This window comes from Delphinus delphis, chromosome 1 (genome assembly GCF_949987515.2).
Source record: "Delphinus delphis chromosome 1, mDelDel1.2, whole genome shotgun sequence".
Classification (NCBI taxonomy): Eukaryota; Metazoa; Chordata; class Mammalia; order Artiodactyla; family Delphinidae; genus Delphinus; species Delphinus delphis.
In genome coordinates this window covers 149,586,300-149,658,388 of record NC_082683.1, presented here as the reverse complement: position 1 = coordinate 149,658,388, position 72,089 = coordinate 149,586,300, and the positions used below count along the sequence as shown (strand labels likewise).

Here is a 72,089-nt window from a genome sequence, read left to right as displayed (position 1 = left end):
TGTTGATAGGAACACTAGATGGAGACTGCAAGGCTGAAAGAGGAACAAGGGGTTTACTCCTTGCTGTGTATTTCTTGAGGGTTTCCTGTCTGATTGTGGTTCCTGCGAGTATTACCCCAGAAAACTTCATCATAACATAGGCATTTTCTTCTTGTAGCAGCAGCTGAATCCAGTTTATAGTTTTTCTAAAATTTGCAGTATCAGCCTCATTTGGTCTCCCTTGGGGCTGCCAGCAATAGCCAGCCAGTGCCCCTTCTGCAGAGATCCGGGTCCCAGTCCCCTGGGTCCCCTCTTCTGAACTCAGTTGTTTAACACTGGCTGAGCAATGCCTCCTACTAAGAGGTCTGAGTTTCAGTTCCTCAGGGCCTCTCTATTAACTTTTAATAATTTCAACCTTTTCCCTGTGCATCCTCAGATCTTAACCATTACAACTTCTATGATATTTCACAGTTACCTTTTAACCCTTTTTGTTACTGTGATGGTTAGTCTTATATGTCAACTTGATGAGTCTATAGTACCCAGTTATTTCATGAAATACTAATCTAGGTGTTGTTCTGGAGATATGCTGTAGATTTGGTGAACATCTATAATCAGTTGACTTTAAGTAGAGATTACCCACCATAATGTGGGTGGTCCTCATCCGATCAAGTTGAAAGACCTTGAGAGCAAAAACTGAGGTTTCCTGGAGGAAGAAAAAATTCTGTTTTAAGACTGCAACATTAGCTCTTGCCTGAGAATTATCAGTCTGCCAACCTGCCCCACAGATTTCAAACTTGCTAGCCCCCATAACGGTGTAAGTCAATTCCTTGAAATAAATCTATTTACATTGTAAATCAATTATATTTCAATAAAATAAATAAAACTAATAAAATCTATTTATATATTAAAAGATTTTGGTTCTATTTCTATGGAGATTCCTGATTGATATAATTACATATTTTTGTATCTTTAACTTTATATCTATTAACTTTGTATCTATTAGTCATGATTAGCAACATGATTCTGGGGATTGGAATCAACAAAATGCAAGCAGCACAATCTTATGTAAAACATAGTCTTAGCAAAAAAAAATGACACCAAGGCAAATCATAAACATGTCTTAGAAGCATTCAGATAAAAAAGACACATTGAGTACAGAAGAACAAAGGTAAGGTTGATAGCAGATTTCTCATTGGAAACAATGCAAATGAAAAGACAGAGGGGCATTATCTTTAAAGTACTGAAAAATATCTGTCAATCTACAGGTCTACAACTAGTGAAAGTATCATTTTAAAATGAAGGTAAAGGGACTCCCCTTGTGGCGCAGTGGTTAAGAAACTACCTGCAAATGCAGGGGACATGGGTTCAATCCTTTGTCCGGGAAGGTCCCACATGCCGCAGAACAACTAAGCCTGTGCGCCACAACTACTGAGCCTGCATCTAGAGCCCGCAAGCCACAACTAATGAGCCCAGGTGCCACAACTACTGAAGCCCACATGCTTAGAGCCTGTGCTCCACAACAAGAGAAGCCACTGCAATGAGAAGCCCATGCACCACAACGAAGAGTAGCCCCCACTTGCCGCAACTAGAAAAAGCCTGTATGCAGCAACAAAGCCCCAACACAGCCAAAAATAAATAAATTTAAAATAAAATGAAGGTAAAATAAAGACTTTTTTAGGTATACAAAAGTTGAAAAAATTCATTGCCAGGAGGACCACACTACAAGAAATGTTAAAGAAAATTCTTTGGCAGAAGAAAAATGATACTAGAGGGGAATCTGAATGCACACAAAGGATTAAAGAGCACTGGAAATGCTACTGCATGAATAAATTATCAGATTTTTTTCCTTTAAAAATATCTTTAAAATAATAACTGTTTAAAAAATAGAAATAATGTATTTTGCAGTTTATAAAATAAGTATGGGTAAAATATGACAAAAATAGCATAAAGGCTGGGAGGGGAGAAATGGATGTGCACTATTGTAAGGTTTTATACTTAACTTGAGGTAGTATAATATGATTTGGAGGGAGACTGTGATGAGTTAAAGATGTCTACTAAACCCTAAGGCAACCACTAAAATAACAAAGCAAGGAGTTATATGTAATAAGCCAACAAAGAAGATAAAATGGAATCATTATCATCGTCGTCATCATCATCATCATCATCATCATCACAAACTCAATGAATTCAAAAAAAGTTAGAAAAAAAGGGGGAGGGAAGCTTTAAAAAACAGATGGTACAAATAGAAAACAAACAGCCAGAGGGTAGACTTAAACCTAACCATATCAATAATCACATTAAATGGCTTAAATACCTTAATTAAAAGCAGAACTCATCAGATTGGATTAAAAAATAAGATTGAACTGTGTGCTGCTGTCTATAAGAAAAACACTTTAAAGGCAAAAAATAAGTTAAAAGTAAAAGAATACAGAAAATGCCAAAAGATATACCATGCTAACACTAGTCAAAAGTAAACTGGCGATTACACACACATACATGTTTTCTGATCACAATGGAATTAAATTAGAAATCAATAGGAGAAAAATATTTGGAAAATCCCCAAATATATGGAAACTAAATAATACACTTCTAAATTTGTGGAATGCTACTAAAGGAATACTTAGGGGTAATTTATAGCACCAAATGCCTGTATTAGAAAAGAATTTCCTCGATCTGCTAAAGGGTAACTATGGAAAACCTATAGCTAACATCATACTTACTGGAGAAAGACTGAATACTCTCTCCCTAATATCAGGAGCAATACAAGGATATTCACTCTCACCACTTGTATTTAACATTGTATTTGAGATCCTAGCTCCACTGCAATAAGGCAAAATAAATAAATACATATGTAAACAAACAAATGAAAGACATCCAGATTTAAAAGGAAGGAATAAAACTAACTTTATTCAGAGTCTACATAGAAAATTTTATAGAATCTACAAAAAGGCTAGTGGAAATAGTAGGTGAGTCAAGCAAGGTTGCAAAATACCAAATTAATATACAAAAAATTGGTTGTGTTTCTAAATTCAAATTTCAATTACATTTCGATATATAGAAATGAACAATCAGAAATCAAAATTGAAAAGTGCTACTTACAATGGCATAAAAATGTGAAATACCTAAGCTTAAGTTTGATAAAAGATATGAAACATTGTTCAGTGAAAAGTACAAAACATTGTTCAGAGAAATTAAAGAAGACCTAAATAAATGGAAAGATGTACCTTATTCATGTGTCAGAAGACTCAGTGTTGTTAATATAGCAATTCTCCCCAAATTGATCTATAGATTCAATAAATACTGATCAAAATTCCAACAGGCTTGTTTGTTGAAATTGACAAGCTTATTCTGAAATTCACGCAGAAATTCAAAGGACTGAGAATAGCCAAAGCAACTTTGAAAAAGAAGAATACATTCACAGGGCTAACACTTGCTGATTTCAAGGCATATTACAAAGCTATAGTAATCACGATAGTGTATAAAGATAAATAGATCAGTGAAAGAGAATAGACCTGCACACATCTGGATAACTGATTTTTGACAAAGATGTAAAGGTATTCAGTGAAGAAGGGATAGTCTTTCTGCAAATGGTGCTGTAACAACTGGATATCCATAGTTAAAAAAAGTGAAACTTGATCCTTACCACACACCATATACAAAAATGGATCATAGGTTTAAATGTACAACTTAAAATTATAAGACTTCTAGAAGAAAACATGAGAAAAAATCTTTGTGACCTTGGTTTATGGAAAAGATTCCATAGATACCACACCAAATGCACAATCCATAGAAGAGCAAGTTGATAAATTGGACTTGTTGACCTGAAACAAATAGACCACCAGATATTTCTCCAGCAAAGATGGTTTTAATTGGGATCAGCAGAGAATTGCAATTCTAGGTGTGCAACAGTGGAGAGCCACAGGCAAGTCCCTACATGGAGAGGGAAGGAGACCACTTTCTAGGGAGGAAAAGGAAGTTGGGAGGGCTGTAGTAAACAGAGTCCATGGCTTATCATTGGCTGAGTCCTTGCCTGGAAAGAAGAGTCTTCTTTCTTCCTGTTGGGCTCTGTTATCATCACAGGGCATGGGAGCTCCCGCCTCTGGACTCCCAACTCTTTTTAATTGAGGTTTCTGTTTTATTAATCTTTTACAGACTTCACCAGTATAAAAAATTTCGCTCTTTAGAAGTCACTGTTAAAATAATGTAAAGACAAGCCACAGAATGGGAGAAAATATTTTCAAAGTATGTACCTGATAAAAGACTTGCATTCAGAAAATAGAAAGTACTCTCTAAACTTTGTAATAAGAAACAAACAATTCAATTAAAAAAATGGGCAAAATATTTGAACAAACACTTCACCACAAATGTTATACTGGATGGCAAATAAACAATGGAAAGATGTTCAACATCGTGAGTCCTATGGGAAATGCAAATTAAAATGTGACAATAACAAAACAGAAGCCGACTCATAGATCTAGAGAACAAACTAGCGGTTACCTGAGGGGAGAGGGAAGGGGGAAGGGCAATACAGAGGTAGGGGATTAAGAGGTACAAACTCTTAGGTATAAAATAAGCTACAAAGATATATTGTACAATGCAGGAATATAGCCAATATTTTATAATAACTGTAAATGGAGTATAATCTTTAAAAATTGTGAATCACTATATTGCATACCTATAACTTATATAATATTGTACATCAACTATACTTCAATTAAAAAAACTGACATCTTCAACCACACACACACACACACACACAAAACCCCACAATGAAGTACTACTACATTGGAATTTATTAGAATGGCTAAAATTTTAAAAGACTGGCCTACTGAGTTTTGGTGAGGATTCTCATTGGTGGGAATGCAAAATGGTGCAACCACTTTGGAAAACAGTCTGGCAGTTTCTTAAATAACTAAACAGACATCTACCACATGATCCAACCTTTTTACTATAAGGCATCTACTCAAGAGAAAAGAAAGCATGTGTCAATACAAAATCTTCTGCACAAATAGCAGCTTTGTTTGCAATAGCTTGAAACTGGAAACAGCCCAACGTCCGTTAGAAGGTAAATGGATAAAGAAGTTGTGAGGACTTCCCTGGTGGCACAGTGGTTAAGAATCTGCCTGCCAATGCAGGGGACACGGGTTTGATCCTTGGTCCGGGAAGGTCCCACATGCCACAGAGCAACTAAGCCCGTGCACCAAAACTACTGAGCCTGTGCTCTAGAGCCTGCGAGCCACAACTACTGAGCCTGTGTGCCACAGCAACTGAAGCCTGTGCGCCTAGAACCCGTGCTTCACAACAAGAGAAGCCATCGCAATGAGATGCTCAGCCACAACAATGAGGAGTGGGCCCTGCTCGCCGCAACTAGAAAAAGCCCGCGTGCAGCAACGAAGACCCAATGCAGCCAAAAATAAATAAATCTATTAAAAAAAAAAAAAGAAATTGTGGCATCCATGGCTCAGTAGAAAAGAGAAATGAACTACTCATACATGTAACACCATGGATGAATCTCAGGGATGCATTACAGTGAGTTAAAGAGGTCAGACAAAACAGACTATATCCTATATGATGCTATTTATATAATATATTAGAAAAGCCAAAGTAATCTATGCCATCAGAAAAGCAGACCAGTGGTTGTCTTGGCAGGAGTAGGAGTGGGGACATGAGTAAGAGGGGCAGGAGAGAAGGATTATAATGCAGCAGGATAAAACTTTTGGAGGTGCTGGATAAGTTCATAATCTTGATTGAAATGATGGTTTTATGAGTGTAGACATATATCAAAGCTTATCAAATTGTACACATTAGTCATAATAAAAAGGTCAACCAGTTCAGAAGTTCACAAAGAAAATGAGTGAAGATTTTCTCTTCCCTCCAGATTCGGCCTAGGTTTAGAGTTTAGCATGTCTTAACATCATCGAGACCTGGGCTGTCCAATTTGGTAACCACTAGTCACAAGTGGACAATCAAATTTAAATTAATTACAATTAAAAATTCATTTCCTCAGTGGCAACAGCCACATTTTAGGCCTCAGTAGCCATATGTGGCCAGTGGCCACCATATTGGTCAGTGCAGATTATAGAACATTCTGCCATCAGAGAAGGTTCTCTTTCCTAGACTCTGTAGGGATTTGGGGGTTGCCATAGTTTTATAAACAACTTTGCAAACAACTTAGATCTTTGCTGGCTGTTTATTGAGCAATTAATTTGTACCAGAAACTACCCTTTAAATGAATTATCTTTAATTCTTACAAGGAAAGACGAAGGCTTAGAGAGGTTTAAATAAGTTTCCCGAGGCTCATAGTTACTAAATGTTATAGCTAAAACGTAAACCTATATCTCTCTAAGCCCAAAGCCTGCACTCTTAGGTGATTCTCATATATCCTATGGTTAGGCCACCTTTTAAATTCTATACTTGTGAAATTTTCTTTTTAGATTCAAACATGGAGACTTATATTGTCCCTCCAGATGGGCAAAATATCTTAGGATCCTCATTCTGTCACTTCATATGCCCACTAGCCTTCCAAGTTTCATGTCTTTAGCAACTTTGATAAGTATGGTCTCCTAAACTGTATTTAACCAAGTGATTGTTAAAAATCAGTGACAGGATAAGGGAAAGGGTGGAGGTCCATGGCCAGCTATTAGAATACCCCATTTAGGTTGACATCACTTTATCAGTCTGTACCCTTTGAGCTATTAGCATGCTACCCCATTCTTGTCCATATATCCAGATTCTGGGGTTGTGCTCTGTATTTGGAGCCTAAAGCCCCTTTAGCACCATCTAAAATTATATACTGATATTTATTGGCTGATATAATTGCTTTCAGATTTTGGCAAACAATGTATGCTTCTAACCAAACATGGGGCCTGGGAGGATCAAGATACCGATACCTAATGGTGATGCTTCTCATTTTCCACTTAGCCCTCCTTTTCCTCCTTGGGTACCCCCACCTTTAAAGTGATTGTTTTGATCATCTGTTGTCCAAAACAAACCATCTCAACACAGTGACTTTAAATAATAACAATCATTTATTTGCTCATGAATATGAAATTTGGGCATGCTTGGTGAGAATAGCCTTTATTCTATGTGGCAACAGCTGGGATGGCTTGAAGGACAGGGAGAGACTGGTGCAATAAGGCTCCTCTGACACAAGCTCATTAAGTATAAACTGTGAGGATCTAGTGATCTTGCTTCATGCCTTCTTGTGACCCTCCTTCCCACCCTGCTTTCAAACTCTGCCCATGTTGACCAACATGTGTTTCCTAGTACTTGCCATCCTCAGCCATCTCCAGGCCTCCATCTAGCATGCCTTTCTTTCTCTTTCCTTGGCTAACTCCTATGCATCCTTGAAGACTCAGCTAAGGGGTCACCTTCACCTGAAAGCCTTCTCTGATATCCTTTACCCCATACACTTTGATTTGCATTAAGTACCTCTCCACTGTGTTCCCACAGCACATATGTTCCCCTTTCAAGGCACTTCTGTGATTGATTGTCCTTTTATTTGCCTGTCTGTCCCACTAGACCCTTAGCTCTTTACAGGAAGGAACTGCCGTGTTTTTATATTGCCAGTGTGTGATGATAAAATAAATTTTCATATATTGAGGTATGGGGAAGTCATTCTGGCTTGTACTTGAGTTAACTTGAACTTTATGCTAACTAGAACAGCCTGATTGTGGTCTATCAAAAATACCTTGTACATCTGCTTTAATTATTAAAGAAGAGGACACACTGACCAGAAGTAAAGAATGTCCACGTTAAAAATAAAGATTAACAGAGGGCCCTGCTCAGTTTCAGGGCAATGAGACAAGGAATGTGGTGGTCTCTAGAAGGTCGCAAGGAAACAGATTCTGCCCTAGAGTAGCCAGAAAGAATGCAGCCTTGCTGACACCTTGGTTTTAGCCCAACGAGATCGAGGGTGGACTTCTGACCTCTAGAACTGTGAGGGGAAAATACTTGAGAAATTGGGGATTTGCTCCATGCCAAGATTTATTCAGTTTTTGCACAAGAGCGTGAGAATCAACAAGGACCCTGGGCTTGAAGTAACCAACCTGCGTTTTGGGACCATACCCATGAGGCTGTTCCAGCCCAAGGTGGCCTCCCCCAGCTACTGGAGAAGCATCATCTTCTTCCATTAGGGCACCATATTAGGGAACCTGGAGAAAAAGCCACATTCACAGAAAGATAGACAAGATGAAAAGGCAGAGACCTATGTACCAGATGAAGAAACAAGATAAAAACCCAGAAAAACAACTAAATAAAGTGTAGATAGGCAACCTTCCAGAAAAAGAATTCAGAATAATGATAGTGAAGATGATCCAGGACCTCAGAAAAAGAATGGAGGCAAAGATCAAGAAGATGCAAGAAATGTTTAACAAAGACCTAGAAGAAGTAAAGAACACAGATGAACATAGATGAAACAATACAATAACTGAAATGAAAAATACAATAGAAGGAATCAATAGCAGAATAACTGGGGCAGAAGAACGGATAAGTGACCTAGAAGACAGAATGGTGGAATTCACTGCTGCAGAACAGAATAAAGAAATAAGAATGAAAGGAAATGAAAACAGCCTAAGAGACCTCTGGGACAACATTAAACGTAACAACATTCGCATTATAGGGGTCCCAGAAGGAGAAGAGAGAGAGAAAGGACCTGAGAAAATATTTGAAAAGATTATACTCGAAAACTTTCCTAACATGGGAAAGGAAATAGCCACCCAAGTCCAGGAAGCGCAGAGTCGCATACAGGATAAACCCAAGGAGAAACTTGCTGAGACACATAGTAATCAACTCGACAAAAATTAAAGACAAAGAAAAATTATTGAAAGCAGCAAGGGCAAAATGACAAATAACAGACAAGGGAACTCCCATAAGGTTAACAGCTGATTTCTCAGCAGAAAATCTCCAAGCCAGAAGGGAGAGGCATGACATATTTAAAGCGATGAAGGGAAGAACCTACAACCAAGATTAATCTCCCCAGCAAGGATCTCATTCAGATCCGATGGAGAAATCAAAAGCTTTACAGACAAGCAAAAGCTAAGAGAACTCAGCACCACCAAACCATCTCTACAACAAATGGTAAAGGAACTTCTCTAAGTGGGAAACACAAGAAAAGAAAAGGACCTATAAAAACAAACCCAAAACAATTAAGAAAATTGTCATAGGAACATAGATATTGATAATTACCTTAAACATGAATGGATTAAATGCTCCAACCAAAAGACACAGGCTTGCTGAATGGATACAAAAACAAGACCCATATATATGCTGCCTACAAGAGACCCACTTCAGACCTAGAGACACATAGAGACTGAAAGCAAGGGCATGGAAAAATATATTTCATGCAAATGGAAATCAAAAGAAAGCTGGAGTAGCAATACTCATATCAGATAAAATAGATTTTAAAATAAAGAATGTTACAAGACAAGGAAGGACACTACATAATGATAAGGGATCAATCCAAGAAGAAGATATAACAATTATAAATATATATACACCCAACATAGGAGCACCTCAATACATAAGGCAACTGCTAACAGCTGTAAAAGGAAATTGACAGTAACACAATAAGAGTGGGGGACTTTAACACCTAACTTACACCAATGGACAGATCATCCAAACAGAAAATTAACAAGGAAACACAAGCTTTAAAGGACACAATAGACCAGATAGATTTAATTGATATTTATAGGACATTCCATCCAAAAACAGCAGATTACACTTTCTTCTCAAATGCTCATGGAACATTCTCTAGGATAGATCACATCTTGTGTCACAAATCAAGCCTCAGTAAATTTAAGAATATTGAAATCATATCAAGCATCTTTTCTTACCACAATGCTATGAGATTAGAAATCAATTACAGGGAATAAAATATAAAAACCACAGACACATGGAAGCTCAACAATACATTACTAAATAACCAAGAGATCACTGAAGAAATCAAAGAGGAAATCAAAAAGTACCTAGAGACAAATGACAATGAAAACACGACGATCCAAAACCTATGGGATGCAGAAAAGCAGTTCTAAAAGGGAAGTTTATAGCAATACTCAAGAAACACGAAACATCTCAAATAAACAATCTAACCTTACACATAATGGAACTAGAGAAAGAAGAACAAACAAAACCCAAAGTTAGCAGAAGGAAAGAAATCATCAAGAATAGGCAGAAATAAATGAAATAGAAACAAAGAAAACAATAGCAAAGATCAATAAAACTAAAAGCTGGTTCTTTGAGAAGATAAACAAAATTGATAAACCATTAGCCAGACTCATCAAGAAAAAGAGGGAGAGGACTCAAATCACTAAAATTAGAAATGAAAAAGGAGAAGTTACAACAGACATCGCAGAAATACAAAGCATCCTAAGAGACTACTACAAGCACCTCTATGCCAATAAAATGGACAACCTGGAAAAAATGGACAAATTCTTCGAAAGGTATAACATTCCAAGACTGAACCAGGAAGAAATAGAAAATATGAAAAGACCAATAACAAGTAATGAAATTGAAATGTGATAAAAAATTTGAAAAGACCAATCACAAGTAATGAAATTGCAACTGTGATTAAAAATCTTCCAACAAACAAAAGTCCAGGACCAGATGGCTTCACAGGTGAATTCTATCAAACATTTAGAGAAGAGCTAACACACATCCTTCTCAAACTCTTCCAAAAAATTGCAGAGGAAGGAACACTCCCAAACTGATTCTATGAGGCCATCATCACCCTGATACCAAAACCAGACAAAGATACTACAGAAAAAGAAAATTACAGACCAATATCACTGATGAATATAGATGCAAAAATCCTCAACAAAATACTAGCAAACAGAATCCAACAACACATTAAAAGGATCATACACCATGATCAAGTGGGATTTATCCCAGGGATGCAAGGATTCTTCAATATACGCAAATCAATCATTGTGATACACCATATTAACAAATTGAAGAATAAAAACCATATGATCATCTCAATAGATGCAGAAAAAGCTTTTGACAAAATTCAACACCCATTTATGATAAGAACTCTCCAGAAAGTGGGCATAGAGGAAAGCTATCTCAACATAATAAAGGCCATATATGACAAACCCACAGCAAATATCATTCTCAATGGTGAAAAACTGAAAGCATTTCCTCTAAGATCAGGAATGAGACAAGGATGTCCAGGCTCACCACTATTGTTCAACATAGTTTTGGAAGTCCTAGCCATGGCAATCAGAGAAGAAAAAGAAATAAAAGGAATACAAATCAGAAAAGAAGAAGTAAAATGGTCACTGTTTGCAGATGACATGATACTCTACATAGAGAATCCTAAAGATGCCACCAGGTAACCACTAGAGCTAATGAATGAATTTGGTAAAGTTGCAGGATACAAAATTAATGCACAGAAATCTCTTGCATTCCTATACACTAATGATGAAAAATCTGAAAGAGAAATTAAGGAAACATTCCCATTTACCATTGCAACAAAAAGAATAAAATACCTAGGGATAAACCTACCTAGGGTGACAAAAGACCTGTATGCAGAAAACTATAAGACACTGATGAAAGAAATTAAAGATGATACCAACAGATGGAGAGATATACCATGTTCTTGGATTGGAAGAATCAATATTGTGAAAATGACTATACTGCCCAAAGCAATCTACAGATTCAATGCAATCCCTATCAAATTACCAATGGCATTTTTTACAGAACTAGAACAAAAAAATCTTAAAATTTGTAGGGAGACACAAAAGACCCCAAATAGCCAAAGCAGTCTTGAGGGAAAAAATCGGAGCTGGAGGAATCAGACTCCCTGACTTCAGACTATACTACAAAGCTACAGTAATCTAGACAACATGGTACTGGCACAAAAACAGAAATATAGATTGATGGAACAAGATAGAAAGCCCAGAGATAAATCCACGTACCTATGGTCAACTAATCCATGAGAAAGGAGGCAAGGATATACAATGGAGAAAAGACAGTCTCTTCAATAAGTGGTGTTGGGAAAACTGAACAGCTACATGTAAAAGAATGAAATTAGAACACTCCCTAATGCCATACCCAAAAATAAACTCAAAATGGATTAGAGACCTAAATGTAAGACCAGACACTATAAAACTCTTAGAGGAAAACATAGGGAGAACACTCTTTGACATAAATCACAGCAAGGTCTTTTTTGATCCACCTCCTAGAGTAATGGAAATAAAAAAAAAAAAAACAAATAGGACCTAATGAAACTAAAAAGTTTTTGCACAGGAAAGGAAATCATAAACAAGACAAAAAGACAACCCTCAGAATGGGAGAAAATATTTGCAAACGAATCAACAGACAAAGGATTAATCTCCAAAATATATAAACAGCTCATGCAGTTCAACATTAAAAAAACAAACAACCCAATCCAAAAATGGGCAGAAGACCTAAATAGACATTTCTCCAAAGAAAACATACAGGGACTTCCCTGGTGGCACAGTGGTTAGGACTCTGTGCTCCCAACGCAGAGTGCCCGGGCTCGCTCCCTGGTCAGGGAACTAGATCTCACATGCATGCTGCAACTAAGAGTTCGCATGCCACAACTAAGGACCCTGCCTGCTGCAACCAAGACCTGGTGCAACCAAATAAATAAGTAAATAAATTTTTTTTAAAAAAAGAAGACATACAGATGGCCAAGAAGCACATGAAAAGTTGCTCAGCATCACTAATTATTAGAGAAATGCAAATCAAAACTACAGTGAGGTATCATGTCACACCAGTTAGAATGGGCATCATCAGAAGATCTACAATCAACAAATGCTGGAGAGGGTGTGGAGAAAAGGGAACCCTCTTGCACTGTTGGTGGGAATGTGAATTGGTTCAGCCACTATGGAGAACAGTATGGAGGTTCCTTAAAAAACTAAAAATAGAATTACCATATGACCCAGTAATCCCACTACTGGGCATATACCCAGAGAAACCCATAATTCAAAAAGACACGTGCACCACAATGTTCATTGCAGCATTATTTATAATAGCCAGGTCATGCTAGCAACCTAAATGCCCAACGACAGACGAATGGTTAAAGAAGTTGTGGTACGTATATACAATGGAATATTACTCAGCCATAAAAAGGAACGAAATTGGGTCATTTGTAGAGACGTGGATGAATCTAGAGACTGTCAGACAGAGTGAAGTAAGTCAGAAAGAGAAAAACAAATATCGGATGTTAACGCATATATGTGGAACCTAGAAAAATGGTACAGATGAACTGGTGTGCAGGGCAGAAATAGAGACACAGATGTAGAGAACAAATGTATGGACACCAAGGGGGGAAAGTGGCAGGGGTGGTGGTAGTGGTGTGATGATTTGGGAGATTGGGATTGACATATATACACTAATATGTATAAAATGGATAACTAATAAGAACCTGCTGTATAAAAAATAAATAAAATAAATTTCAAAAATTCAAAAAAAAGAATGCTGCATAGGAAATTATTAGGTCAACTAAAAAATTGGCATATGGTTGTTTACTTGGATAAAAATATTGTATCAACATTAAATTTCCTGAAGTTGAAAACTCTACTGTGTAAACATAAGAGAATATTATTATTTAGAGGAAATGCTCACTGAAATATTTGGGGGTGAAGGGCTTTATGCAAGTAACTTACTCTTGAATCATTCAGAAAAATGTTATGTATATATATTATTTGTGTGTGTGTGTGTGTGTGTGTGTGTGTGTGTGTGTGTGTGAGAATACATGTCGATCTAGATGTATATGGAAGAGAAACAGCAAACAATAAAGCAAATAGAGTTAAGTAAATAAATAAATAAAAATAGTAAAGACTAAATGCCTCCCTTCCTGGGATGCCAATGCTGGTACTCCTTTAACAGCAAGACTCCCTTCCCAGGTGCCAAGGCCATACTGACTTGCTGTGTATGTGCCGATCTGTTTTTTTGTTACCTTGAAAGAATGTACCCATGATTTGTTTGATGTTCTTTGTTCTGACAAGATATAAAACTGCTAAAAACCAGGTTCCTCCAGAGCAGTTCCTCAGAGTTATCTGAGAGGCTGTCTTCCAGACCATAATATTCAGTTTGCCTCAAATAAAACTCTTTTCAATTCCTATTATAGATTGTTTACTGATATTTTTGTCGACAGTGGGCTATAGTAGATATTTCCCAGCTCAGTATGTTGAATCAATGAATGATGTGATGATAAAGCAGATTTTGTAAGTTAAAATGATGCTGTCAGAATACCAGATTAGCAACAGGACCCAGCACCTGTAAAGGGCCTCAGTGAAGCAGGTTCTCCTGGAGCCAAGATTAAATGAGTTCAAGTACATAAAGCCTTTTAGAGCAGTTGCCTCACACTTAGTGTTTGCTGCTGCTATTATTACTGCTACTGCAACAACCATGACTTCTTCAGCTTTCAGAGGGAGAGCTGTCCTTGTCAGAAGTTCTTTTTGCTCTCACATCAGGCTTTTCCCGTGAACGGGGCCTTGGATGACACCACTGGCCCCCTCCCAGCTGCTCCTCCCCCACCCCCAGCCCCCCAACCCCAGGCTCTGGGAGTTCCCTGAGGCTAGAATTCCCGAAAGAGGAATGCTGTGGAAGAGGAAGTATGTTCAGGGCTAACAGAGTCTGGGTGTGTCTTCCTTTGGCAAGAGCTTAATGCCTGCTTCTGTGCCGTCACTTCTCCCCTATTGGCTTCTGTTACAACAGGTGGACACTGGTATTGCCACTTGCCAGGTGTTTCTGAGCTCCCCCAGGCCTGGCGGAGATAAGGAGAGGGAGAAAGAAGGAAGTGAGTGACAGGCTCCTCTGGTATTTGCCTCCTTGGGATCCTCATCCACCTCCCCTTTGCCCTGGGAACCTGGGGTCGTTTGGGGGAAGCTGGCGGGAAAGTGCGCCCATGGCAATGAAAGCTAATTGCACTTGGGGAGAAGGCTTGGTCTGCACCTTAATTTGGGCGAGGTGCCCAGGCTCTTCAAGTTCCCTCAGGCCTTGCTCTTGCCCTGCCTTTCTGAGGTGGCTGGAAGCTGAAAAGTCCCAGATTTTTTCTCATCATGTCCCTTCCGTACCCTGCCTGGAATTTGCGGGAACTTGAGCTTGGCAGTTTTAGCCAGAACTGTGATTAATAATCGGTGCTGGGAAAACTGGGGTTCTGAGTAAACTTGAAAATTTTGTGGGGAGGGGAGAAGGGAAATTTCCAAGATTCCCCTGAAAGGAGGAGACAGGGCAGGGTCCCTGGGAAGAGGCTTGAGAGCAGTGGGGCACTGAGGAGGACTCATGCGGAACACTCAGGACAAAAGGGCTGAAAAGCGAGAGATGTAAGGATGGCAGGCCCTTGAAGAGCCACAGCTTGGGGTGAAGATAGGGCGGGACTCCTGGGGGAGGACATTGGAGTCTCATGGATGATCTGCAGGAAAGGATGGATTTCCTCCATTTCCTCCATCAATTTTTTCTGGTGCTCCTCCACCATGTTTCCAATTAAATCTCACTTCCGTCAGGAGGCATTCCTTGATTGTGCACCAGGTTAGGCCCCCGTACAGCTTCCCACAAGGCAGCACTGTTATAACCCTCGCCCCAGCCCAGAGTCAGATTCTGTGGTCCAGACCCCATGTCCTCCCTTCCTAGCTCTATGGCCTTGTCCAAGCATTCAAGCTCTTTTTACCTAAATGTTCTCAATCTGTAATGTGGCTGAATATGGGGCCTCTTCACAGGGTTGTAAGATGAGATGAAATAACACATTGGAAGGGTTTAGCACAGAGGCCAGCTCTTGAATGGTAAGGGTGATGTAGTGACCATGGCTGGTTGATGGCTTGTCTTCCCTACTCCTCCGAGGCCTGTGGGGCAGGACTGTTTGTGTTGTCCACCATCGTATCCCCAGAACAGAGCACAGTGCCTGGCAAGTTGTAAGAGCCCAGTGAGTATTTGGTGAGTGAATGTACCAGTGACTAAGGTGAACTGGAGTTAGGGTCCTTGTGGGATTAGGGCCTAGGTTTACCTAGGCTGTGTGTACCCCCAGAGTATTGTTCTCTAGTGAGCCCAATTTAAAGAAGACACCAAGGTTATTCTTGGATAGAATAACTACAAGTGACCATTTTCCTTTTCTTCTATTTCTCTGTGGTCTCTACAATTTTTCGGTACCAAAACAAGGATGACTTTTCCAATGGTTAAAAAAGAGAAAATTCTATTGAGCAAACACTCTGCACTGTCTGGAACGGAGATGTGACAGCAGGATAAGAATGGGAAGGTGATGCAGGGGATGACTTGTGTTTCTGTTCTCCTTCCCATCAGCCTTCTCAGCCCTCCAAGGCCCCTTGGGGAAGCGGGGGGGTCTTACAGCTTGATTCCTGCCCAGGGAATTCTCAAAGCACAAAGCCATGGGGATGAGGTTCCTGCTTTTCTTTTCTTGAGAAGGATACGACTGAAACAAGTTTGAGCTCTAATAGGATTTCCATGTTCTCAGAGGGAAAGAACATTCTCAGTCCTGAAGTCTTGTGATGCCAAGAAATGATCATGAGTGTGTGTGGTGAGGGGTGAAACATCTTCCCCAGGGCTCACCCTGGCACTGCCTCTTAATATCAACAGAGTATTTGTCTCCAGAGGCCTGGGGCCCCCAGGTTGGAGAAAGGGCTAGCAGCTGCTCCATGGAGGAGGGGAGGAAAGTGGTCTTGAAGAAAGAGGCCTAGACTAAGAGCCAAGGTGCTTAGGTTGGAGTTCAAACTCTACCTGGCTGTGTGATCCTCTAGTCACTGAGCCTCAGGTTCCCCATCTGGAAAAAAGAGATGAGGACATCTCTCTACTTACATGGAGTTTTGAGTATAAAGTGATACCAAATGTGGAAATGCTTTGGAGAGCATGGAATGATGGACAGATGCTATTTGTGAATAGGAGGATTATTATTATTATTATTATTATTTTGCAGTACACGGGCCTCTCACTGCTGTGGCCTCTCCCGTTGCGGAGCACAGGCTCCAGACGCACAGGCTCAGCAGCCATGGCTCACGGGCCCAGCCGCTCCACGGCACGTGGGATCTTCCCGGACTGGGGCACGAACCCGTGTCCCCTGCATCGGCAGGCGGACTCTCAACCACTGCGCCACCAGGGAAGCCCCAAATGGGAGGATTATTGATGGAGAAGAGGAAAGCATAGTGAATTATGTTCCTATTGCTTGCATTTTCAGATTTAAAAGCACTTATTGAGTTTCCCCCTTCAGCTAGGAGTTGTCCTATATATCATATTGTCAGTCTTCAATTGCCCCATCTTACCGATGAGAAAACTGAGGCTATTCAAAGACAGCCATATCTTACCCAATGTCACAAGTCTAGTAAGCGGCAGAACCAGAGCTCAGATCCAGCTCTTCTTTCTCAGTCCAACTCGTGGTGACCAACTTGTCTCGGTTTGCCCAGGATTTTCTGTCTTTAAGACTGAAAGTCCTGTGTCCCAGGCAACTCCTTTGTCCCAGGCAAACTGGGATGGTTGGTCACTCTAAGACCAGGGCTCATTCCATAAGTCAGCATCATTGGCTTTGCCAAGCGTGGTGGAGGCTGTAGAGCTAAGAAGAGCCCGAAGTTATTCTCCCCGGCTTCTTCCTAAGGAAGAAATGGCTCCAGCCCCCAGCCATGGGCAGATCCTTCTACAGGCAAGACTATCATGAACAAACCCAACAGAAAGACTGGGTGGGCAGCTCCCGTCTAGCATCAGATCAGTTTCTCTTTCTGTGACTTCCATCACTGAGCAGATTGTAACCTGCTCTTAGGTAAACAGGTAGAGAGAAAAGGCACTTCTTCCGTTCTAGATGAGCATCCCTCCCTGTAGTGCTCATCAGCCCTCACACATGCATACAGCATATGCTTTGTAATGCAGGCAGGCAGGCAGAAAGTATCACCCCCATTTCTCCAGATGAGGAAACTGAGGTCCAGAGAGGTTGTCCTGTCCAAAGTTATACAGCCATCAAGTGTCAAAACTAGACCCAAATCCAAGTCTTTTAAAGTTTTAAATTTAGAGTTCACGGACTCCTGAAGGTCTGTAGATGGGCATCAGAGGAAAAGTTTGTGTGTATGTGTATCTTGGCGGAGGGAGGGGGGATCTCATATATTTCACCAGTTTCTCAAAGAAATGAATTAGACATCTTGGATCTATAGTTTGTGCGTGATTAACTTTTTTCTGTGTTTAAAGATTGACTTTGTTACAAGAAAAGCTTTAAGGATAGCAAGTTACTCTGGTACTTAAAATGTGCTTAAGTGTTACTGTGTTTCAAGTGCACAAGGCAAAAATGATTAATTTTACTTTGACACAGCTGGTGAAATTGAATTTTTTCTCTCTTTCTATTTGAAAATTCTTCACTGTCTATAAAATGTCATGTTCAGAATTTTTTCTTCTATTACCACATTTTATTTAATTTCTCAGCATAGATGCACACACCAAAAGAAAAAAAGGCCTATATAGTTCAACTCTTCAATAGCCAGGGTTGCCTGCCTCCAATCTGTACTGGGGTCTGGTTGTTTTGGACACTGAGAGAGAAGCATGCAAACACTTTGGGCCTGGCTTCTCTGATTTTTCTATGGAAGCGCTTCACTTAAGGGACCCAGAAAAATAGTGTTTCTGTGGTACAAATCCACAGGTCCCTTCCCACCAGGCTCCCAGCCTAGCAGGCAAGCTGTTCATGTTGAACTTACCAAAACCCCATGCGGGTGGATGTGGGGAAACACCAAAGAACCATGCAATTGTCTCTGTCTTTGGGAGGTCCCATTCCCTCTCATTCATTCATTCATTCATTCACTTAAGAAACGTTTATGGAGTGCCTACTACATGCTACATTTTGGAGGTAAACTAGTGAACAAGACAGAGAAGATCACTGTCATCATGGAGTTTATATCCAAGCAAGAACTTGACCTCAGTTTCTCAAATTAAAAAGAGTCATCTGGTCACTAACTTGAACACGCTCTCTGATGGGGAGATACCGTCTCAGTCCTTCTCAAGTTTCAAGTCTTCTGGGAGAGAGATTTCAGGATGGCTCAACCAACCTAATGTGGAACTGACCAGAGCACATAAGTCCCCAAGTGCTAAGGGGGGACCAAGGGGAAAGAGTGCAGGGAGGATGGTGAGAGAAATTCCTGGAGGAATTGCATCTTGCTTTAAGTTTGGGCCTTAAGCTGAAAATCCTAGCTTACTTCTGAGAAAAGCCACAGCTGGCTCCCACTCAGCATGCCAGATTGAATGAATCTGTATCTGAAATATGACGGAGATTTAGCCAACCTAGGGGAGAAAGTCCTCTAGGAAAGGAAATGTAAACAAAGTCTCTGGCTTTCTGAATGGACAGAATCCTAAGAGCTAGGATGATACCATGGCAGAGTTCTGCTGGTTGGGGTTTCCTCCAGGAAACAATGTGAAAGCAAGATGCAGTTCTCGGGCCCGACCTGCTCTGACACCTCAAGTATTTCAGATCCATCAGCCTTCTTTCTGCTGCCCACTTAATATACCTGTGCAGCAAACCAACAGCCTCCAGCCCAACGTCCTCCTCCTCCCAGGTGTCTTGAGGTGAAGCTCTCCTCAGGAACTCCTTGGTTCCCAGTGCCCAAGGGAGAAGCTCTTTTCAGCTGACAGATCATTTTACCAGTAAGGGAAAAACCACATCCAGTTTCCACAGAATCACGGTTTCTGCTGACATGCCTGGATTTGTTGGTTGGGAAGGGCGCTCTCAAGCCAGACTCTGTACCATTTGTTGCTCTGCTTTTCCTTAGCTTCGAGAGAAGAGGTGTCTTTATTTCTGTAGGAGGAAGGTTTGAAATCAGAAGAGGCAACAAAGGGCATATGAATGAAAAGAGCACTGGACTGAGAGTTTGGGGATGTGGGTTCTGGTCCCCACTCCACAACTACTCAGCTTTGGGCAAGACACATCTTCTCTTTGAGCCTCAGCTGGTTCCTCCTCTGTAAGTGAGAAGGCTGGACCAGCTCCTTCCTGTCTGGTAGATTGAAGTGGTTAAGGAAGAAGGTGCTGGAGTCGGGTTGCCTAGATTACATCCAGCTCTGCTGCTTACTCCCTGGGTACCCCCAAGCAAGGTTCTTCATAGCGCCTAAGTCTTAGCTTCCTTCTCTGAAACAATAGACACAAAAATATTACCCACTTCATGGAGCAGGTGTGAAGAGTAAAAGAGACAATGCATGTAAGTGCTTAATACAGTGCCAGGGCTGATCAATGTGCTCACGACTTCTTAGCTATTGCTGTCAGCCTTGTTCCTTCAGCCTATGAATGTTGAGTTTGTGACGATGAGTAACACCAGATAATGGAATGATAAAGAAACACAAAACGTTTGACCCTGATAGCATTCCTCTGATTCTCCCTGGAGCGAGTTGAGGCACAGGACAAGAGAGCAGGACTTTGCCTTTTCCCAATGGCTTTGGCCGCCCTCGGTGGACTTGGATTGAGTGATGCGTTGCCTTGGAAGAGGAGCTCTGATGATATGTTTATGTTGGCAGGATGGGGAAGGGAACTGAACGTGTTTGTGTATGGTATTGTAAAGAAACTAAATCTTTATCTTCTGTTGTAGTAAGCCAATAGCTCATTTCTAAAACGAAGAGTTCAGAAATAGCGGTAAATGCGTGTTCTGTAGAATTATGAAGCTAAATAGCAAAAGGGGAAGCTGAAGGTTGAAAGCTGTTGCCTACAGGGCATAGGAATGGTGGGCAGGGTGGACTGGGCAACGGCCTGCAGGTTTGCATCGTATACATGCCTTCTAAAGTCACATACCTGGAAATCCTCAATTAAAAATAACATTAAATTAGAAAATACAGATAAATGCAATATACTATCCTAGGGTCTGTGGTCAGGGGGATTTATTGTTTAGCTAAGGAAGTTTATGTGTTCACATGTCATATGTTCTTGTAAAATTCACAAAAATAAGGTATATTCACCTTAATCAGTTAAGATCAGTGTTCGTTTCTACTCTGGCCTCCCCTCAGGTGACACTGGAGAGGCCACAATATCTAGGGGATCTGAGTAGGGAGCAGTTGACTTGGAGATGTGTTTGGCCCTTAGAGAGATGCATTTCTATGTCTTGTAATCACATCTGTGTGTGGTTAAGATATTGTTACCCAGCCTGTTGTAAGAATCGCACCCAGAAATATTCCTTCCACCCACTGTACTGACTTTTACTACTGGAAGTCTGTGGATATTGAAAGAGAAGCATGGAGCCAGAAGAAAATGAGTTGAAAATTCTTCCAGGCACCAGACATCTAAGGCTGTAAGCCAAAGATTTGGTTTTCATTAAAATCTAGTAAAAATGGAAACATTTACTCAATAATGCAATATATATGATTAGAAATGAATCACATGCTTTTTTCTTTTCTGATGGGAATCTCGTGAAGCAGAATTTATCAGAATTTCTGTGTTTGTAGGGCACCAACCTATAGCATCTTTCATGCATGCCAACTATCAGTGACAAAAACCCAATCTTGAACAACCATACGTAAGGAAAGACTAACTTTTCTTTAATCCTCTTTATAGAAAATAACAGTTAAAAATCATTGTCATAGGGGCTTCCCTGGTGGCGCAGTGGTTGAGAGTCCGCCTGCCAATGCAGGGGACACGGGTTCGTGCCCCGGTCCGGGAAGATCCCACATGCCACGGAGTGGCTGGGCCCGTGAGTGCATGGCCGCTGGGCCTGCGCATCTGGAGCCTGTGCTCCGCAACGGGAGAGGCCACAACAGTGAGAGGCCCGCGTACCGCCAAAAAAAAAAAAAAAATCATTGTCATAGAAGAAGCAAAGAGTTGTCAGATTTCTGAAAGTGTTGGGCTATCTTTCCGGATTTTGTGGTGTTTTTGGTACTTGTCAGCTTTATAAGATTTGTAATTTTCCATGATTTATTTCTGATTCTAAATAATTATTCAGTTTTTTATTTTTTTTAACATCTTTATTGGAGTATAATTGCTTTACAATGGTGTGTTAGTTTCTGCTTTTTAACAAAGTGAGTCAGCTATACATATGTCACCAGATCTCTTAATTATTCACTTTTGTCCCTAATTTTCTGTTTTAAAATTCCTTTTCTTAAAGAGCTACGCATGAGCTACAGGCCCCATACAAGTTATGTCTGGCCACGGCTGGGGCTGAAGTCTGTAGAGGGTCCAGTGGAGAGTTGCCAGATTTAACAAATGAAAATACAGGATGCCCAGCTGACTGTGAATTTCAAATGGATAAGCACTAAAATGTGTTTATCTGCAATTCAAAGTTAACTGGGCATCTTGTATCCATTCAGCGGTAATAGGAAAGAAACAGGAGTAAATTCAACCAGGGTGGGGGTAAGAAGGTGGAGGGGAGGGGGAATAGGGAAAGGAAGAGGGGAGAGACTTCACGAGAAAGTCACACTGGGCTAAGTCTCACAAGCTGGGTAGGCGTTTGCAAGGCAGAAGAGCAAAGGGAGTGCTTTCTAGGTGAGAAGAGGTAGTGAGATATGGGGCTCGTCAAGAGGGGTGAGGTTGGAGAGGTGGTCAAGGTCCAGGTTGTGATGGGTCTGGAGTGCCACAGGGAGCATCTTCCTTTACCCTGGAAGCCCCTGGGACCATGTTGGGAGTTTTAGGCTAGAGAACACTAAGATTAGGTTTTCATTTTAGGCAATCTGGCACCTGGGAGAGGATGGGTTGTCGAGAATGAGACCAGGTCAGTGATCCAGGAGAGGAATAGGGAGGCAGTGCTTAGACCCTTCCCATTACCCATCCCTGGCTCTCCCTCGCCGGTCTCCACAGGGGCTGTTTCATGGCATTTGAGCCACAGAACCCATTGACGTAAAGTGTCAAAGAGGATCTGAGGCTCTAGGCCACCAGGCTGTGACTTAGAGCCCTGAGGGTGAAAACGGAGAAGGAAAGGCCAGGTTGATGTAGCATAGGTGTCCAAGGCAAGTTTGTCTTTCCCTCCCCACCAGCACAGGGGCAGCCAGTTTGAATTTCCTCAGGTCATTAACTTCCTGGGTGAAGGCAAGTCAGAACAGCTTGGCTTGGGGGAGTTACATCACCTCCCCTGCTAAACAGGCTTGATGTTCCCCACAGATTTATGTTCCATTCCACTGCACCTAGGCCTGAGATGGGAAGGCAGAATGGGGTTAGAAAGGGCACTGAGCTGGAAGTCAGGACGTGGAGATTTGAGAACAGTATGCCGTGTCTTTGCTGTGTGATGGAAGGGCTGGTTCACGTCTCCATTTGTTCACGGCTTCAATGGGAACGTTGAACCGGTGCTCTCTGCTGTCTTTTCTGGCTCTCATTTCTAAATGCCAAATAGAGGAGAAACATTTCATGTTTAAAGTCCCCGGGGGGGCTGGCCAAGAAGGAGGAGTAGGAAGACCCTGCGTTCACCTCCTCCCACTGGCACACCAAAATTACAACTATTTACAGAGCAACTCTCAATGAGAACAACCAGAACTGGGAAATTTATCTTTTTTTTTTTTGCTTTATTTTAACAGTTATATACAATTCAAACATATTATTACAATCCAGATATATTTAGCAAGACATTTAAACATTTCTATTCCCAGGTATGTTTCCCTGTGCTGCACAGTAGGTCCTTGCTGGTTACCTATTGACGCTTTATATACAGTAGTGTGTACATGTTAATCCCAAACTCCTAATTTATCCCTCCCCCCTTTCCCCTTTGATAATCATAAGTTTGTTTTCTATTCTATACTCAGTATTTTGTGATAACCTATAAGGGAAAATAACCTGACAAAGAATATATATATGTCTGTATGTATAACTGAACCACTGTGCTATACACTTGAAACTAACACAACGTTGTAAATCAACTATACTTCAGTTAAAAAATAATAAAAAATAGAAAGAAAAAAAGTTAATAAACATTTATATCCTTTCTGCTTTTAAGTCCCATTTACTTCCCAAATGAAATATCCATCCACCAGTATCAGTATTTCTTTCTTTTACAAATTCTTTCTCTATCATATTTTCCGGTGTCATATAGTCCTCACAACTATAGGTTCTTCCTCAGATCGAACTGAAATTATGCATATAAACCTAATCCATTTTCTCCAGGTCACTCAGTAGGGCTGCACTTTGCTCAGCTCCATGGAGCCTCATTCCCGTAAAAGGCAATGGGCATTGTGCCCTCTGGGGTTGCACAATGCCTGGCTCACGTTCTGCTTGAGCTCCAGGACTTAGCACTTAGGAGTGGCAAGCTCCATTCTTTTATGGAGAAGAAATTGCTTTGGCAGCATCATGAATGGTTCATGGAGATGGAGTGGATTGTGAGTGGGGATAGGGGATTGGAAAGTGTGAGAGAGCTGTGTCCAGCACACACCAGACTCAGAGCATCTCCATCCTGGCTCTCTGGTTTTCCTTCAATCTGTCTGTATTCTCATTTATCAAATGGGAACTTGAGCTCTGGTATCCCAATGGTGGGTCAACTGGCTCTAGAAGACCCAATTCTAAGGCTAGGCATAACCCACATCTATGGATCAAATACACCATTTGATTGCAATCCTGGGAGGAATGCCATTCCATCTCAATCCCTATGCTTAACTTTTTATATTAGATGCTAGTAGCAAGGCTTAGGATGGAGAGAAATCATTTCTTGTTGTCTCTCCTTCCTCCCAATTTAGGGACTTAAAGGGGGGCTGGAACATTAATAAAAAAGCTTATTATTTTCTAATCTCTTATTATGTGTCAGGCACTGTGCTGAAAACGTACATTTAATCATTTAATCTACACACCATGCCTACATGGTGAGTACCCGTTAGGCATAGTTAGCACCATTTTGCAGATGAATAAGCAGAGGCACAGAGATTAACTGGCTTGCCTTCGGTCTGACAGGTGTAGGGAGCACAGGCAGTCAGCCTACGCTTGGCTGACTCCGGAGGTACAGTCCCGGTCACTATGATGCAATGTATGCTGGAGGGGAGCTATAAACATGCTAACGTAGTTTTCCTTTCTCTGCAAGCTTCCTGATGTGAAATCTTTGTCCTGAAATGAAAGTTGGGTCAGAACACACCATTTGAGTGCAAGCTGTTGAATGCAGGCTGTGAGTCAGCACAGACAGTTTTGCAGTCCTCTCACATATGGGGCCACCATCTGTGAGCTCTGAGCCAGGCAGCTCAGGCAGTGCTGGGAAAAACAGCGTCCACCCCCCCTGCCCATCTCCCTCCCCGCGGAAGCAGGAGTGGGGGAGCCGAGATCTCTGGACTCAAGAGTAGCTCATTCTCTCCTCCCCAGAAGGAGGAAAGAGACACTTATTAAGTCCTAAAAAGGTGTCTTCTCTTTTTCCAGCTGTCTGGCATACAGCATAAGAATAAATAATATTTACGGAGTACTTACTATGGGTCAAGTCCATTAGATCATTCAAATCCTCATGGTTTATTTTTATCTATTTTATGTAGCCTCAGAAAGGTCTTGAGTAGCTTGTCTAGTGTCTCACAGAGAAGAGGGAGAGCCTGGGTTTAAATCCAGAGCTACACTGTGACCACTACAATCTATTTTCCCTCAACATGTACTACTTCATTATGTCCAAGATGCTGAACAACAAGGCTTCCAGCCCCTGTGGCTCCCTTCCCTTGCATCTATGCCCATGAAAAGTTTTCAGTCCCTCTGTCCCTCTTCCTTCCTTGCTAGTGCCCTGCCTACCACTCTGTCTCCCCAGTCTGGCTGCAGGGCAGATTTTGTTCCAACCCGTTGTCCAAAGGGCCCATGGGGTCTCTTGTAATTGCACCCCATCCCCAAGTTGTTTTATTTGGTAAAAACAAACTCTGTTTCGGGAATTTGTGTTTGGAGAGGAAACTTTTTAAGCCCTGTCTTTTCATCACCATCTCTCCAAACCTCGATTCTTGAAGAACATGGTGGTGTAGAGATTGTGTAAAAAAGTAATTTAGATAGAGAGTCTTCCAGCCCAAGAGCAAGGATTCCAGGCTCTGTTCCTGGCTCTGCCACGGACTGCTAAGCCTCTCTGACTCCCAGTCTCATTTTCTCTCTCTGCATTAGTTGAGAATGAAAGGGCTGTCCAAGGGACAAGATGGAGAGGAAAGAGATGATGTCCAAAGATATCCTTGCATTTCTGAGAACGAAAGAAAAAAAACTTCCCTATGAAGTTAAACAAAATAATGCATGTAAAGCATTTAAGCTATTGCCTGGCACATGTTAGGTGCTGAGTAGCTCAGGCAGATGGAGCGTGCAGGGGCTGGGGCACCCGCAGTCTCAGGGCTGGCTGCGTAGGGCGTGGCTGTCAGAAGAGTGCTTCCCTGATTTTGCCTGCAGGGTACGACTGGTGACATCTCACAGCTCTCAGGAAAGTGACCTACTTGGGTTTTTCTGTATGGACACAGGATTACAAGAAATTCTCATTTGCATAGAGATGGGGAGTTTATTTTTACTAGAAGCTGCATGTCAAGACTGAGAAGAAAGAGGCATTTCTTAATAATCATTAATCAACTGTATCTGAAAAGAAAAAGAAATCAATTCAGGAAATGAGATGCTAAGGAAATGAGGGGGAAAACAATCTCCCCCTACATGGACCCACCCAGTGAGCCTTGACAGCATTTCCTTGTATCCACCTGCATAAAAGTGACCAGCCCTCTACAAGTGGCAAGGAACACAAAGAGCGGAGACACAGGAGAAGCCCAGGAGCACCCCGTGAGAGGTCGTCCTTCCTCAGAGGATTTGTTCATCAACCATCCCAGCCCTCGTCCTTTACAGCTGCAGAGAGGTGATCTGCTGTCACTGTGGGTGGCCTATTATATCCCAAGTGCTGGGCATTTTGTAGAATGGGGAGGGGTATTCTGTATAGAGGCTGAACTTTCCAGTACCTTATTTTCAATAAGAAACAGGGAGAGTGGGAAAGGAGGAAGGAAGAAAGGGAAGGGGAAGGAATCTGTTTTTTTTAGAAATATGATGATTTTATTTTTTATTTTATTTTTTAAATTTTATTGAATTATAGTTGATTTACAATGTTGTGTTAATTTCTGCTGTACAGCAAAGTGATTCATTTATACATATTCTTTTTCACATGCTTTTCCATTATGATCTATCACAGTATATTGAATATGGTTCCCTGTGCTATACAGTAGGGACTTGTTGTTTATCCATCCTATATATAAGTTTGCATTTGCTAGTCCCAAACTCCCAGTCCTTCCCTCCTCTCTCCCCATCCCCCTTGGCAACCACAAGTCAGTTCTCTATGTCTGTGAGTCTGTTTCTCTTTCGTGGATATGTTCAATTGTGTCATATTTTAGATTCCACATGTAAGTGATATCGTATGGTATTTGTCTTTCTCTTTCTGACTTACTTCACTAAGTATGATAATCTCTAGGTGAAAGCATGTTACTGCAAATGGCATAATTTCATTCTTTTTTATGGCTGAGTAATATTCCACTGTATATATGTACCACATCTTCTTTATCCATTCATCTGTTGATGGACGTTTAGGTTGCCTCCATGTCTTGGCTGTTGTGAATAGTGCTGCTATGAACATAGGGGTGCATGTATCTTTTTGAATTATAGTTTCCTCTGGATATATGCCCAGGAGTGGATTGCTGGATCATATGGCAACTCTATTTTTAGTTTTTTGAGGAACCTCCTGTTTTCCATAGCTGCTGCACCAATTTACATTCCCATCAACAGTGTTGGAGGGTTCAAGGGAAAGGAATCTAGCATTTACTATAAACTTTTTGTTCTAGGAACTGTGCTGGGCACTTTAGAATATGTGTATTTTTAATCCTTTGGAGTATTAAATATCTTTTTAAACATAAGGAACACCACTGGTTCAGTGGGATCCGATCAGAAATGTGTTCTTTTTTGTCTGCTGTAAGGAAATCTGCTGGATCTCCAGTTGTGATCCCAGGAGGAACAGACCTGTAGGTGGGGGTGGTGCAGTGGTAAGGGGAACAGGCCACCTGCCTTCACATCCTGGCTCTGCCACTTGTTGGCCATGTACCTTGGGCAGGTTTCTCCACCTTGCTAAGTGTCAGTTCCCTCTTTGGTAAATGGGGATAGAAACAGAACCTGCCACATAGGATGGTTGTGAGCATTAAATAAGATAATTGTGGGAAATACTTGGCATGGCACTACGGGCACGTGGCACGTATGATAAACGTTAGCTACTACTGTTACCTGAATCAGCCGAGATGTCTGGAATCGCCTCACCAAACTAAGGGGGACCTCTTTTTTCTCCACATCTTTCTCCTCTGATGCTCCCAGCAGGGGATGAACCGGCAATGCCCCACTGCTTCTGAGAGTTGTCAGAAGAAAAACTGTGCCCCCTTTTAGTCACTTGGCTCTCTAGAAGCACCTTATTTGCCTTTCGAGGGGATAGAGCTCTGGGGGACTCTATAGTCTCGCCTGTCAATGGGGTCTATTTTTCTGTTTTGTCAGAAAGAGGTTGGAAAAAGAGAAATCAAGTTCTTTAACATAATGCCTGCTCTACAGTGAGGTCTCAACCTACACCTATCCCTCACTGAGAGTGATGCTGAGTTAAGGAGAGAGAAGGAGAAATGGTTTTCTAAGCAGAGTTTGCTGTTTCTCAGAGAAGAGCCTGGGATTCCCAACGATGATCGGGGTGGGGAGAGGGGAGCGGGGACAGGTATGGCTCATGCTCTCACACGTGTGTGCCTAGAGCAGCTCTAAGTATAGTTAGGAGCGGGGGCGTCCACAGCCCCCTCAGCTGGCTTCTTATGCGTGCTGCCTCCCTCTCTTCCACTGCTGCACCCACTACGCTTATGCAACACACACCTGGCTGGGAGTGAGTGCTCAGTCTGCACGTGGAGGAGGCTGGGCAGAGGCTGGTCTAGTCCCATGGGTTGCCCTCTGACTTACCTTTAACGCTCAGCTCTGTTTGTGAAACATGCTAGTGCTGGAGAAAGTCGGAGAAGGAGAACTCAGCAGGCTGTGCAGTTATGCTTTGGGCACTTTTCTCAAGGTGTGTTACACGACACTATTGAAAGCCGTCCAATGAAAAGAGGCAGAGAGAAAGGCAGGAGGGGCGTGAGAACTAGAAGAGGCAGCAGGCATCTCAGGTCTGGCCCTGCCTAGAGGCTAGCGAGCTGCAAACCTGTCCCTGGTGCCTGCTGGCTCAGTGTGTGATGGAGGGGAAGCCGCCACCTTGCCAACTGGGGGTCTCTCTCTTCACTGTGGCTAATTAGTTATTAGATGCCCCGCACCTCCCTTTCCCATCTTCTCCAGAAGGTGACATCTTCACAGCTGACTTCAAAGGAATGATTTTAAGCAGATACACAGTAGGGGTTTATAACAAAAGGGTGTCGCCTATTTGGGGGGCAAACATAAAAACCAAATGTGCTTACAGCTCTATTTACAATAGCCAGGACATGGAAGCAACCTAAGTGTCCATCAACAGGTGAATGGATAAAGAAGATGCAGCACATATATACAATGGAATATTACTCAGCCATAAAAAGAAATGAAATTGAGTTATTTGTAGTGAGGTAGATGGACCTGGAGTCTGTCATACAGAGTGAAGTAAGTCAGACAGAGAAAGACAAATACCGTATGCTAACACATATATATGGTATATATATATATATATATATATATATATAAAGGTCATGAAGAACCTAGGGGCAGGATGGGAATAAAGACGCAGACCTACTAGAGAATGAACTTGACGCGGGGAAGGGGAAGGGTAAGCTGGGACGAAGTGAGAGAGTGGCATGGACATATATACACTACCAAATGTAAAATAGATAGCTAGTGGGAAGCAGCTGCATGGCACAGGGAGATCAGCTCGGTGATTTGTGACCACCTAGAGGGGTGGGATAGGGAGGGTGGGAGGGAGGGAGATGCAAGAGGGAAGACATATGGGAACATATGTATATGTATAGCTGATTCACTTTGTTATAAAGCAGAAACTAACACACCATTGTAAAGCAATTATACCCCAATAAAGATGTTAAAAAAAAAAAAGAAAGAAAGAAACAAAATGTGCTTTTATAATTTTTCAGATCTGTTGCCTAACTCCTAGGGCATATTACCAACACTGTTTTTCCTATTTAATTTATTAGAAACAATGCTTCTCACCCCTGTTGAAAAGTGAGCCGTGTTGAGTCATGAGAGTGATTTACACACGAATTTACTCCCTGGGAGTTGGGAGAGCGCTGGATTAGCCTCTCTAGGGGTGGAGCGGGGGCAGGGGGGACAGGGAAGGGCTCATTCAATTGATTTTAAAAAAATCCAGAGAAGGAGACACATGCCCCAAGGTCCACAGGCTGAGGTACTGAGTCCTGTTTTCTTGGCTGCCATCTGGCCTGCCCCGTGAGGTCCACAGGGGAACTCAGTTGGGGTCTCTTGCCTTGCTTTTCACTTTTGGCTGGGAAGCTGACTTTATCCCTTCCTGTAGGACATGCAGGCACAGGGTGTTTCTCTCTGCCTCCTGGGTGTGATGCTCTTTCTGTGCTCAGTGCATGCCCGAGGTCTCAGGAGATGTCTGATTTCCATGGACATGCGCCGTATGCAGGAGAGTTTCCGAGGGATCAAAAACGCCATTGTGAGTACGGGTTTGGGGTGAAGGTGTGGGCAGGGGGGCGTGCCTCACTTTACATCTTAACGTGGAGAGCCAGTTCTTTCTCATTACCTTTGTGTCTCTGGAGAATGTGGAGTACTCACTGCTTGTGTCTGTTCTTATGTTTTCCTCCACAGCAAGCTAAGGACACCTTCCAAAATGTCACCATCCTGTCCACATCGGAGACCCTGCACAGCATTAAGGTATTGGCCTGTGTCTGCTCGTTCCTCTATTGTCATTTTTATGGTGAAGTGGCGCAGGGCTGAGGGAGAAATCCTCACCCTGTGCTCTTCTCTGTCCTAACCTCCAGTGAACTCTGATGCTCCGGCTTCTCACATGTGAACTGATGTGTGAGGGCGCACTCGCGTCTCAGCGACCTTGAACCCCATGGGAGGGTGTTCACCCAGGGAGTGATTGGGGTGCCACACGCTCAAATGGGACAGGATGTCTAGGGCTTAGGGTGACTCTGGAAGGTTTCATGGGGAAGTTGAGAAAATGAGCAGTGACTTAAAACCTGAGTAGGCTTGGGGTTAGTGGCTAAAAGAGATGGAAGGGTTTTGGGGAGAATGGGTATGCAAAATCAATGGATACATGTCAGGGGACATAGAGGCAACCAGGGGGCATTCCCTGGCATTCCAGTGGTTAGGACTCTGTGCTTTCACTGTTGAGCACGCAGGCTCAATCCCTGGTCAGGGAACTGAGATACTGCAAGCCGCGCGGCACGGCCGAAAAAAAATAAGAGACAACCAGGCTCGTGGTGTGAGGGACACGAAGGCAAGTGGAAGAGAATGAAGTGCACAAATACATTGGAGTCATTTTACCAAGAACCTTAAGCCAGGCCAAAATGGAAACTGACTAGCTGAGCCTCGGTCTTCTTTTTTTTTTCTTTTTTGGCTGTGCCGTGCGGCCATAGGGAGTCCCTGCAGGTTTTTGAGCCAAAGACTGTATGGCCACAAAGTCTTTTAGACAGTCTGGTGATGTTCTTTACAACTGCCAGCTTGAGGCACAAAAGCAGGGAGGGGATCAGTCTACTTGTCCAGAGAGAGGTGGTGAGAGTGTGTTACAAAACTGTTGGCTTACGAGGTGATAATTCACTTTACAGAAGGGGTCACTGAGAAGTGCCTTTAAAAGTGAGCTCCTCCAGTCCTTGTAAGCATTCTAGAAAGATCCAGTTCTTTCAGGCATTTATGTGACAGAGTGTAAGGTACATCCACAAAGAGTTACTTTTTCCTTGGGCTTCTCTGCACGAGATAATTCTTCTAGGCAGTATTAGGCCTGATTTATTTATGGTAAACACATGGGTCCACTTCCTAAATACTATTCCAGCCAATGGTATAAGAGACTCAGAGGATATGATAGCTGGAAGGGACCCAAAAGGCCATTTGTTCCCAAACCATCATTTTCAAGTGACCAAATTGACATCTTGGGAGAAAGAATGACTAGTTAGTGGTTGAGCCAGGAATAGACCCCCCAAGTCTCATGCCTCTGTCTCCAGATTCTTTGTCCTCTCAAGGTCTAGAAATAGCTGATGTGGCATAAGGAAAGGGGTCAATGAGGATGCAGGTCTTTGCCATATTTCTCCCCTCCCCACCCTCTCCCTCCTTGATAAAACAAAGGTTGCAACTCTTTGCCCGGTTGGTTAAGGGAATTAGCAGGAGCAGAGGAAAAGGAGGGTTTTTGTGTTGCAAGGTGAGTTTCCACGTCAGAAAATCTGCCTGTCGGGCCAACGAGGCTTTGCTGCTTTAATGCTAATGAAGATAAGTGCACCACTGGCTGTAGCCACTTCCCTTCTCAGACTGAGCCACAAATCTCCTGCTCTGGCTCTCAGGGCTGAGTGCAAAGTGCTAGAAGGAAACTCTGCCTGGCCAGCTGCTTTAAACTGTGCCTGGGGAAGTCAGGAGCTTTCCCTTAGGGAGAGCTGCACTCTGCCCGAGGAGGATCTGCCCAGATGTGTGCATTTCGGCAGCTGTCAGTTTCCACTCTTGCACATCTCAGCTCCATCCAAGTGATCCCTGAAGTTTAAAAAGGACAGACTGGAGGAGGGCTGAGCAGGGGGGCCAGGATAAACACAGTGTCATTACACAGGAAGGAATATGTGCCCAGCAGAGGCCTGACATGCAATAGCCATCGAATAAACACATGTTGGTGGCTAGGAGATGTTCCAGAGAGGCAGACTTCAGCACAATGTAAGGAAGTACTTTTCAAGACAGTTGCTCAGACATTGGTCCTTTCAAAAGGGAGGTGTCTGATGGAAGCGGTTAAGCCGAAGTTAGGGATGACTTGTTGGAGATGCTGTAGAGAGAATGCTAGTCTCTGACTGGGCTCCATCCCTTGTGAATATATCTCCTGGCCATGTAAAAAGAGGGTAAGAACCGCAATCTCTCCTTGGTGCCTTTGTCATAAGTAGCTTTGGTGTGGTTAAGAGGACCCTCGGAGACCAATATGAATTTAAAAAAATGACTTCTAGTGATCTCACTCCTTCTTGCTCCTACCCAAGCAGGCTGCTTTGATCGCTAAGATAGTAAGAGAAGAGGGCCTCTGGGGCTTTCCCTAATTTGTGTCTGTAGCCCTTAGATGTGTGCTGCGTGACCAAGAACCTCCTGGCATTTTACGTGGACAGGGTGTTCAAGGACCATCAGGAGCTGAGCCCCCAGATCTTGAGAAGAATCAGCAGCATTGCCAACTCTTTCCTCCACATGCAGAAGAGTCTACAGCGATGTGTGAGTCACCAGCAGCATCTGCTTTCCGTCTGCCCCAGGGAGAGCCCAGGACATGCTGGCCCCAGTCAGCGTTCCGAAATGGATCCTGGACTCAATGGAAATTCCCGGCCCTGTCGCCCACGGGGAGAGCTGTTGGGAGCCTCTTCCAGTGGTCCCTCTTTGTCCAGGGCTTCCTCCTCACCAGACCCAGTTTCCTCATGGATAATCTTCCTGTGGTGACCGACTTATATCAAAGCATCTCTTAAGTGATGCCGGGGCTGGCCTGTGAGAGAGGCATACTGAGGATGCCGGGCTTATCACAGGCATACCCCTAGTTTCTTTGTTTCTGGCCCTTTGGGGTTTCCATACCAATTCACCTCTGGGTGGTTCCCTGGTATAGCCTCTCCTAAGGATCACCTATTCATTCACTGGGATCTATTAAAGACAAACCACAGAAACAAAACCAAACCCAAACAAACCGACAAAAACTTAGACCAGGAGAAAACCTGGACTCTGGCCCCATCCCTGCTGAAGATTTCCTTTGTAACTTTGTGGCAAGTTACTTCACCTCTCCGTGCCTTGGGTTCTAAAATTGTTAGAAGAGGTCATGACCCCTATTCCACTTACATTAAGATTCATTTAACCAATTATTTAATTAACTGGCCCAACATATTCATTGACTGCCTACCTAACGCTGTACTGGGTGGTGACACACAGACTTGGAACCTACTCTCCAGGCCTTTCCAGCCCTGGGGAAGTGCAGGGTGACTCTACACGCAGACCCTACTGCCCCCTTCTGCCTAGCCTGGGTTTACTCACCTGACTCTCACCTTGGGAGGAAGGAGAACTATCACTCCTCATGCGGGAGGTGGCGGTGAGAGTGAGCTGGGGTGGAAAGGTCCTCTGATGGGTGCTGTCTCTGCTTGATCACAGCAGGAGCAGAGGTTGTGTCACTGCAGGCAGGAGGCCACCAATGCAACCAGAATCATCCATGACAACTACCATCAGGTAAGGGAAGGGAAGAGGATGGGGAAGATGGAAATGGGATGTCAGAGCCTGATTGGGCAGCCTCCTCTCCATTCAAATTCATTCATTTACTCACCAGTATTTATTTATTTATCCTAACATCTTTATTGGAGTATAATTGCTTTACAATGGTGTGGTAGCTTCTGCTTTATAACAAAGTGAATCAGTTATACATATACATATGTTCCCATATCTCTTCCCTCTTGCATCTCCCTCCCTCCCACCCTCCCTATCCCACCCCTCTAGGTGGTCACAAAGCACCGAGCTGATCTCCCTGTGCCATGCAGCTGCTTCCCACTAGCTATCTATTTTACATTTGGTAGTGTATATATGTCCATGCCACTCTCTCACTTTGTCACAGCTTACCCTTCCCCTTCCCTGTATCCTCAAGTCCATTCTCTAGTAGGTCTGTGTCTTTATTCCCGTCTTGCCCCTAGGTTCTTCATGACCATTTTTTTTTTCTTAGATTCCATATATATGTGTTAGCATACGGTATTGGTTTTTCTCTTTCTGACTTACTTCACTCTGTATGACAGACTCTAGGTCCATCCACCTCACTACAAATAACTCAATTTCAGTTCTTTCTATGGCTGAGTAATATTCCATTGTATATATGTGCCACATCTTCTTTACCCATTCATCTGTTGATGGACATTTAGGTTGCTTCCATGTCCTGGCTATTGTAAATAGAGCTGCAATGAACATTGTGGCACATGACTCTTTTTGAATTATGGTTTTCTCAGGGAATATGCCCAGTAGTGGGATTGCTGGGTCGTATGGTAGTTCTATTTTTAGTTTTATAAGGAACCTCCATACTGTTCTACATAGTGACTGTATCAATTTACATTCCCACCAACAGTGCAAGAGGGTTCCCTTTTCTCCACACCCTCTCCAGCATTTATTGTTTGTAGATTTTTTGATGATGGCTCTTCTGACCAGTGTGAGATGATACCTCATTGTAGTTTTGATTTGCATTTCTCTAATGATTAATGATTACTCAGCGGTATTTATTGCGGGTCTGCCCAATTCTGTGTCTGCAAAGAGTGTGTTGGTCTTACCTCATCTGCTGGTTTCCTGGGCTCCCCTTCCCTATCATCCTTCCAGCATTTTCTTATGCCCTCACATATCAGACCTACGTTAAGTTTTGAGGGAAAGCACATACTGTTTAAGATGGGGGTGATAACAGAGGGAGCAAAGATCTCCAGAGAACTGTAAGCTGTTATACATGAAACATGCTACTTTCTGGGTGTCACTGTGGCCAGTAACTGACATCAGCATCCTGTGTGGTGACGAAGAATAGTGCTTCTCGTGTAGGTGCAGATGTTGAATGCACACCTCATGTAGAGGTGGAGTTAGAAGCAGTGTTTCTTATGTGCATCATTTAGAGATTCTGTTAAAATGCAGGTTCTGGCTGGTAGGTCTGTGTTTCAACCACACTCCCAAATTATGACAATGCTTTGAATAACAAGGAGCTGGGGAGTCCATTCAGACCTCTGCTTCTTTGTGGAGAGGCTCCATAGGATAATATAACAATGGCTGAAACGCATATTGCTCTTCCTATGAGCCAGGTATTGTTCTAAGTACACTAAATGTATTAACACACTTATTCCTCACAACAATGCTATGAGCCATTATCTGCATTTGATAACTTAGGAAAGCAAGGCACAAACAGGTTAAGTAACTTAACTAAGTTTATACTGCAGCTAAGTGATGGAGGTAGGGCTCAATCCCATGCCATCTGGCTCCACAGGACATACTTTTGGATCGTACCATCTCCTTCTATTCTGCTGAGGAAGAGCTGGAATAAGTCAGGAGACTTGGGTTCCAGTTCAGCTCTTCCACCGACCGGCTGTGTCACATTGGGTAGGACACATCCTTAGGGGTTTCAGTGCTTTAATTTGTCCAGTGGAAGCACCACCTTCTCCCTCCCCACTGCTGGGCACCTCTGGGATTGAGGCTTTCTGGGAGAACAGAAGCACTAAAGCAAACTGATGTGAACAGGAAAGTAAGCAGAACTGCCGGAGAAGCAAGTTGTTTTTTTCTGGGAAATATAGGAAAAAGAAAAACAGATGGCAAAGAATGAAGACCTTTTCATTTTGTTTATAAGTTGCTGACATGATTTAACTGCTTGTTTGTGGAAAGCAATTTAGGTCACCTATTAAGAAAATAATTTGAGGTCTGTATGCCCTGCAGATATAATGGTTGAATAAAAAGCAAACCTCATGGGGACCAGAACGTGGGGAAAGTGATTTGAAAACTATGACACGGTCTAGAAAGGCAGGTTCTTATGACGATTTCCATGGTTTCAGTTGGAGGTCCGGTCTGCTGCCATTAAGTCTCTGGGAGAGCTGGACGTCTTGCTAGCCTGGATTGACAAGAATCATCAAGGAACTTCTGCTGCCTAAAGACAAGAAATCTAAGTTTGGGGGATGAACAGCCCCTGAGAGGTTTCCAGTGGGAGACAGCCAACTTTGAAGGGGAGGGAGATAGGGAAGGCTCCATTTTTATGCAAATTGGGTCTTTTTGAGGAAACCTTCCTGCCCATTTGGAATTCTCTTCTTTGGGGCTGAGGTATTGTAGGGAAAAAATCTAGGTTTGAGCACATCTTACCCTGTAGCTACAAGTCTCACTGGCTCGGCCCAAGCTGTCTGATTCCACCTGAAAGTATCCAAGCAGTCTACTGTCATATTTATATGAAATATGTCTGTCAAAAGGTCCTGTGGGCCATCCTGTAGGGAGAGGGTGAGTTTCCCCCTAATTTATTGTGAACTTGTCTATCCAGTGTCTGTGATGTGATCTAAGTGGTATTCTGTAGTGCATATTGTACTGATTGATTTTTTTAATAAACTCTGTTCTTTACCAATGAGTGGAAGTGTCTTCTGATCCAGGGAGAAGGAACCATAAATGGTGATTATTAGAATTAAAAGGGCCTTAAAGAACAGAAACAGATGGGGAAACTGAGACCTAGAGAGGAATAAAAATTTACTCAGAGTCCCAAAGTGAGTTAGTGCCGAGGGTTTCAAACTGGACTCCATCCAGCACACTGTCCTCCACACAATGATCAAGAGAATGAACATAGGGCTTCTGATCATGACTCCTTCTTGCTACCACTCCATTTCTGATCTCTCTTTCTCTGTGTTTCTGTTTTTTCTCTCTGTCTCTCTGTTATTGAAATTGGGTCCCACTGCTCTACAAAATCAATACTCACAAATGTTGATAGAAAGGAAATGTGCCTTCAGTCAGAATGCTGGCAATCTGGGGAGATGGACTCAGCATCCCCCAGAAACCACCTCCAAAGATTCTGCTCGGACGTGAAAGCTTCTAAAGGGAAACAGGAAAGTAATCTCAGTTTATCCCTGAGTTAGGGGGTCAGAGTCACCGCCATCCCCCACTGTGTGCAGGTTCGTCGACTCCTCCTGATTTTTCTTTACATGTTATCTTGTTCACAAAGTTTGTTCACAAGATTACTGGAGGGGAAGCTGGGGAAGAGATCTGGTCATCTGTTGATTACCTATTCTTCATTTCTATTTCTTTGATCTACGGAAAGGATCAACAAGTTAGGCAAAGTACTGGGTGATCAAAAGATTTGAAAGGTGTGCTAGGGAGGAGATGAGTAGAGCATTCGGGTGCCTGGGTTAAGGTCGGTGACAAGACAAAGATGACAGCTCTTTCCTGCAAAGAGCTTTTTCCTGCCCAAAGCTGCTTACATCTCTTTCTCTCTCTCATTCCTTTCTAGCTGCCTCCAACCTGGATGTCTTTTCTGACCCTAAGTTCATCCCGCATGGCTATGTATGTGGGGTTGGAGAGAGGGTGTTTCTGACAAAGGGATGGTTGTCATGGTGACAAAGCTGAATGAGTGCAGCCCAAGGCAGGGGGGATTCTCGGTAGAGGGGTTCTGGCCAAAATGGGCGCTAATTTCCAGGTGGACAGTCCTCCGATGGTTAATGACAATAACAACTGGTACTTACTGAGCACCTGCACGTGCCAGATGCTGAAATAAGTGTTTTACATGTACCATCCTGGGTCACTATCTATACTGTAACGGGCTGGCTGAAGCAACTTTTCTTTATTCCTACCTGGGAAAGAGATTTCACAGAACGTGCTTTAGTGGACAGAGCAGGACCTCTGAAGTCAGACAGACCTGGTTCCAATCCTATGTGACTTTGAGCGAATTACTTAGTGTCTCTAAGTCTCAATGTCCTCTTCTGTAAAATGGAGATAATAGCACCAGTCTGCAGGTGTTGCTGTGAGTTACAAGTGAGGCGAAGTCCCTTCTAGCGCCAGCAGGGTGGGAGGCTGCACGTGTAGTGTAAAGAGTGCCAAGTCAGGAATCACAGTCTTGTTCCAAGTCTGCCATGACTTGCCCGGGGCAGGTCACTACATTTCTTTGACCCTTAGTTGTCTGTAGTGTGGGTACTGACCCCTGTGCTATCATTTAAAAGCCAGAGCATTACGATGGCCTAAGAAGCCCTCATATCTGCACATACCGCCTTCCCAACTCCCTTTCCTCTTACTGTGTCCCCTACTTCTTGTCCAGGCTCAGTACCGCCCTACCACACTGGCCCACTTCGTGTTTCTCAAACATACCAGGCATGTCCTCACCTTAGGGCCTTTGGGGTTTGTGTGTATACACACGTAAGCTAAGGTAGGAGTAAAAAAACACTCCAATGTTATGCACGAATGGGATTAATAGACTATTAAGAAGAAGCAGAGTTGTTTGCAGAGGACTCAACCTTCCCAAGGAGACTTGGCTGGATGTCCATCCTGAGCCGGCTGGATGATGGTAGGACCAGTTTCATTAGAGCATTTCTCATCATCTGTGACTCCCCAAGGTGTGCTTCCCACAGACACCTACGCGGCTTACACCTCCATCTCCTTCAGGCCTTTACTCAAAAGGTATACTATTTAAGCATTAAGACCCGATTTCCGGGGCTTCCCTGGTGGCGCAGTGGTTGAGAATCTGCCTGCCGATGAAGGGGACGCGGGCTCAATCCCTGGTCCGGGAAGATCTCACATGCCACGGAGAAACTAAGCCCGTGCGCCACAACTATGGAGCCTGTGCTCTAGAGCCCATGAGCCACAGCTACTGAGCCTGTGTGCCACAGCTACTGAAGCCCGTGCACCTAGAGCCGGTGCTCCACAACAAGAGAAGCCACGGCAATGAGAAGGCCGTGCACCAAAGAAGAGTAGCCCACGCTCACCGCAACTAGAGAAAGCCCGTGTGCAGCAATGAAGACCCAACTCAGCCAAAAATAAATAAATAAAATAAATAAATTTATATTAAAAAAAGATCCCCATTTCCACCTTCAGCCCATCTTGTACCCCTTTCCTGCTTCCCCAGTATCCTATTTTATTATTATCTGTTTCTCCACTCAAATGTAACCTCCATGAGGATAGTTCAGTTTCTTCACTGCCTGGCACTTAGTAAGTGTTAAATTCACATTTCATGAATACGTGATCTGGATGCATTAAAACGATAATAACAGCAAACATTCATACAGTGCTTTCCACATGCCAGACAGTCGTCTAAGAAATATACATAAGGTAATATATTATGAATATATATTTCATTTAATTTTCATGACAGTCCTATAAAAGTGAGAATGAAATAAAATGAAAAAGGCCCCCTGTTTGAATGTTAGCAATACAGATCATTAAACCTTAAGGAAGAACCTGGGCACAGAAGTTAACACCTGAAGTCACACAGCTCATAAGCAGCAGAGCCAGGCTTCCAATCCCGGCAACCCGGTTCCAGGATGAACTTTAATGTCAACAACAGTGTAGAGGTGTTGAGCACTTATTATGCGCCAGGCACCGAGGTGCAAACTTCTTTCGTTTTCTCCTTTCCTCCTCACGATAATCCTCTACGGGAAAGATTATTAACAACACAATTACACAGATGATGAGGTCTGAAGCTTAGCGAGGTTCAGCAGCACACTGAGGGTCACGCAGTTAGTTGTGGAACTGGGATTTGTTTAATTAAACAAGGAGACCGTTACCCTTAGGTGGCTGTAATGCCCTGGTGGGTCTGTGTAAGCAAACCAAAATCTAAGCACGTAAATGCTTCAACAATACCCAACGCAGGTGTTCTACCCCACCTTGAATGCATGGTGGACAAGAGAAGAGGAGCTTTACTGGCATAAGGAGCTGTACCTGAAGGAAATAAATATGTTGTATCAATGCTTGTAAAGTAGAGGAGGAGGATATAGGGCAGGAGAGGGAGGGGGAAGAAGCACTACTGACGGGGAAGAAGCCCCACCCCCATATCTCCTGCCTGCTTACTTTACTTTCACCACTTCACTCGTCTACCTGTCCTTGCTCTCCTTCCGGACTTGAAGAATGTGTCCTGGCTCTTGTGTAGTCCACAGAGGGCCTGGCACAGAGTTGTGTTTTTTGTTCTTGATATTTTTTGTTCTTGTTTTCACAGAGCTGGTGCTTCATAAATACCTGCTAAGGAACCAAGTATAAGATTCACTCCCAAACCATACCTTCTGATCCTTGATTAGCTCCTAGGAGGAGCCCTTGAGAAATCTAGGGCTCATCTTCCACCGCTCAGGTGCAAGGGGAGGGAATCCATAGCTTGTGGCAGGACCATGCGTGTACTTTATGTATATGACCTCACTTAAGTCTCAGAGGAGCTGAGGAGGTCGTAGGTCTCATCCCCATGTGACCAGCAGAGGCATCGGAGGATCAGGGAAGTGGGAGGACTTGCCTGAGGTCACATAGCTGAGGGACGGCAGGTCCAGAAAGTGAACCCTGGTCTGATCTTCCTGGCTCCAGTGCTCCCTCCTTGCTTTGTTTGGGCCAAGCTCTCTAACCCAGAGCCCAGGTTGCTACACTGCATGCCAGCAACACAGATCTTTAAACCCAGGTGCATAAAAAGGGGCCTGGACTTGCCAGCAACAAGTCTGTGAAGTTACACAAAAATTTATTGACCAACACAGAGCAAAGAAGCAGAGGCTGACTTCTGAATGTGTCACAGGATATTCCTGGCCCAGACGAGTCTGGGCTCCTCCTGGAGGACATTCTATCCCCCTTCCATCTTCCAGAGCAGATCACTGACAGCCACACAGGCTCAGGGCAGCCTGTCTTTTAGAACCATGGACTTGCCCAGAAGTTTGGCCAAATGGATAAGATAGGTTTGTGTGAAATCCTGGTCCTGCCACTTATTGTGTGATCTTGGGCAATATACTGAACCTGAGCCTCCCTTTCCACATGGGCACAAATTAAGGAGATAGCTGCCTCATGGATTGTTATAAGGATTCAAGGTACCATTTATAGTAGCTGTGTAGTAGGTGTAGAGTAGGTGCTCATTAAAATGATGGTTGTTACTATTTAGTGATTTTCAACTTTTCTAAGCTTATTTCCCATAAAACACTGTTGTTTTGGGAAAGCCTTCCTCTTACATGTTTTTTTAAACTAGCAAGTGAGACAAGGCAAACTGTGCTGCCTTCCGGGTCTGCACCTCCAGGAGGCTCTCAGCTGAGCCCCCGCACAGGGGTGCTTGCAGTTTCTGTGCGGCCAGGCTCCAGGCAGCCTTCCTGATTCTCCTGCTACTCAGCCCACCCCCTGAAGGCTCTTCTGCCCGTGCCCTCCCGCTGTCACAGACTCAGGCCAGTGTGAAACTCTTCCCTTGACTCTATCTGAACCTTGCTTTGTTCACGCCTAGCACAATCCCTGTTGCATCCAAATCACTTGACGTCCCCTGCAGCTGTGAACAAATGCCTCTGCTCAGTGGCAGAAGCCAACTGATCCTTCCTGGAGATAGACTCAGGGGTCAGCAAATCATGTTTGCTCAAGGAGTTTCGGGGAGGATATATTCTTAAAAAGTCATTATGAGTTCTAGAGATAGTGTATACTTGCAGTTCTCTTACGGAAAGATATTCAATTAGCCCAGTCTCAGGCCTCTACCATGGAACCACCGTCAGTGGAGACTGAATGTTGTGAAAGAGACATTTTCTGTGCAGGCACAGACTTGATCCAGGCACCAGGACTGGGCGAGGGTTCAAAATCCAGCTTTCATACCAGGAGATAAGTTTGACTTAGCACGCCTTTGGTCTGGATGTCTCTCTCTGGTCACTTTCTAGATGCTCTAAGAAGACTCTATGCCTCAGTTTCCTTATTTTGGAAAATGAAGGGAAAAATCATCCCTACCTTAAGGGTTGCCTGAAGATCAAGTGAGTTAATATTTCACGAAGTACTTAGTGCCTGGCACGCGGTAAGTACCATAAGCGAACAACAGAAGAGCCTGTGGCCACATTCTGCTGCTCTCCTAGCTCTACCCCAGCCTAGACTTAACTTCCTGAGAACCATAGTCCCACCGCCAGGGCAGAAACAGTCTTCCTCCTGCTTCTTCCTATTCACCTCCACCCCCATCCTCATTTGTGTTCCTGGGACCCAGAGTGATTTTCCAGTTTTTGACAAGTCCGAGACATCTTGCTTCCATCTCCTCTCTCCAGACTGAGCTCCTCAGGACAGCTACTTTGTGAATGGCTGCACTCAGTAAATAAATATTCTTTGAATGAATGCATGCATGCCACAAAGGCAACCCCAGCTGTCCTCTAGGCAGCTCACTCTTGGCCTCTTGGAGGAAGCCTACGGCTTTGCCGTTTGGCTTTAGGAATCTCTCTGGCTTCCTCTTATCCTCCAGGACATTCCTTGCTAATGTCCCCGTCTCTAGCCCATAGCAAAGATTCAGTTTTCCCCTCTGTCTGGCCTCCATGGCTTGGGTTTCGATTTTGCCCAATTGTTGTTTTACGGTCCTTAACTCTATGTCCTGAAGCCTGAAGCATTAGTGCCTCCCATTCCACTCCTGCGCCACCAGCCCTTTGGCTATCGTGCTAACCTGGACCCAAGCTCTCTTGGGAGCCATGTGGTCCTGCGGCCCTGTGGGTGGGGAGAAAGAACTCAAGAAGTACCAACTTCTCCTCCTCTTCCTCACCTACTCGACACCTCTAAAACATCCCTCACACCTAGTCCAAGGAGAGCAGGTGTACTCTACATGAGGAACCCCTGAGGCAGGGTGCAGACGACATCCCTCTGTGGTCACACCTGGGGTGGTGGGATTATGCCTGGGTGGCTAGAAGTTGTGTCTTGTATGAGAGTTGTTGGCAGTCAGAGAGCTCAGTCTCTCTTCAGGGAACCAGCACATGAAAAAGTGCCTTGAATTTAGTTAGGGAAACACATCAATAAGCAATTCTGTTGAGTTCCTGGGATGCATGTGATGGTATCTAGATCCTGAGCAGCTTATCAAAGGAAAACACTCACTGATTCTTCAGAAATGAAAAGTTTCAGAGTGGAACGTCCTCAGATTGATGCTCACAGTTCATTGCATTTTGACTCTTTTCAACCTTTCTTTTAATTACCTACCTCCCTTCCCTACCCAACACCCACAGGAGCACCATCCTCCAGGTACCAACTGGCTCTCTGGTCTCAGGAGTTTTGTTGCAGCTTTTCTTACTTTAAGGAGCAAGGGTCCTTCTGCTCCTGACACAGTCTCTCCATCCCCAAAGCTCATAAATTATTAGTTCTTCAAAGTGTTGCTCAAACTGAACTTTCTCCAAGAAACCTTCCCAGAGATACTCCTTATCCCTCAGAAGTCATCTCAGCACTCCCTTCCCCCAATGCCTATGATGAACACAGACGCAGAATTGTTCCAGGGAAGTCCTGGTAACAAACACTCCCATCATCCCTATAAACAGCCTCATTCTTCTCAGACTGCATGTCACAATTGGGAAGATATGGTTGCAATACCCCTGGGCCTTTGCGTCTGCCATGAGAGCAAGGGCTATTAACCTTTCATGTGCCATGGCACACCAGCAAAGCCTATGGACCCTCCTCAGGATAATGTTTCTAAATGCATAAAATAAAATATATAGGATTGCAAAAGAAACTAATTTTATTAAAATACAGCTATCAAAATATGGAAATGACCATGGGTATTATATAATAAATTGCTTCTTTATTAATGCACTAATTAAGATCCAACAGTGGGCCTGCAAATTACTGACATTTCTAAGTTGTGAAGATTGTAAATATGTTGAGATATCTGAAACGACCATAATGGGATACAAAATATCTGTGATTTGTATCAGTGACAAAGTCACAGGCACCATTAATACTATTGTGGTCTGTATTTGTTTCCTATCCTTTTAATTTAAAAAAAAAGTTAAATTTTGATTAGAGGTTATTGCAAAGCTAAGATGTGGCTTTTTCCCATCTGCCTTCTGCCAGATTGGGAACTCCTACATTAGAACATCTGTTCCCCTCACCATGCTCTGAGGTACCCTGAGAGGTCCCAAGAGACCAAGCCTGTTCCTTCTGGCATTCTTGGGTCATCCAGCTCGGCGCCTGCACACGGAAGACTCCACGCTCGTTCGTGCAATTAAAAGGAAAAGAATTGAGTACATCCTTATTCTCCTAGGTGAGAAAACTTAATTCAAGTTCATGTCTGGAGTTTTGTTCCCAGACTCTATGTCCAGGAGAGGGTTTTCCCAGTGGCTCCCACTTTGTAGACAGGGGATGGGAGGGGTTAGCTAACTCTGGGGGACCCAGGTACGTCAGAGGAAATACCAGGAGAGAGGATGGCAGCAAGTCGGGCTGATTAAACAGACAAGATGGAAAAAGCAGGAAAGGGAAATGATGTCACTCATTCTGTCAGCTTTGAGGAGACGGAACTGAAAATGCACTGCTTCTGAGGGAATCGGCTGCGCCGCCCATCCCCACCCTGCAAGGGGGTAGCAGGGGCCTCAGGTGGGGCGAAGCTTCTAATATTGCAGGCCCGAGAATGGGAGCTGAGGTCTTCCTCCAGCAGAACCCTAATGGCTACGTGTTTCCCTGCAAAGTGATGCATCTGGCCAGGAAGCCCAGATGCCAGCAAATATGATGTCATCATAGACAGGGAAAACCCTAAACTGCCAACTCAGGACTTGCTGTGGGAGAAGAGGAGTGGCTGGGTTTTTTTTCTTGGTTTCTAGAAAATTGTTTCCTGCCCCAAAATGGCTTGGTTAAGAAGCCAATTTTATTTCATAAGAAAGAATTCGTTTTCTCTCTCCTCTGCCCAGCTTATCTTTTCAACTACACAGGCACTGATTACATGCTGACCCCTAGTTTTGAAACCCTACTTCTTAAAGTTAGATTGATGTGCTCATGAAATGTACCCTCATTTCTCTACCAGAGCCGCATCATCCCCAACCATTCCATTTGAGCACTGACAATGTGCTATGCACTGCGCCGCCCTTGAAAATCTCCTGGTTAGTGCACAGCTATTACTGTGTCTCTCCCCCACTATAAGACCCTTCATGGCTCCCTATTGCCTCAGGGCAAAAACAAAGAATTACAGAATCAAAGGGTCCAGCTGAAGGAGACTTAAGAAGTCATTTAATTTATTTCCCCGCAATTCACAGATGAGGAAACTGAGGCCCAGAGAAGGGAAGTGATTTCCCCAAGAACACACAGTAGGACGAAGCTGAATCCAGAGGTAGAACTTAGGTTTCTAGTCTAAATTCACATTCCTTGGCATGATATTCTTGTTCCTTGTTGATGCGGCCATATTTCCAACCTGATCTGCCACTGCTAGTTCATTTGCCTGTCCTCAAATACCTTGTGAGCTTTGCTGCCCCCTCATCCCTGTCCTGAACGCCCTTTGCCGGACTTCACTCCTCTTCCCTACCTCTCTCCAGAGTCTTTGTCCGTTTAAAGGTTCAGTTCAAACCCTCGTCAGTGTGAGCCTCTCTCCTCTGTGCTCCCCAGCACGTACCTTCTGCTCATGCAGAAGTGTTGACTTTGTGGTTCTGCAAGCACGTGCTTATCCCCTCATCGAGGCTATAAGCAGCCAGGGACCAGAGATCCCCTGAGGCATCACTAATCCTCACAGCCTTCAGCAGTGTCTTGCAGATAGCAGGCATTTAGTTAGTAAATGTTTATGGAAAGAACGACTTAAAATCTATTCTATCAGACATAAGGAGTAATAAAAATCTACTTTCGAGCTTAAAGATTTGCATAACTATGCATATATTTAAATATTAGAACTGGGTGTCCTGGCTCTCAGTCCCATTTGGTGTCCAGTCAACCCCCTCTATGTTCTTTCCATAGAAGAGTCATTTCTTCTGCCAGAATTATGATGGGAAAAGCTTCTCTCTTGGTCTCATTTTCAAGGGATGCTACTTACTCTAGAAGAATAGTTCATAATGGGTTAAAAGTGTCATTTATTGGAAAGATTACTTGATTGATTTCAACTTCTGAGTCTTTTACCAGCTGAGTGACCTTGGGCAAGTTACTTAACCTATCTGAACCATAGTTTCCCCATTTGTGGAATGAGGGAATTGGACTAGATGTCCTTGAAGTCACTTCTAGCTCTAATACTAGAGGAGTGATATTGTGGCAGGGGTGCCCCTGGGCCCCGCACAAATTAAATTATGAAACGTATGCACTGCAGGCCACTGTCTTCTCTAAAGGATCTGGGATTGTACCAGCAGGCAGGGGCCAGCTTGCAAAGGGAAGAGATTCACAACAAAACTCTATTTCACTTTTCTTCTCATGTGACAACTTAAGGGGGTCATGTTACAGAAGGTGTGGCAATAATTTGCAATTATTTCCAGCAATTATTTGCAATACTGAGCCAACATGTTCTTAGAATGATATGATTAATATTAATGCTCCAAGAAAAAGTGAATTTCATTGTATTGGGAAGTTTGAAAACCTTCTGATTTTAGGACTTGAGGACGGGTTGCATCAGTTCCTTGCTTGTTTCATAAACTGGGTAAAAACACCCATCCTGTTTATCGCCTGTGAGACAGGTCCTCAAGCAGCTGGTATTGCCTACGATAGGATGGAATTATCCCAGTGATTCAGGAATCCTGGGAGGGATGATGGGACATGATAGAATGAGAAAGATTGTTTCTATTATTGTGGATTCAGTGTCTGGAAGGTTCTCAGACAGATGAGATGGGTGACCTGTTCTTTTAACTGAACATCTTGTCAGGTCTCTCCCTTGTACATAGGGCCAGAAGTAGAACTGGGAATCCTATCCCTTGGCATATTCCCCTTACTTTTCCTGGGCCTCCTTGCCTCTGAGGACACACAATTTAACACAAAGAGTAATAAATTCCAAATTAGGAGACCTAGGTTGATGTCTCCATCCTGCCACCAACTGTCTCCTTGATCTCCATGTTGCTTCCCTGGGCCTTAGTACTCACACATCAGTAATAACAGTAGAAAGAGATACTGTTTTTTGAGGAAGATCTGTCATTTACTGGCTGGGGGAACTTGGGAAAACCATTCAACCTCTAAGCTTAAGTTTCTTCATCAGAAAACTGGGTTATAAGACCTGCCTCAAAGAGGTAATAATTTATCCAACACATACTTATTAAAAGCTTACTATGAACTGGGCTCCGTTCCAGGCATGTGTAATATAGGGGTAGATAAGACAGACAAAATTCTTGCCCTCAAAAAGCTTATATTCTTAGTGGAATTTTATGAGAATTACATGACAATAAGTATAATATATATGTATTAGTATATATATAACATATGTTATATATATTATGATTATAATATATAGAGCATTTAATATCTAAGTCCAGGTACTAGGCTTAGGATACGCTCTACATTATCATTATAATATTTATTAGGTTGAATTATAAGACAAGGCCAATATCAGACCAGTCTTAATTTTTAATTTTTATTTTATTGAATTACAGTTGATTTACAATGTTGTGTTAGTTTCTGGTATGCAGCAAAGTGATTCAGTTATATATATACTTTTTCCTATTCTTTTCCATTATGGTTTATTGATGTTGACTGTAGTTCCCTGTGCTATACAGTAGGACCTTGTTATTTATCAATCCTATATATAATAGTTTGCATCTGCTAGTCCCAAACTTCCAATCCCATTCTTCTCCCACCCCGCCCTTTTCTCTTGACAATCAAGTATGTTGTCTATGTCTGTGAGTCTGTTTGTTTCATAGATAAGTTCGTTTGTAATATCAGACCAATCTTGACCTACACAGATGGAAATTGCATGTGGTTCAACGTAGCAATATTTTTACTATGCTTGATTCCTCCTCTCCCTAACCTACACATTTAATCAGTCTCCAAACATTTAAAAAATGTATTTAGATTCTCTCAAGTCCACACACGTCTCTCTCTCTCTCTCTCTCTCTCTCTCTCTCTCTCTGCTGCTACTAGTTCAAGCCAAGGTTAAATCTCTTCCTGGGACTACTTCAATGGCTGGATTCCCCGTCTCCAGTCTTACCTGCCTCAAGTCCATTTTCAAGTGTGCCTCTCTTATCTCATTGCTTCTTGCTAAAAGCTTTCATAACGCCTTGCTTTTGGATAAAGTCCTAACTCCCTAACATGACCAATCTTACTTCTGACCTCCAACCAGCTTATCTTTCACTCTTGTGTCCCCATTCTCCTCTCTTGCTCTAATTTTAGGCCATTTGGTAATTACTGATTGGTTTGTATGTCTCCATTTTCAGGTACAGCTAAGCCTGAGATCCTGTGGTTTTAGGATACAATATAAAGAAGGAACAATTTGAAATCAACATGTTCATTCAATAGTCATCAAGTGTTTGCTGAGCACCTACAGGAACCAGTGAGTGTTGGGACCATGAAGTTGAACAAGAAGCTCTCAGGCCAGGGGGAGATACAGATATGTAACTCAAAAAATTGCAATTCACTGTGATAATTACACAAGAGGCACAAAATAAAGGCAGCTCCAAAGGTGGGAGGGAGGGATAAATTTTGCCTCGGTAAGTGGTGGCATAGAGAGAGAGAGAGAGGTTAGGGTGAGACAGAGGAAGCTTTTTATAGCAGGTAAGTTGAATTGGTGTCTGTGCAGAGTGTGGGATGGGATCTATTCAGCAGATTTAAAAAAGAATAAAGTATTCTGATATAGGAAAAGCAGAGTCTTCATTATTAAAGGAACTTGGGATTGCACATGAGCTAAACTTACTTAATCATTACAGATAACTTAGAACAAAACAATTGGATTCTTATTGGTTAATGAGAAGGAATGGACTGACACGGGTACAGCTTATATTCCCTGAAAGTCTTGTCAGAGCATGTTTCTCAATTTTACTTTAATCACAGTTATGGATGAGAAATTGTTTACTTACTAACAAGGATGGAAAAACAGGCATAAGCGCAAGAGATATTTAGATTAGATATTCACACGTTTTCAGCATTTATCAAGTATTACAGTGAAAAATTACAGTCTTCATTTTCAAGGAACTTTAGGAAGACATTAAAAGACATTAAAAAGGAGTGTTCTGATCAAAAAGTAGAAGAGCAAAGCATCATAGTGACATTGAATGTCAGAATTGGAAAAGATCTTATACATTATCTATTCTATTACTCTCATTTTACAGATAATGTAAATTGACATCCAGAAAGATGAAAGAATATGCCAAACTTATCCTAGTAACTATGGAATCCCTGAACTTAAATACAGGACTTCAGAGTGTCAGATATTGAATAGGAAAAATGTTGCAAAGGAATATGTTACAATCTCTACCATCTTGACGGTTTCCAAAGCACTGTTGGAGGTTAATCTCAGGTGCCTTAATTTAATCTTGCCTGGAGGTGTGTCCTGCCTAATGGATTAGTCCATGTCCAAGAAAATATTCCAGTATCACATTAGGGAGAAAAAGCAAAGACCCATGAAACAGAGGGCAACGTTAGACTCTCATGTGCCAAAGAAAAATCTGCTGTTGGAAGTTAGAGAAGAGAGGAATTGCTTTGGACCAAAGTAGTTCAGGAATAAAGAATTGGGGTCCACTCTTCAATGATGAGTGGAGGGAAAGCAGGGTAGCCATTGTTGGAGAGAAATGGTGGGAAGAGCAAAGGCAAAGGAGAAACAGCAGGAGTGAGTCCACAGTGTCTGGGTGTGCGGAGAAAACTGGTTAGGAGAACTGGATTTAGAGGAGGGGGAAAAAGCACCTCCTGGAATTCTCTTCCAGTTCTGTAATTCAGTGATCTTTTCTGTTCTGATTACCATTTTACCTTCCTTCTGGAAGGAAGCCAGAAAGAAAGAGGTTTCCTTTAACCAATAACTAAACCAGTAATCTCCAAAGAAGTACTTCTTAGAGAAGGAAGGTGTTGAGGTAATCCAGTCTGCAATTAAACTGCCTCAGGCTGGGAGGAAGTCCAGTGCCACCAGAGAAATTCCAGCGGAGTTTTAGCCCTCACCTGTGGGAGCTGACTTCCTTCATGGGATATATATATATATATATATATGTACACATAATTGGAAACCTCTTAGCTTGAGACAGACTCCTAGGAGATCACAAGTAGCAGCCCTACCTGAACTCAGGTAAGAGACCTCCCTCTCTCTACACTATTCACATGGTTCTGGGGATGAGCCCAGTTCTCCTAGTCATCTAGCCAGGTGTGTTCAGGGCCATGTCTAAAGGAGTCCTTTGCATTAGGGCAAAATATCCTAGAGAATAGGGAATTGTCATGTTTATCTTTGTATTCCAGTACCTAGCATGATATTCAAGACAGTGGGTGCTTAATAAATGCTGATCGAATTGTTGAATTTAACATATAGTTACCATATACCCACTATGTTCAAGGCAACTAACATCATTCTCTATTTAAAATGAGTTGATCACTCACTAGATGCTAGGTGTACGAATCATGCATCATTTTATTTAAATGTCAAAACAAATTTCTGGGGTAAGTTTAATTATAACCATTTGGGGGCTAAGAAAACAAAACTCAAGAGAGGTGAGTTGACTTGTCCAAGGTCACATAGATGGAGAGTGACTAACTCATCCAGATTTACCTGTGACGTTTTCAGTTTTAAAAGTTAAAGTGAGGCTTCCCTGGTGGCGCAGTGGTTGAGAGTCTGCCTGCCGATGCAGGGGACGTGGGTTCGTGCCCCGGTCCGGGAAGATCCCACATGCTGCGGAGCGGCTGGGCCCGTGAGCCATGGCCGCTGGGCCTGCGCATCCGGAGCCTGTGCTCCGCGGCGGGAGAGGCCACAACAGTGAGAGGCCTCTGTCCCGGAAAAAAAAAAAAAAAAGTTAAAGTGCTATGCCCTGGATCCCCCCCTAGTCTTGGGAAAACTAGGACAACCTACACCGATGGGGACTTGCAGAGCAGGCATTTGGACCTAGTTCTCAAACCCAGAGTTCTCTCTGAGGGTTTGGTTTGTTTATTCCTTTTTCCTACATGTGGCAGTATCCCAGGTGAATATGAATATAAAGTATACCGAGCCTATTGATTGGAACGTAGGAAAAAAATCAGTAAGCAGTAACGATTATCAGCACTGTACCAAGGCATTCTGGAACCTAAGGCAAACAGGAAAGATGTACACCTCTCTATATATTCTTTTTTAAAACTTTTATTGAAGTATAGTTGATTTCCAATGTTGTTTTAGTTTTAGGTGTACAGCAAAGTGAATCAGTTATACATATACATATATCCACTCTTTTTTAGATTCTTTTCCCATATAGGCCATTACGGAGTATTGAGTAGAGTTCCCTGTGCTGTACAGTAGGTCCTTATTCGTTATCTATTTTATGTATAGTAGTGAGTATAGGTCAGTCCCAATCTCCCAATTTATCCCTCCTCCCCTTACACCCTGGTAACCATAAGTTTGTTTTCTACATCTGTGAGTTTACTTCTGTTCTGAGTGCTGCCTTCCTGCAGAGGGCGCTGTGGAGTCCAGGTACCCCAGGAGGGTGGAGAAGTGCTAGGTGGAATTAGGCTGATTGCCCATCAGAACTTGCCTTTCCCTGGCAGAAGGACTGTTATGAAATCATTGACTTTCTATTTGTCTTCGGGGCTGAAATAAATCTACTATCCTCAAATAACCAATCTGATCTCAGACAAATGCCAAATAGAGCTAAGTTCCCCATCCCTGGGGATGGACGTAAAATCCAGACAATTTCCCTGAAATGTTTTTGGTGGCTTGGCAACAGCTTCTATGAGGTTCAGTTTTCCCCCAGTCCCTCTGTGGATCTAAGGGGACCAGAAGGGTGAGCTACACTGGCATTCTGGAAGGGAAGACTATATACGTCAACTCGCAAAAACAAGTCCTGACATTTTCCCTGAAATGTCATCCTCTATCTACTCATTGCAAGTGCCTGCTGCTCCAGGCCTTTCCTGCTGGGCAATAACGATGGGGCTGGGATGGGGAGAGAATAAAGGAGTCAGGACCTGTAGCACCAACTCATACTCAGACCCTGAACAAGCACCCGAAGCCTTCTCTTCTCTTTTTCTTAGTAAGTTGGATGAATGTGCCAGACCATCTAAAGTCAGATGAAGCTATTAAGTTTCACCAGGGGATATCGGGGACTGGGGGAGGCATGTCCCTGGTGACAGGACTGGCTTCTTAAGACATGAGATGGGGAAATCAATAAGTCATGCTCTTTCCTTTGAATTCTTAGCTCCTGTGGTCTCCAGAATCTGGCTCCAGAATCTCCTGGTCTCCAGAATGAAAGGCTCTGGTCTTCCCCTCTGCCTTCTTTCTGCTGTGTTTTATGTCTTCTGGACACCTTCTGCCAGGCTGAAGACACTCCATTTGGGAAGCTGTGTGATCACCACAAGTCTTCAGGCAATTCGAAGTGGATTTTCAGAGATACAGGACAGAGTGCTATGTGAGGGAAGGACCCCACCTTTCACTTTGTGACCGCCTCCCCACTTTTCTTCTTATTTTTCTCTGTCCCCCAGCAGTGGGATCACAAAAAGAGGCAGGCTGGGGACTCCTTACCAGGAGGATGTGTTCCCAGGAAATATCTGTAGTTCATAATTCAAAAGTGTTTTGGAGAGGGACTCTGTCCACTGTGCCATGGCAGGGAGGGGATGGGAGGTCTGGATGTCTAAGATCCTGGCAACAGTTACTAACCTGTACTTTTTCATCTTGCCTTCCTCTGTTTAGCAACCCAAAGATGAAATCATTGACCTCAGAATCTTGAGGAAGACTCAGCCTTTGCAAGACACGAAGGTACATGCTTGGTCTGTATGAGTTCTGGGAGGAAATATGAGTCGGGGGAATCTCCAGCACCCTTGTCCCTGGACACCCTCCGCCCACCAACACGCCAGTCTTCTTTGTAGCCTGCAGGTCAGTGCTGCCTCCTCCGCCATATACTGAGACTCTACCTGGACAGGGTATTCAAAAACTAACAGACCCCTGACCACCGTATCCTCCAGAAGATCAGCGGTCTCGCCAACTCTTTTCTTACCATCAAGAAGGACCTCTGTCTCTGTGTGACTAAGGGTCTTGGGTAAAAGGATCCACCTCAGCACATAGCTTCAAGGACTTAGCAATCAGCCTCATTCTTAGCCCCATTTAATGGATGGAAGAACTGAGTCCAAGAGTTCTAATAATCTGTGTTGAGCCATGTGACTAGGTAATAAGAACTCGGTTATATTTACTTTTGAATACAAGCTTCATGCAAAATGTCTACAGAACTATAAAGTGCTACCTATTTGATGTCACTGATAATTTCCTAGTATCCATGAAATTATGCTTCTTCTGTAGGTGAGTTATCCTGTGGCATACTAGTGCATACTGAGTCCAGGCAGCTAATCAGCAGACAACCGGACTCAATCTCAAGATAGGACCTAGGAATCCAATTCTCTTTCCCATGGGGGCTCTCTGGAGGGAGCTAGACTAGAACTGGGTTGGGGGGTGTAGGCCAGATGGCATACAGTGATCACAAACTCTTTCAGTGCTGCCTGTTTCTAAAAAGAAACAATGAGCTCTATATGCTTCCTCTTCTAGCTGGTGATCAGTTTAATGATCCTAAATAAGGAGGTCTGAAAAGACTTCTATAGGTGAAAGAATAGAACTTCCACCTACTTCGTGTCAATGGCAAGGGCAGAAAATCAGAATCTTTAATAAAATCTATCATTCTTTGGTATTCTTTTCAGCATGCCCATATGACATGCCCTAGTGGGGAGGAAGCAATGGAGAAATACAGCCAGCTTATGAGCCACTACGAAGAGGTATATGCAGTTTTGGCCTTGGTTGGGATGAGTGTGTTTTTAGAACTGAGATCATAGATGGGTGTGATAGATGTTCATACTCAAAGAAATGTTACAGCCCTCAGGTTAATGGCCCTCTGAGGTCATGTGGACTGTCCCTCTTCTTTAACCCAGGGGATACCCATTCAGGCTCTAGAAAGGTGCTGTCTCTGCAAGATGCTCTGGGAGTCAAGAAGGAATAACCATGATTCCATCAAGTCACTCCAGAGACATCTGAACTTTTCAACTACACAAACTAGGGGCGATAGTTTTCCATCATTCATACGCTTGTACATACCCTCAAAATAGTCACTCACAATTTCATGCATGCCCGTGCCATGCTGTTTCTCACCTCAATGCCTTTGCACATCTGCCAGGAAGGCCGGAGTCTGCTCCACACTCACTAATTCCTACTCATCCTTTAAGACTCAGCCTAGGCATCACCTCCAGGAAGGCACTGGCTACTTCTCTCAGAGTTAAGTGCTCCTGTCATCCTGTGGGGACCCCATCATCTATTTCCCACACTACATTTTAATTGCCTGCTTCTGCCTGTCTCCCTCACTCAACTGTGAATTCCCTGTGGGTAGTGACGGTGTCATTCATTTCTGAGTCCCTAGCCAGCCCAATGCTTACTTAGCACAATAAATATTTGTTCCATTGAAGGATGAACAGCAGGCAACCCATACACACACACACATACACACACACACACACACATCTTTCTTTAAAAAACAGCCTAATTACTTTGATCTCTGTGATTCAAGAGGCTTGAGTTGTAGTTCCAATTCTGCTACCCGCCGGGCCTCAGTTTCTCTATGTAAGACTCGGGTGATTGGACTCAATGATTTTTCCTCCCTCTTGTGAGATCTTGAGGTTCCATAATGTCTCTCGAGCTCTTCATTTTGAAAAAGATGCTCTGTTTACAATCTCCAGTAGACCTACCAGGGAAAGGAGAGGATTAACCTTGGAGCCCACATTGTCTCTTTATGAGTTGCTCACCACTTCACTTGGTATCTTCCAGCTTCAGCCTCAGGCAGCAGTGGTGAAGGCTTTGGGGGAGTTAGACATTCTCCTGAGCTGGATGGAGATGGACTAGGAAGAAAGTGATGCTTCTGAGAGTATTCTGGGCCCAGGCTCCCAGCCCTCAGTACCCAGGAGGCATGACCCCAAACCACCATCTCTTTTTGTATAATTTAGTGCTGGTCACTGTGTATATTATTTATTTATTATTTGTTTCCTTATTGTGATTATCTTCATGTGTTCCTATTCTTAATCTAGAGTTTTATCAGATTTTAATAAGATCTTTTTTACTGTTGAGTGTATTTATTAGTTAATATATTTATTTCTGCTATTTAACTTATTTATTTTTATATTTGAAGATGAGACTTTTAAAAACAATTCACAGATTATATTTATAGCCCAACTAGAGCAGGTTTTTCGTACAGTAAACAAACCTTCTAAATTCTAGAGGAGTGGCTAGAATTTTATTAAATTAAGGACATGTTTACTGACCACCAGTGTTTTAAGAGATACTTAAAACTGAACCAATGGCTACTAAGCGTGGGTTGTGGAAGAAGAACTTCTGATGTGAAATTACAGGCTTGTCTTACAATTACTGACCACCCCTACTCAACTCCCAAACCCCAGACTTGTGTATCTTCCATTTATGGAATCCTCTGGGGCCAGAATGTATTTTTACAAATAAAGTTTTCTCCGTATGATATCTGCTTGGAGTTTGAAAATGCTTCAGGAGTAGAAACAATGGTGGGGATGAGCTTGAATCTCATATTACCTAGGGACCTCTTGCTTCTCCGGGGAAGGAAGATGCCAGTGAGAACCTGGGCCTTCTCTCCCCTGCCAAATGCATCCCCAGCTCTATCTCCTAAATCACCCACGGCTCTGATCCCATGACTCTGCCCTCCACATAAAGGGACTGTGACTGGGTGAGGGGCATCAGCCCTCCCTGCTTCCTCCTTGCTGGTGTTGAGCACTCTCCCCTCTGTACCACTGTTTTCCTTCTCATTTCAGGCTCTCATACTTCTGTGTCAGAGGTCTTCATTGCAACACAAATTATAATGGGCAGGAAGCTCTATTATAAGGGCTAAGAATGCACAGGGGCAAAGTGTACTTCCCGAGCCCTGCCCAGGGAGGTGCATGAGCCCTCTTTTGAGGTCCTTCCATTTTGGATTCTGGCCAGCCTCATGGTATAGGTTGCTCCTGGATTAAGTCTTTGAGTTTGGAAACAACGATTAAGTCAGTGTTCTCGTTCCAGGCCCCTTTCATGCTGAGCTTCCCTGGGCTTGAAGGAGCCACAATTCTGGCCTGGATTGCTTGCCTCCTTCCTCCCCAGCTCACTCCGAATAGCACCTCAGCTTAGCAGTTTAGTTTCCACAGTTTCAGAAACAGCAGACTGATGCTCCTATAGTGAGCTTTCCCACTGCTTCTGGTTTCTGCTCCCAGCCCTCATCCTCGGCCCTGATGAAGTTTAAATAATTTTATTGATTTTTTTTCTCATTATTAAGTAACAACTACCCAGTAGAGAAATTTTGGAAAATACAAAAAATATAAAGAAGAAAATGAAAATCACTCATAATCCTATCACCCATAGATAACCATTCTGAAATGTTTAGGGTTTTTTTTTAAATTTATTTATTTATTTTTGGCAGCGTTGGGTCTTCGTTGCTGCACGCAGGCTTTCTCTAGTTGTGGCGAGCGGGGGCTACTCTTTGTTGCGGTGCGCGGGCTTCTCATTTCTCACTGAGGTGGCTTCTCTTGTTGCTGAGCACGGGGTCTAGGCGCGTGGGCTTTAGTAGTTGTGGCACACGGGCTCAGTAGTTGCGGCTCGCGGGCTCTAGAGCGCAGGCTGTAGAGCGCAGCCTCAGTAGTTGTGGCTCACAGGCTTAGTTGCTCCATGGCATGTGGGATCTTCCCAGACTAGGGATCGAACCTGTATCCCCTACATTGGCAGGCAGAGTCTTAACCACTGCACCACCAAGGAAATCCCTAGGTGTGTTTTTCTCCAGATCTTTTATCTTGGATTCAAATCATGATTCAATTCTGGTTACCTGATTGATTTGGGCTGTAAAATTTAACCTAGGAACATCTGGAAAACAAGATGATAATATCTACTTTTCAGGGTGATGGAAGAGATGGTCTTTTATGTTCCTTTGAAACAGGGCATTTTTGCTTTTATACTCTCCATTATGATCACCCTTCTTCTATCAGATTTTCCAGTTGCCTGTCTTCTGGTTTCCCTGACCAGTCTGACAAACGACTCAGCTTTAACTCTCAAGGCACAGTTGCAAAGTCAACTTCACTGATCTCAGTGTTAAAATTAGAACCAACATGAGACATGCTGAGGGCGTATCTCAGGTTGACCCACAGAACTGAGGATGAAGCTCCTCCCTTTGTTTTCTGGGAAGCATTTCTGATTCTTCTGAGACTCTGGGCCATGGGAAGCCTTGGTCTTTTGGAACTCCACATTACCATGTAACCACTCCTTGCCTGTTTATTCGTCTCCCCTGCAGGACCCTTCTCCTCCTCCAAGTCATTTTTCTGGTCTCTGCTTGAGCTACCACAGTACCAACAATGGGGAATTCAGCAGTGGAGAGTCAAACCAGTTTGGAGACTAAGACAAAGCTTCATGAAGGTGGGCCATTAAGGGACAGACTCTAAAGAATAGTTTTCAATTGTCACTTTCAATTCTAACAGTGAAAATGATCGTTGTCATTTATTAAGTACTTCTCATGTGCCAGGCACTGTTCTGGAAGCTTCACATACATTATCTTATTTAATCCTTAAAACAATCCTGTGAGGTAGGTTATTATTACCAGTTTGCAAGGGAAAACGTGCTCAGAGATGGTAATTTGTGCAAGGGCAGAACCAAGCTTTGAGTTGAGACATCCTGCTACCACGGCCCTCTATGCTTTCCCACTCTACTGTCTCCTTTCCCAACAGTGGCATCTAGTGTTCAGAAGCTCAGTGGGAAGGAATAATAAGTTTGGGCTTCATAGAGACATGAGTGAAAATCCTGATTCGGACACTCACTATCTTGGACCAGTGACATAACTATCCTTAGTACTATCCTTAGTTTCTTCACCTGCAAAGTAGGATTATACTACTTACCACGCTGAACTGATGTGAAGACTAAACAAGATTGTCATATCTAACTTGTACAAGCACATATTAAGTATCAGGTACTGTTTTAAGTGTGTTGCAAGTGCCTGCTCATTTAATTTACACAAGAGCATGATGAGCTAGGTGTCCTTGTTATCCCCATTTTACAGATGAGGAAACTGAAGACCAGAAAGGTAAAGTATCTTGTTCAAGTTTACAGCTAATAATGGTGAGGGTAAAATATGATAGAATAGGCAGCCTGGAGAACCGTGCATTTAACTACTTCACTTTGCTGCCTGGCTGGAATGCCCAGTACGTAGAGAGCACTTGATCAACAGAGACTCTGGATATAGCAGTGCTTCTGCCTGAAGGGGAAAGTGATGAGCCTTCCTGCCAAACTGTAGCACTAACTATTAACTTCCTGGTGCAACTTATCTCTGTAACATCTGTACTGAACTTCATTTTTCCATGGATCTGAACCTTGTTTCCTCAACAAGCAGAACAAGTTCCTTTGGAGGTGATAAGATAAATATGCTAAATCTCAGGTTGACCTATCAGTTCTGATTACTCTTAGCTCTTAGACCTTGGATTAAGCATCTTAGACCACTCTACTTCTCTGGGCCTCAGTTTCTGATGAGAGATTGCATATAGTAATAGACAATGGCTAGACCATGTATAAAAGTAGAACTCTGATCCACAGTCTGTAACGACCAGCCCAGGAAACCAATCCATTATCTGCAGTAAACAGCCCAGGAAGCCAGTCTGCTATCTGTAAGTCAGACTTGTATGAAATCAGACCACAGTCTCTAGCAACCAGCTCATGAAGCCGAACAATAACTCCTGTAACCACTGGATCCAAATGGTCAGGAATTGATTAAAAACCGACAGCTTCCCTAATTTTTGTCCCCACTTCCAACCTAGCATGAATCAGACCAAATAATGCACCCCTAACCGATCGTATAGGATGCTCTGCTTCTAGTTACCCTACTGATGGCTTCCCCACACCAGCAGCCTCCAAGCAAGGCATACCTGATGGCTTCTTTGTTTTCTCCTGTAAAGCTTTCCCACTTCTGCAGGCCTTTGAGTCTCTGCCAAAACATGTGATGGTGGCTGACTCCCTTTCTATAACAAGCTCTGAAAAAATAGCCTTTGCCTGTTCTCATTTGGTTGGTCTTCATTTACTCCACACTGCATTTGTAGAATGAAAGAGTTGGGACAGATGATTCTAAATTCTAGAAACTGGATGTGCTATCGCTGTTTCAGGAGATCAGATGTAGCTACTGCTGCCTTAGTTACCAGTGGGGTTTGCATGGTTCCTGTAACATCAGTTTTGGATTTAGAATTTTAGGCGAGCTTATTTAATTGGAAAGACCTAGGTGATGCCCTAGATGCCAGGGAGACTGGACAAGCCTTCCCTCTGATGGGAGGTGGGCTCAGGAGGAAGAGCATCCCCTAAACTTAGGAATGAGATCCAGTTGCAGGGTGACTAAAAAGGGTAAAAAATGTCTGCTGTATCTCTCACTTCCACCGTGCCTTGGGATTGACCCAATTCCCTGTTTTCAAGGATTCAGACCTTCTCCAACATGGTCCAGTATAATTTTGTCTGCCCGTTCTTCTTCCATACAGATGGAGAGCAAACGGACCCTTCCCCTGCTGGACTCTTAAGTTCCTACAGGACAGGACTGTGTCTTTTCAGCTTTTTAGCCTACCCTATCTCAGGAAAAATTACTTTATTGATAAGGACTGAATTCAAAAGCAGGAGAATGGAATGCATTTTTAAAAATTAAAAACAAAAAAAATCTAAATGAAATTGGCTTCTCTACGTGTGTGGTTCTTAGTTAATTTTTTCATGAATTAATGGCTTTGGCTTTTGCTAGAAAATAGATAACACACCCTGCAGACTGGGCCTTGCCAACAGGAGGCAGCAGAACAACAGTTGGTGAAAAGAATGAACTAATAGGGCCGCACCCCTAATTCACTGGAAGGTTGGCAGGTTGAACACTCTCCCGTTCAACCCAACTGTCAGGAGCACAATGAATCAGTCACTTAACGGGAAGAGGGTAGGACTCAGAGACCTACCCTCTGAGGCAGGAAGGAGGCAGGAAGCTGTGGATTAAAACCAGAGTGCTAATACCTTTCAGAGTACATTCTTTGTCTCACTGAACATTAGAGGTGGGCAAGAATTTACAGATCATTTTACAGGGTAACTGAGGTTCAGAGAGGGAAAGTGAGTTGTCCAAGGTTACACAGTGAGTTATGGCAGAGTTGGCATTAAAACTCAGGTCCCTGTACTTCCAAGATCACTAAATCTCAATTCAGTTAAAGAAGAAGTAAAAATCGCCCAGATTGGAAATGAAGAAGTACAACAGTCTTTATTCATAGATGACATGCCTATCCAGGGAGAAATATCCAATGGATTTACGAAAAGCTAGTAGAACTAATAAGAAAGTTTCATTTGGTAGCAGGATATAAGATCAGTATACAAAGATCAATTGTATTTCCATGCACCATCAACACACAATTGGAACTTGAAATTTAAAAAAATACTATTTAAAATAAATCAAAAAGTTTGAAATCCTTGGAGATAAATCAAGAACAAGAAATGTAAAACAGCTCTACACTGAAAACTGTAAACCATTGCTGGGAGAAATGGAAGATTATTTAATAATGGAATGATGTACTATATTCATAGGTCTCAATATTATTATGTCAATTTCCCCCAAATTGATCTATAAGTTCAATGCAATCACAATATAAATTTCAGTAGCCTTTTTTTTAAGGTAGAAATGGACAAATCCACTTTAAAATTCATATTAAAAAGCAGCAGACCTAAAATAGCCAAAATAACTTTGAAAAAGAACAAAGTTGGAGGATTAATATTATTAGATTTCAAGACTTATATAAAGCAATGGCAATGAAGGCAGTGTGGTATTGGTGTAAAAACAAATAGATCAATAGAACAGAATGGAAAGTCCAGAAAAAGACCCACACAACTAGGGGCAATTGATTTTCTACAATCGTACAGAGGTAATTTAGTAGAGATAGAATAATCTTTCAAGAAATGGTGCTAAAATAATTGGATATTGTATAGACAAAAATAAACTTGGATCTATACTTTACTTCATATATACATGTTAACTCAAAATGGACCACCAATCTAAATGTAAAATCTATAACTATAAAATTTCTCAAAGAAAATCTGAGGAAAAAATCCTTCTGACTTTGAGTTAGCCAAAGATGTCTTAGATACAACACCAAAAGGAGAATCCATAAAAAACCGAATTGATAAATCGGACTTCACTAAAGTTAAACACTTCTGCACTTAAAAAGACAGCTAAGAAAATGAAAAGACAACCCATAGTCTGGGAGTAAATATTTGCAAATCCCTATATATAATAAGGGATGTGGGTCCAGAAAATATAAAGAATACTCAAAACTCAAATATAAGAAAACAATCCAATTAAAAATTGGGCAAGAGATTTGAACGGACACCAAAGAAGATAAATATATGCAAAAATAAGAGAAACACATGAAAAGATGCTCAATATTGTTTGTCATTAAGTATATGCAAATTAAAACCACAGTGAGAGAGAGTTGAAGATGGCAGAGTAGAAGGACGTGCTCTCATTCTCTCTTGCAAGAGCACCGGAATCACAACTAACTGCTGAACAGTCATCGACAGGAAGACACTGGAACTCACCAAAAAAGATACTCCGCACCCAAAGACAAAGGAGAAGCTGTAATGAGATGGTAGGAGGGGTGCCATCACAATAAAATCGAATCCCATAACTGCTGCGTGGGTGACACCCAGGTGTTAGTGGAGAACACTAACACCACAGAAGTCCACCCACTGGAGTGAAGGTTCTGAGCCCCACGTCAGGCTTCCCAACCTGGGCGTCTGGCAACAGGAGGAGGAATTCCTAGAGAATCAGACTTTGAAGGCTAGCGGGGTTTGATTGTAGGACTTTGACAGGACTTGGGGAAACAGACACTGCACACTTGGAGGGCACACACAAAGTAGTGTGTGCGTCGGGACCTAGGGGAAGGAGCGGTGACCCCACAGGAGACTGAACCAGACCTACCTGCTAGTGTTGGAGGGTCTCTTGCAGAGGCAGGGGGTGGCTATGTCTCACAGTGAGGACAAGGACACAGGCAGCAGAAGTTCTGGGAAGTACTCCTTGGTGTGAGCCCTCCCAGTGTCTGCCATTAGCCTCATCAAAGAGACCTTGGAGGCTCCAGTGTTGGGTCGCCTCAGGCCAAACAACCAACAGGGAGGGAACCCAGCCCCAGCCATTAGCAGACAAGTGGAATAAAGTTTTACTGAGCTCTGCCCACCAGAGCAACAGCCAGCACTATCCACCACCAGTCCCTCACATCAGAAAGCTTGCATAAGCCTCTTAGATAGCCTCAATCCCCAGAGGGCAGACAGCAGAAGCAAGAACTACAATCCTGCAGCCTGTGAAACAAAAACCACATTCACAGAAAGATAGACAAGATGAAAAGGCAGAGGGCTATGTACCAGATGAAGAAACAAGGTAAAAACCCAGAAAAACAAATTAATGAAGTGGAGATAGGCAACCTTCCAGAAAAAGAATTCAGAATAATGATAGTGAAGATGATCCAGGACCTCAGAAAAACAAGGGAGGCAAAGGTCGACACGATGCAAGAAATGTTTAACAAACAAAAAGTGCAGGACCAGATGGCTTCACAGGTGAATTCTATCAAACATTCAGAGAAGAGGTAACACCCATCCTTCTCAAACTCTTCCAAAAAATTGCAGAGGGAGGCATACTCGCAAACTCATTCTATGAGGCCACCATCACCCTGATACCAAAACCAGACAAAGATACTACAAAAAAAGAAAATTACAGACCAATATCACTGATAAATATAGATGCAAAAATCCTCAACAAAATACTAGCAAACAGAATCCAACAACACATTAAAAGGATCATACACCATGATCAAGTGGGATTTATCCCAGGGATGCAAGGATTCTACAATGTATGCAAATCAATCAATGTGATACACCATATTAGCAAGTTGAAAAATAAAAACCATATGATCATCTCAATAGATGCAGAAAAAGCTTTTGACAAAATTCAACACCCATTTATGATAAGAACTCTCCAGAAAGTGGGCATAGATGGAACCTACCTCAACATAATAAAGGCCATATATGACAAACTCACAGCAAACATCATTCTCAATGGTGAAAAACTGAAAGCATTTCCTCTAAGATCAGGAATGAGACAAGGATGTCCAGTCTCACCACTATTATTCAACATAGTTTTGGAAGTCCTAGCCATGGCAATCAGAGAAGAAAAAGAAATAAAAGGAATACAAATTGGAAAAGAAGAAGTAAAACTGTCACTGTTTGCAGATGACATGATACTCTACATAGAGAACCCTAAAGATGCCACCAGAAAACTACTGGAGCTAATGAATGAATTTGGTAAAGTTGCAGGATACAAAATTAATGCACAGAAATCTCTTGCATTCCTATACACTAATGATGAAAATTCTGAGAGAGAAATTAAGGAAATGCTCCCATTTACCAATGCAACAAAGAGAATAAAATACAGAGGAATAAATCTACCTAGGGAGACAAAAGACCTGTATGCAGGAAACTATAAGACACTGATGAAAGAAATTAAAGATGATACCAACAGATGGAGAGATATACCATGTTCTTGGATTGGAAGAATCAATATTGTGAAAATGACTATACTACCCAAAGCAATCTACATATTCAATGCAATCACTATCAAATTACCAATGGTATTTTTTACAGAACTAGAACAAAAAGTCTTAAAATTTGTATGGAGACACAAAAGACCCCAAATAGCCAAAGCAGTCTTGAGGGAAAAAAATGGAGCTGGAGGAATCAGACTCCCTGACTTCAGACTATACTACAAAGCTACAGTAATCAAGACAATATGGTACTGGTACAAAAGCAGAAATATATATCAATGAAACAAGATAGAAAGCCCAGAGATAAACCCACGTACCTATGGTCAACTAATCCATGAGAAAGGAGGCAAGGATATACAATGGAGAAAAGACAGTTTCTTCAAAAAGTGGTGCTGAGAAAACTGGACATCTACATGTAAAAGAATGAAATTAGAACACTCCCTAACACCATACACAAAAATAAACTCAAAATGAATTAGAGACCTAAATGTAAGACCAGACACTATAAAACTCTTAGAGGAAAACATAGGAAGAAAACTCTTTGACATAAATCACAGCAAGATCTTTTTTGATCCACCTCCTAGAGTCATGGAAATAAAAACAAAAATAAACTAATGGGACCTAATGAAACTTAAAAGCTTTTGCAAAGCAAGGGAAACTACAAACAAGACGAAAAGAAAACCCTCAGAACGGGAGAAAATATTTGCAAACAAATCAATGGACAAAGGATTAATTTCCAATATATATAAACAGCTCGTGCAGCTCAATATTAAAAAACAAACAACCCAATCCAAAAATGGGCAGAAGACCTAAATAGACATTTCTCCAAAGAAGACATACAGATGGCCAAGAGGCACATGAAAAGTTGCTCAACATCACTAATTATTAGAGAAAAGCAAATCAAAACTACAATGAGGTATCACATCACACCAGTTAGAATGAGCGTCATCAGAAAATCTACAAACAACAAATGCTGGAGAGGATGTGGAGAAAAGGGAATCCTCTTGCACTGTTGGTGGGAATGTAAATTGATACAGCCACTATGGAGAACAGTATGGAGGTTCCTTAAAAAACTAAAAATAGAATTACTATATGATCCAGCAATCACACTACTGGGCATATACCCAGAGAAAACCATAATTCAAAAAGACACATGCACCCCAATATTCATTGCAGCACTATTTACAATAGCCAGGTCATAGAATCAACCTCATTGCCCATTGACAGATGAATGGATAAAGGAGATGTGGTATATATATACAATGGAGTATTAGCCATAAAAAGGAACAAAATTGGGTCATTTATAGAGATGTGGATGGACCTACAGACTGTAATACAGAGTGAAATAAGTGAGAAAAACAAATATCATATATTAACTCACATATGTGGAACCTAGAAAAATGGTACAGATGAATTGTTTTGCAGGGTAGAAATTGAGACACAGATGTACAGAACAAACATATGGACACCAAGGGGGGAAAGCGGCAGGGTGGAGGGGTGGTGGTGTGATGATTTGGGAGATTGGGATTGACATATATACACTAATATGTATAAAAATGGATAACTCATAAGAACGTGCTGTATAAAAAAATAAATAAAATAAAATTCAAAACAAACAAACAAACAAAAAACCCACAGTGAGATACCACACTATACCTGTTAGAATGGCTAAAATTAAAAAGACTGACCGGGCTTCCCTGGTGGCGCAGTGGTTAAGAGTCCGCCTGCCGATGCAGGGGACACAGGTTCATGTCCCGGTCCTGGAAGATCCCACATGCCGCGGAGCGGCTGGGCCCGTGAGCCATGGCCGCTGAGCCTGTGGGTCTAGAGCCTGTGCTCCGCAACGGGAGAGACCACAACAGTGAGAGGCCCGCGTACCGCAAAAAAAAAAAAAAAAAAAGACTGACCATATCGTATGCTAGGGGAAGGTGTGGAGGAAATGAAACTCATATGGGCTGTTGGGAATATACAATGATACAACCACTTTGAAAATAGTTCAGCAGTTTTTGAAAAAGTTGAAGAAACAGCTGCCATATGACCCAGTCATTCCATTCCTAGGTATTTATCCAAGAGAAGAGAAAGCATATGTTCATGAAAAGACTTGTATATAAATGTTCATGGAAGGTTTATTTTTAATAGCCCCAAATTTAAAACAACCTAAATGTCTACCAACAAATGAAGGGTTAAACTGTGATGAATGTGTTCATTATCTTGATGATGGTGATGGTTTCCAGTTGTACACATATGCCAAAACTTGTCATATTGTACATTTTAAATGTGCAGTTTATCGCATGACACTTGTATATCAGTAAAGTTCTTTAAAAATAATTCAATTTGAGGTAATTTCTCTTTCTAGGCTTTGTGGAGGTTAGAGGCATATAAAGAGAGTGAGGTTGGTAGGACAAGTCACTGCCAGCAATATAAGACTCAATGTAATTAAGGAAAGACCTCTATGTGGGGAGATGAGGGAAGGCGTTCTGAAGGAGGGATCCTTGAATTAGACCATGAAGGATGAGCAAGGATGTTAGTGAGTGGCATAAAAAGACAAAGGACCTGAAGTCCTGCTACCCCAGGGAAGTGGTTCTGTCCTGTGCTAATATCGATATTCTCACACGTATAGCGTATGGCAGTTCAAAATACCTTTATTTAACTTATTTATGTATGTCCCACCTCCTTTCAAAGTGATCGAGGGTGGCTTATAAGGATACATGCAATACTGCAGGATTTAAGGAAAACAGATGAAACACTTAGAACACAGATAATACAATGAAGTTGAGCTAAGATTGTTCCACAAAGGACATGTCATAAGGTTCTGAATCATAACTTGTTAGAAGGATCAAGATTTGGCTCTGAGATTTATCGAGGCTGGAACAAAGGGAGAAACATGGTTGTTACAAAACTCACTAAGCACTTTGTCTGTGTTATCTCATTGCATCCTCACAGATGTACCCAGCAGGTGTGTCTTTCCTGTTGGTGGCAGAAGACATTGGTTTTTCTGAGCTGTTGGGGAGCTGGGGAATATGTGGAAGAATCTTCCTTTTTGTCTGTTTTGCCTGAAAGAAGAAACAGCTGTTGGCTTTTAGATGAGTCTTCTCACTGAGAAGAATTCAAGAACAGCTGGAAAAATCAGGAAACATGAAAAAAATACTGTTTGAAGGTTTTGAAGAGATAACAAAACAGACATAATTCCAGGGCCAAGATTTGGGAGAGGGAAATCCAGAGAAGTGAGCCCAGCACTGGGTACTGCTTTTCCCTGAGGAAGGTCATCCAAATTCAGAAAAGTTGATGAAAGGTTGGGAAACAGAAGATGTGCCCAATTTGCCACAAATTTACAGGATCAGGGCAACAGCAATAGGTGCTTGAGCCTGCTGATGAGGGGTCCTAGTAACCTCCCTGTCAAGCTTCCCGTTGAGATCCCAAAGTGCTACCCACTAGGTGTCATGGTCACCCATGGTGATCCCCTAACAGGGACAGAAAATCAGCTTCGAATTATCTCATTCTGTGATTGGATTAAACTAACGTGGAATTACCAATCCCCTACCCTCCTTCCAGAAGCAAATATAAATCCACCTCAGAGGACGATAATATCCTAACCTTGAAATTATCTTTATAACTTTTCAAATACAATGTCGGGGAACGTTTAGAATAGGCAAAACCATAGGGACAGAAAGAAAACCAGTTTTTTCCAGGGACTAAGGGGAGAGAGGGTGTGGTGTGATCCTAATGGTTATGAGGTTTCTTTCCGGGGTGATGAAAATGTTCTGCAATTAGATAATGGTGCTGATTGCACAATTCTGTGAATATACCAAAACCCACTGAATTGTACACTTTTCAGTGAATTATAAAAGGGTGAATTCTATTTCAATAAAGCTATTATTTTAAAAATGAAGGGCTTCCCTGGTGGCACAATGGTTAAGAATCCGCCTGCCAATGCAGGGGACACAGGTTCAAGCCCTGGTCCGGGAAGATCCCACGTGTCGCAGAGCAACTAAGGCCGTGCACCACAACTACTGAGTCTGTGTGCCACAACTACTGAAGCCCGTGCGCCTAGAGCCCATGCTCCGCAACAAGAGAAGACACTGCGATGAGAAGCCCGTGCACTGCAACGAAGAGTATAGCCCCCTCTTGCCGCAACTAGAGAAAGCCTGTGCGCAGCAACAAAGACCCAACACAGCCAAAAACAAAATAAATAAATAAATTTATAAAAAATAAAAATGAAGATGAAATAAAGACATTTCAGATCAACAAACTTTAGAGGAAAGTAGAAATAGTTAAGGTATAATGATTTTAGGACAAAATGATTTGGCTTCTTAGGAAACGATTTAGTTCTCATTTACCTTCATTACAATTGTTAATCAAAAAAGAGCCCACTCAATGAATTCTGGTCTTGACGTTTTCATATAGTCTCATGTGACTTCTCTTGGGGCTGGACTATTATTTTTGTTAAGTTTTCTAAATTTTTTTCCTTTTTTATTGACGTATAATTGACATACACTATTATATTAGATTTAGGTGTACAACTCAGGGATTCAATATTTATATATATCATGAAATGATGGCCACAATAAGCCTAGTTACCTTCTGTCACCATACAATATTATTACAATATTGTTGATTATATCCCCTATTCTGTACATTACATCCCCATGACTTACTTATTTTATAACTGGAAGTTTGTACCTCATAATCCCCTTCATCTATTTCTCCCACCCTTCTATTTATCATTTCAAAGCAACTTCACAAGTTCTCTAAACAGATTGATTAAAACTGGAATGGGCCATAGTATATTCTGACATATTCTACTGTTTCCATATGGAATACTATTATGACACTTTAAAATTTTTTCCTAAACAGAAACTCATATAGTTAGAGGCTAAGTGTTTTTTTGTAGCTGTATCAAGCTCTTTTCATTAATAAAAGGCATTAAATGTGCCATGGTAATATATAAAAATACTATTAATAGTATTCTAAGAATAGCTAACTCTTTTTCATGCTTCCTAATGTGTCAGCCTGTCTTCTATGTACCCTGCATGTATTTTCTCATTTAATCCTCACAAATACCTCTGAGGTGGGTAGTGTTATTCTCACTTTACAAATGAGGAAACTGAAGCATAGAGGAATCAAGTGACTTACCTATGGTCACACAGCTCTAAGTCTCAGAGCCAGGGGTCCACACACAAAGTGTGGCTCCACGGCTGCATGCTTTCCGGTGCACTGTACTGCCTCCCATTCACCCAGGCTTGGAGTCAGAGACCTGGGGTCAAGTCTAGGTAGTCCCATTTTCTAGCTCTACGAGCTTAGGCAAATCACTGTTTAGTGAAGTTTTCCTCTTTGCCTTGGCTTCCTCATTGTTAAAATGGAGATAATGATGTATGCTCTGTTTCACAGGGTTTTTGTGAATATCAAATTGTGGAAGTATTTAGTAACGTACTACACAACAGGCTGGCTGGCTTACTGGACTAGTGCGGAGACCTACCCCTAACCATTCCCCCACACACTGCTAAGAAATGATGAATTCCAGTCCCATGCCACCAGAAGCTGCCCAAACCCATCACTCTGGAGGTATGTGGGCATCCTGGGACCAAGAAAGTCTCTGAGTGTAAACTGGAAAAGTTGCTTCACTGAACTCTGTAATACTTTGGGCCCAAACATCCTATTAGGGGTGAATATGACCTTGCAACATTTTTTGGCTGGCGCAAATTGGCGCTGAGAACCTGGTGAGGAGAGTCCCATTCTCACCGTCCCTGGGGCAGCCCTTGGAGCTTGCCATCATTGGCTCAGCCAGCTCTGATGGCATGGATGGTTCATGGACAAGGCTGTGAGAAACACCCCTCTGGGAATTCTCAAAACACTTTAGAGAGTGGAGCCCTGCAAGAGCCTGCTAGCTTTATATCAGCACTGGGGACCACAGCACTTTGAAATTTTTAATTTCTAACTTTTCATGCCAGGTTAATGAAATGTGGACTTTCAGATTCTGTTATTCCAGGTTATTTTTATTCTCATCTTATTGTGGAAAAGCAGAATTCACTCAACCAGGATCAAGCAATTAGATCCATTAGATCAGCTTTCTGGTGGGGCCATGTCTCTGGCCTGGGAAGAGAAGTGGTGACTTCAAGGCAGGAACTAGTCCACAGAGGGAAACACCCTCTCTTCATTTTCATGAGTAATAACATTTTCCAAGAGGATACGTTTTGGAAGTTAAAGTCAGAGTTTGAGTGGAGAGAGCCCCACTCGCTATTGCTGGAAGCAGCTTCTACTCTTCACCAGCTCTTTGACTTTTGATAATTCCCTGGATTTGATCATTTACCTGTGGGCTAGGGCTGAAGATGAGGAACCAAAAAAATCTATTTTGGGTTAAGAACCCAAATCGTTTCTCATTTCTGGTACTATATGTAAGCGTTTTCAGGGACACACATCTATACTTTCTCACATTCTGGGACATGTTCAGACTTGCTGGGCCTTAGCCTGCCTTGCTTTGAAAGTTTTAAAACTCATGTAGTAAATGAGTGTGTGTGTGGTGTGTGTGAGTGTGTGTGTGTGTGTGTCTGTTGGCTTGTCCCAAACTTTTTACTGGCACCTGTGAGTAAAAGGGTCCTCTCCATCACTCCTGCCAAGAGCACAGGGCTCTCTCTTGCATACAAGGATTTCAGACTTCCATCCATGCTTCATTCCAGAGCTCTTTCCCCTTTATGTGACTCCTGAGTGACTGAGCAGCCAATTCCTGGATCCCAAAGTGGTCAGCATCATGCCGTAACCTGACCTCATCCTGCCGAATGCATAGTTTTCATTGTATTCAAGGAGAAAGCAGTACTTTGCATCAAAGAAGAATTTTGAGACTCTGTGACTTATAATGAGTTGTCTAAATAGCATGTGGAATAACAGTTTTGTCTACAGCAGAGTCTACATTCATTTTCTGAGGGTTGAAAGGGACTTGAAAAGTGTTTAAATCCCTCTCCTCTAACATTCCTTCTGTATTAGGTTAGGCTATGTTATACTGCAGTAGCAGACAATACCTTAACCTTTCTCAGTGGCTTATTACGACAAAAATTACTTCTCACTTATATTACATGTCTGATATGTGTTAGCATGGGCAATCTGCTCATCATGGGTACTCAGGGACACAGGCGAAGGAAACACTTCCATCCCTTAATGCTGCCATCCCAACACAGGCAGGATAGGAGAGAGCATGGAGAACTGTGCACTGGGTTTTAAATGCTTCCACCTGAAAGGACACCTGATTCTTCCACTTATATTTCACTGGTCAAACTAGTCCTGTGGCCATGCTGAGCTTCCATGGGGCAGGGAAGTGCAATTTTCCTGTCTCCTAAGAAGAAGGAAACTGTAGATGTGAGGAGTAACTGCAATGTCTGCCATACTTCTCAGTGGATATCCCACCTAGAATACTTCCAGAGATTTCACTTCTTTATTCATGTGATGAGATGACCCACCAAAATGCAGACTCTGAATCGTTCTGAATACTTTTCATATCGAGTATCTTACTATTTGTTTATTTCTTTAATAACCTATTCTGCTGTGCTGAGCAATGTGAGGAAAAGAGAAGATCATATCTGTTCCTTTGCCCTCCCAAGGTCCTAGACCAGGGGAAAGGGGGTGGAGGGGGAGGCAGAGGCAGAGAGGGAGAGGGACAAGGGAAGGGGAAAGATGAGATTCAGTGCCACAAAAGAAATTCAAATCCCTGTGGTGTTCAAGGGTGATAAAAATTCCTTGAAGCTTTTACAAGAGCTTCAAGGAAGAAACCTTTAAAAACAGGTAAAATTTTAATGCAAATGTCTCTTTCACTCTCAAATGGTGTTTGTTGCATTCTTTTTACACCAGTTATACAAAATAGTCTGAAGGTGAAAAGAAAATCTATCCAGCCTGTAATCTTACTCCTTCAAAATAAGTATCATTAGCAGGATATATGTGTGTGTGTGTATACACACATATTATACATGTGTATATGCATGCATGTGAACACATATATACATGCAATCTGTTTTTGACAGTCAACAACATATCACTTCATCTTTCTATGTCGAGGCAACAGATGGTGGTTAGTGTTTGGCACGTGGTAAGGGTGTCCCAGATTCTGTGAACAGCAGCGCAGAGGCAGGAGCTGGAGGTGAGCAGC

General features: G+C 42.5%; 2 protein-coding genes across 2 annotated transcripts; both read left to right on the top strand.

The window, feature by feature from the left end:
* Nucleotides 1-26,625: 26,625 nt before the first annotated feature.
* On the top strand, nucleotides 26,626-36,984 carry IL19 (interleukin 19). Its single transcript, XM_060010151.1, has 6 exons — nucleotides 26,626-26,642; nucleotides 30,285-30,431; nucleotides 30,584-30,649; nucleotides 33,014-33,166; nucleotides 34,079-34,153; nucleotides 36,481-36,984. Exons 2-6 carry the CDS (start codon nucleotides 30,288-30,290, stop codon nucleotides 36,574-36,576), a joined length of 534 nt encoding a protein of 177 aa, XP_059866134.1. The 5' UTR covers nucleotides 26,626-26,642; nucleotides 30,285-30,287; the 3' UTR covers nucleotides 36,577-36,984.
* A 15,632-nt stretch (nucleotides 36,985-52,616) lies between these two features.
* On the top strand, nucleotides 52,617-55,244 carry IL20 (interleukin 20). Its single transcript, XM_060018292.1, is given in 5 exon segments — nucleotides 52,617-52,772; nucleotides 53,061-53,126; nucleotides 53,237-53,389; nucleotides 54,056-54,130; nucleotides 55,170-55,244. Coding segments are annotated over 5 exon segments (525 nt in total).
* The last annotated feature ends 16,845 nt before the right edge of the window (nucleotides 55,245-72,089 follow it).

Coding starts and splice junctions, on each gene's coding strand:
- IL19 (XM_060010151.1), top strand. CDS start 30,288: ATGCAGGCACAGGGTGTTTCTCTCTGCCTCCTGGGTGTGATGCTCTTT. Junction 30,650..33,013: donor AGACCCTGCACAGCATTAAG/GTATTGGCCTGT, acceptor TTGTGTCTGTAG/CCCTTAGATGTGTGCTGCGT. Junction 33,167..34,078: donor AGAAGAGTCTACAGCGATGT/GTGAGTCACCAG, acceptor GCTTGATCACAG/CAGGAGCAGAGGTTGTGTCA.